Source organism: Macaca nemestrina, chromosome 8 (assembly GCF_043159975.1).
Source record: "Macaca nemestrina isolate mMacNem1 chromosome 8, mMacNem.hap1, whole genome shotgun sequence".
NCBI classification, from domain to species: domain Eukaryota; kingdom Metazoa; phylum Chordata; class Mammalia; order Primates; family Cercopithecidae; genus Macaca; species Macaca nemestrina.
The window spans coordinates 88,638,361-88,710,449 of record NC_092132.1 but is presented as its reverse complement, the minus strand read 5'-3'; the positions used below and the strand labels follow the sequence as shown (position 1 = coordinate 88,710,449).

At 37.7% G+C, this 72,089-nt stretch overlaps 3 long non-coding RNA genes across 5 annotated transcripts; 2 read left to right on the top strand and 1 right to left on the bottom strand.

Annotated features, from left to right (window-relative positions):
- Nucleotides 1-4,225: 4,225 nt before the first annotated feature.
- LOC139355676 (uncharacterized) lies at nt 4,226-11,458 on the top strand. The gene is made up of 3 exons (XR_011606515.1): nt 4,226-4,685; nt 11,083-11,201; nt 11,295-11,458. It is a non-coding gene; the product is annotated as an uncharacterized lncRNA (long non-coding RNA).
- A 16,527-nt stretch (nt 11,459-27,985) lies between these two features.
- On the bottom strand, nt 27,986-30,873 carry LOC105482266 (uncharacterized). Its single transcript, XR_987510.2, has 3 exons — nt 30,674-30,873; nt 29,285-29,356; nt 27,986-28,038 (listed from the first exon to the last, which is right to left on the bottom strand). It is a non-coding gene; the product is annotated as an uncharacterized lncRNA (long non-coding RNA).
- A 5,269-nt stretch (nt 30,874-36,142) lies between these two features.
- Nucleotides 36,143-71,423, top strand: LOC105482264 (uncharacterized). 3 transcript variants are annotated; one of them, XR_011607018.1, is made up of 4 exons: nt 36,143-36,250; nt 43,544-43,649; nt 68,935-69,003; nt 70,991-71,423. It is a non-coding gene; the product is annotated as an uncharacterized lncRNA (long non-coding RNA). The 3 variants fall into 3 exon arrangements; XR_011607017.1 differs by lacking the exon at nt 36,143-36,250 and adding an exon at nt 42,420-42,678 and having other exon boundaries at nt 42,808-43,649; XR_987509.3 differs by lacking the exon at nt 43,544-43,649 and having other exon boundaries at nt 36,146-36,250.
- Nucleotides 71,424-72,089: the final 666 nt, after the last annotated feature.

The following is a 72,089-nucleotide window of genomic DNA, read 5'->3' as shown; positions in this document are numbered from 1 at the left end:
TATAGGAATCCAGAAGGCACATCTCTGATGGGAAACCCATGATTTTTAACGTAGAATCATAGTGTTCAGCGTTCGAGTAAGTGGTGAGAACAGAGCAGTGTTATTGAGCATGGATATAGTAAAGATCACTGTGAAGTAGAAATTGCAATTTATAAATTCACTGTTTATTAATGAGCAGGGTGGATGTGTTTTCTCCACAGTAGTGACACAGTGGGCAGAGAGAAAATCGAGCAGCACTAGGAAACTCCACTCAGATATGATTGTGATCACCAGGCAAGTGACCACGTCATGGAGATCACATTAACTGGGTGGAGATAAACTACACCTGGACAGATAACTATTTTAGATTAAAAGACATTCAAAGAAAGAATACAACCTTATTCTAGGGGCTCTACTAAATTCTGGGGTGAGAGTCATCCAGCAACTCAATTTATGTATTAGACTGAATGACTGACTGACAATTCTCCTGATTGACAAAATCCTTTTCATCTACAAACTACTGGTCAAGAAAATGGGAAGATATATATCCTAATCAAGTTAAGCTTTTGTGTCACATAAAGTACTCTTGAATAGGTTTCTGTACCTATCTCTAGTTGAGACAAATTCAAATTGGGGAAGTGTATTTTCTACACTTCCTATTGTTCTGTAGCTTGATTAATTTTGAAAGATTTATTTGTTTACATGTAAAGTAAAAATACCTTATCTCAACTTTAAGAAATGGGAGTTGGGGGAGACAGCTATTGCATTAGTCAGGGTTCTCCAGAGAATCAGAACAACAATAACAATGATATATTTTATATATAAGTATTTTATGTATATATATTATGTGTGTGTATATATATATATAAAGAGAGAGAGAGAGATTTTTAACAAATTGGCTCATGCAGTTGTGAGGGCTAGTAAGTACAAAACCCATAGACTGGCTGGAGATTCAGGTAAGAGTTGAGCTTGCAGTCTATAGTCTTGAATATGAAGACTGGACACTGAGGCAGAATTTCTATGTTGCATTCTGGAGGCAGAATTCCTTCCTTTTCAGGGGACCTATTCTTTGTTTTTAAGGCCTTCAACTGATTGGATGAGGCCCACTTACATTATGGAGGGTAATCTGTTTTATTCAACATCTACTGATTTAACTGTTAATCACATCTAAAAATACTTTCACTGCAACATCTAGACTTGTGTTGAACCAAGCAACTGGCACCATGGTTAGCAAAGTGGACACATAAAATTAACCATCACAGCTTTAAAAAGAGAGAGTGTATGTTATATTTTACTATCTTTTTTCCATTTTGTTCTCCATTCATAAATACTATCTGTCACCTTTATATGTCACACAGACATAATGGCAAGAGTTTGGCATGATAGTCATTGTTTATGTTGATTTGAGTACATCGAAAAATTTTTAAAACAAGGCATCAATTTGAGGACTGAAAAGGGATGGAAAAGCCTTTTTGGAGAAGCCTGATTTTCTTTACTGTTTGTTTCTTTTACACATTAGGAGGCATTTCCTTGTTTCCTTACTTCTATGTTAATAATGTACAGCTGTCCAAGAGCAAAGGAGAATCCATTCTGCTAGCAATGGTCCTTAGTTGCAACTTTGCTTCACATTTTACAATAACAATGTAAGATTGTACTTAATACTAGTTCTGCATGTTGATATATGCATAGCAGAGGCTTCCAAACATTCCTGATCATGCTCTGTATTAGTCCATTCTCACATTGCTATAAGGAACTACCTGAGACTGGGTAATTGATGAAGAAAAGAGGTTTAATTGACTACAGTTCCACAGGCTGTACAGGAAACTGGCCTGGGAGGCCTCAGGAAACTTACAATCACGTTGGAAGGCAAAGGAGAAGCAGGCACCATCCTCATATGGCAGAGCAGGAGAGAAAGAGTGAGGGGGAAGGTGCTACCCACTTTACAAAAACAGATCTCATGAGAACTCACTCACTAGGAAAAGGACAACAAGGGGGATGTCAGCTCCATGATCCAGTCACCTCCCACCAGGCCTGTCCTCCAATATATGTGGATTACAATTCAACATGAGATCTGGGTGAGGACACAGAGCCAAACATACGATCCTCAATACTTGTAAAAACTTTTGAACATGCACCTCTGTGTTGCTAATCGCTGTATTTGTAATTGATACACATAATGCTACCGGTGTTTACAATACAAAATATATAAAAACAGAATAGGAAAGGGTGAGAGGAAAGTAAACACAAGTGGAGGCTCTAATATTTTTTCTTACTCCCCAGTGGATTGTCCTGAGCACATCCAAGGGGAGGCTACTCTTCTTTGGGTATTCACTTGTCTAGAGAATGCTTGCTAAATTGCACTGACTGTTCTCATTAGAGATAATTGAAACGCCTCACCTTGGAGTGCCAAACCATCTTTACTTGGAGAATTTTTGTAAGAATCTTTCTAAAATGCAAAGCTCATTGCAATACCCTTCAAAAAGAATACGCCAATATAATCTAACTTTTTTGGGTAATTTGTGGTTGTCAGATTTTTATGCAGGAATTTTCACAAGGCCTTTTGAGTCAAGACTATTTGGTTCTTCATTAAATGGATCCCACTGCTGAGTTTTCTCCCTGTAGTTTTCTCTTCTTAGCCATAATCTGTCCTCAGGGTGTCATTTCCTAGCAACACAAACTTTTTATCTTCTCCATAGTGCTTCTTCTCTTCCATTAATAAAGCTATAACAAATAGTTTTAAATAGTTATAAATAACATTACCATTGAGAAACAAAATAAATCACATTGGAAGAGCAGAACTGACTTTTATTTTCAACAATTAACTCTAGCCTACCAGAAATAAAAAATACAAACAAAGAAACAAAAGAAAAATGCATTGATTAGCAAAACCAAGGCCCTAGAGATCAAACTCTCACAGGAAGTGGGGGAAGGTGATGGAAATCAATGCAAATATCACAGATTTCATATTGTTTAAAAACAACGAAAACAGTACTAAACATGCATCTTTTGAAAAACAAGTCACATTTTGGATATTAAAATCCTGCTTCAGTAAGTACCATTTTTCCAGAATCAAAATCAAGTCTTTTGATTATGAAGGAAAGCGCTGGTCAGAGGGTAGATTTCCCCACAGATTATCTACCTTTTAAAGTTGTTCAAACTTGTTTTTACTTGTTGAAAAATAAAGTCTTTTGCATTTATATATTTTCCAATTGCAACTTTCTTCAAAATATTTGTATAAATGCTGAGTCTTTCTTTGAATTATTAGAATATTCAAAGTGAGATTTTGGGGGCTGGCTTTCATCTCTATGTTGGACTAGCAGAGCTTGAATGAAGGTTCCCCCTCCTGCTTTGTATTATGTCCTCAGACTCACCTAACCCTCTCATCTAGAGGCCAGAGGAGAAAAATGACACGTGTTGTTTTTTTTTCTTTAAGAGGAATGAAGTGAACTATGTATACCTACAAGGCCACAGATTTTAAACATTTTACAATGTGGGTAAGATATATTTTTCAAGCCTTGATTGTCACAGATTTACTGTATTAAGATATTAAACTTTCAAGCAGGCCTTGACAAACTTTTCTGTAAAAGGCCAGATAGTAAACATTTCAGCCTTTACAAGAAAGAGGCAAAATCAAGGATATTCTGTGTGTACTTACATAACAATACAAAAATAAATTTATTTCTTTTTTTTTTTTTTTTTCTGATACAGAGTCTCGCTCTGTCGCCCAGGCTAGAGTGCAGTGGCCGGATCTCAGCTCACTGCAAGCTCCGCCTCCCAGGTTCACGCCATTCTCCTGCCTCAGCCTCCCGAGTAGCTGGGACTACAGGCGCCCGCCACCTCGCCCGGCTAGTTTTTTGTATTTTTTAGTAGAGATGGGGTTTCACCGTGTTAGCCAGGATGGTCTCGATCTCCTGACCTCGTGATCCACCTGTCTCGACTTCCCAAAGTGCTGGGATTACAGGCTTGAGCCACCGCGCCCGGCCCTCAAAAATAAATTTCTACAGTAATTTTATTGAACAACTTCAAGATATCATAATTGAGTACAGTGTCTTTTACAATACAGGTCTATTAGTGAGAAGAATGGAATAATTTTTTCAGGCTATAACATTTCACTTCATTAGGTTGTAAAGTGAGCGCTCCCTCTCATTAAATTGATTGAAAATGTTCATCTGTAAACATGTGCCTTGAAGGCCACAGATTACAGGCAGCCATCTGACCTCTGCTCTGAAGCAGGAATGCTCAACGTTTCGCTTTTTTCATCGTAATTCTTGGGGGAGATGGTCATGAATGCAGATTTCTGAATTCCAGAGAGAAGGTTTTGATTTTGTTTGCTTGAAATAGGGCCCAGTAAATTGCATTGTCAGAGAGCTGCCCAGCTGATTCTTGTATCTGTGGATTCACACCACACTTTAAGGAAGACACAGTCAGAGTGAAGGCCTGAGACTGGCCTTGGAGTTCCTGTGAAGAGACAAAAAGAAAGAGCAGGTGTTCAGTTGTGGATGTCCCGAGGTTAAAGTTTCAGGGTCATGGACTGAATGGTATTTTTAACATGCTGCAGGGCAAAAGCACCTGTTGGGATGCCCTCACCAATGCTCCCTGTCCAGAAGTTTCATGCCCACTGTTTTTCTTTCCATGCAGGACATCCTCCTTCACTTTCTGACCTTGGCTGGCTGCAGTTCTTGGCTGGCTGCAGTTCTGGCTTATCGGTGAGTCAGGTACAAGTATATCTCTGTGGTAATGCTGGGACACAGCCCAGTTAGATTCCAAATTTTACATTCTGCTTTTTCACTCTCTCCAAAACCTCACACAATCTCACAATAAACTAATCCAATAGGATTTTATAAATATGAAATAACAAGATAACTAAAGTATAGGAAACAGATAAATTATCTGAATAAAAAGATGAATTCCAATCCACTTAGGGAGATACAATCGCTTTATGAGTACGCACAAAACAAGGAGAAAGTGACCGTGCCTCAGAGGAATAACTAAAAAGCTGTGGAGTGGGAGGAATGCCTCAGAGGAATAACTAAAAAGTGGGAGGTGGCATTACCTACAATTAGGAGAAATTTGGAAAGACTTCCTGGAGGAAGAGGCACTTGAATTGATCCTTTAAAGAAGGCTAGATTTTAGATAAGTGAAGAGGGGAATGTGAGGGAACTAGTGCAAGAGGAGGCATTTCAGGAAGAAAAGTAGAATGCAAAGACACAGAAATAGGAAGTATTGGGCTAGGGTCAGCAATTTCTTCAATTTGTAAGAATACAAGTCATATGAAAAGAAGCAGCAGCAATAAGGTTGGGGATTTAGGCTGAAAACCACGCAGATCTTTGAGGACCAGATTATAGAACTGGATGTTTTCCAGTGGAGACCTCCTGAGGAGTTTGGGGTAGGGGAGCATGAGAAAGCCTGTTCTTTAGGAAGATTCATCTGAAAGCAGATTATGGTAGGACCGCAGCAGGGATAGAGTGGCGTTTAAGAAGGTGGCATTTAGGAAGGTCTGGCCCATCAGGGTGGGGGCATCTAAGAGGGAAGAGAGGAGTGGATGTCAACACCAGAGAAATGAAGTCTGTAGTACAGGCAGCCACTTTGAAGAATGGGGCAAGAGTAAGAGAGAAAACATGCCAGTTGTGTGTCTTGGTTCTTGGGAGGAGACTAGCACCATCAGCAGGTGATGACTGCAGAGGAAAAGGGACCTGTTTGGAAAGAGCAGTGCTCGGGTATGCTATGCCTCCACTGCAGGTTGCATTAAGCTCATAGCTGAACTACCCAGGAGGTTAACATTTGCTTGGAAGAAGGTGGCCACATTGGGCCAGAGCAGGGACATCACAGAGTGCCCCAGGGTGCCTGACAAGGACCACACTGTGACCATGAGGTGGGCCTTGCTAAATGAGGTAGCTCAGTCCTTCCTGAACATTACCTTCTTTATCATCAGCACAGGCCCTGGAGTCAGATAGCCTGTGTGGGAGTCCTAGAGCCACTGTTCATTTGCTGTGAAACACCATGCAAGGTTTTCAACCTTGCTGGGCCTATTTTCTTCTTGTAAAATGGAGATAATAACAATGCTGACATCATAGGGATGGTGTGATAATGAGATGAGGATGTAAGCAAAGTGCTTTGAACAGTGGCTGGCAGCTGGTGAGTTAGCGATTGTCATCATTTTACACTGGCGATGCTTAATTTTATGCATCAACTTGACTGGCTGAAGTGATACCCAAATAGCTGGTAAAATATTATTTCTGGGAGTGTCTGTGAGTGTGTCTCCAGAAGGGATTGGCATGTGAATAAGCAGAATGAGTAAAGAAGATCTCCCCTCACCAATGTGGCGGGCATCATCCAATTGGCTGGATCTGGATAGAACAAAAAGGCGGAGGAAGGGTAAATTCTCTCTCTTCTTGAGTTGTGACATCCATCATCTCTTGTCTTCAGACATCAGAGCTCTAGGTTTTCAGACCTTCAAACTCAAACTGAAATACATCACTGGACTTCCTGGTTCTTTAGTTTACACATAGACGATTGTGGGACTTCTTAGCTCTGTAGCTGCGTGAGCCAATTCCCATAATAAATTTCCTTTTAAACATCTGTATTTCTCTTATTGGTTCTGTTTCTCTGGAGAACCCTAATACAGTGCTTAAGGCTTAGTTCCTCACCCTTGAAGAACTGACATTAATTATCAATGTACTTACATAAGATATGGTTGCAAATATTGAAAGCTTCTATATCTTGACTCAGTTTAGCATCTCCAAACCTCTTCCTAATCTTTGGCAAGAAAGTGAGGTCAACACTCAAGGATCCCTGAATAAGCTCTCTCCTGTAGCTGGGCAGCACTGTGGAGCCTCTTTTTGTGTATTCCTTCCCCCTCATACTGATTTAGTTCTCATTTATCTGGGATGTTCTGATGCTGAGTTTGGTCTAAAAACCACATTCAGGCTGGGTGCGGTGGCTCATGCCTGTAATCCCAGCACTTTGGGAGGCCAAGGCGGGTGGATCACGAGGTCAGGAGATCGAGACCATCCTGGCAAACACGGTGAAACCCTGTCTCTACTAAAAACACACAAAAAATTAGCCAGGCGTGGTGGCAGGCGCCTGTAGTCCCAGCTACTTGGTAGGCTGAGGCAGAATGGTGTGAACCCGGGGGGCAGGAGGTGGAGCTTGCAGTGAGTGGAGATCATGCCACTGCACTCCAGCCTGGGCGACAGAGCAAGACTCCATCTCAGAAAAACAAAACAAAACAGAAACAAAAACAAAAACACACATTCGGGACCCATCTGTTTACCCACTGCAGGAATATTAAGTGTGGAGTTTGGGATGTATTTAAATTATGGTGTCTATGTCAAGGATTAATCAGTCATTTCAGCTTCCTTCAGTGTAAAACCAAGTTCTTGAGGAATGGAATGGAACATTCTAGTAAGTGCTTCTGTCAACGTTATCCACTACCCACTCATTGCCCCTAGTCTCTTCTCTCTTCCAGTACTGAAGTTCAGAAGCCTTTGGACCATCATTTAATAGTCCTCTGACACTATCTTCTGATACTACTTATTGTTCACAGTTTGAACCTTATGGCTCCAAAGTGTATACTTGAAACTGACCTGGTTTTCATGTTTCCTTTAGAAACTTTAGCCATTCTTCACACTTCTTCATGGATGATTTTCAGAATATGTATTAAAAGCTTAGGTCCAATTCCTGAATTTCAGAATCACATTCTTGACACTCTACATTTCAAAGTTCCACCATCAAGTTTAATATGTCTAACTCTAAACCCACCATCTTCTTATGACCAGATTTGCATCTGAGTTTCCACATTTCAGTCAGTTTCTCTCCCTGCTTCACTATCTTGCCTTGCACAGATGGTCTGTCTTCATGTCCTGCAGGCTTGGTCAGCTCAGGTTGCAATAACAAAAATCCCAGAGACTAGGTGGCTTCAACAATAAATATTTATTTCTCATAGTTCTGGAGGCTGAGACATGTAAGAACAAGGGGCTCGAAGGTTTAGTGTCTGGTGTGTCCTGCTTCCTGGATTGCAGAACACCTCCTTCTCACTGTGTCCTCACAATGAGAAGAGAGAAATCAAGCTCTCTGGTGTCTCTTCTTATAAAAGCATTTATCTTGGAAGGCACAGGCAGGTGGATTACCTGAGGTCAGGAGTTCAAGACCAGCCTGGCTAACATGGTGAAACCTAGTCTCTACTAAAAATACAAAAATCAGCTGGGCATGGTGGTGGGTGTCTGGAGTCCCAGCTACTTGGGAGGCCGAGGCAGGAGAATAGCTTGAACTCGGGAGGTGGAGGCTGCAGTGAGCTGAGATGGCGCCACTGCACTCCAGCCTGGGTGACAGAGTGAGACTCCATCTCGAAAAGAAAAAAAAAAGGCATTTATCCTATCATCTTCTTAGGTCATGAGACCTTCATGGTCTAATTACCTTCCCAAGGCCCCATCTCCAAATACCATCACATTAGGGGTTAGAGTTTCAACATACATATTTTTGAGGGACACAGACATTCAGTCCGTAACACATGCCAATCATTTCTCAACAGTATCTTTCCAGGCTTGCACTTTGCTCAGTTCAGTCGACTGCTTTTTTTCCTTTTCCTGATCCCATCACCTCATACCTACAGTATTTCAGGAATACTCTAGTTGCCACGCTTCCATTCTGTACATTCTTCATTCTACACACGATCCTGCTGAATGGATGTGCCCAAGTGAACAAACTGACCTACCTTAGTCCACTTCTGTTGCTATAAAGGAATACCCGAGCCTGGGTAATTCATAAAGAAAAAATGTTTGCTTAGCTCATGATTCTGAGGTCTGGAAAAGTTCAAAATTGGGCATCTGGTGAAAGCCTCAGGCTGCTTCCATTCATGGCAGAAAATAAAGGGGAGCTGGTATGTGTTGAGATCACATGGTGAGAGAGGAAGAAAGATGGGGGAAGGTGCCAGGCTGTTCTCAACAATCAGCTCTCATAGGAACTGATAGAGTGAGAGCTCACGCATTACCACGAGGAGGGCACCAAGCCATTTATGAGGGATCTGCCTCCATGACCCAAACACCTCCCATCAAGTCTCACTTCCAATGTTGGGGTCAAATTTCAACATAAGATTTGGAAAGGTCAAACAAACCAAACTATAACATTGCTGTGTGGTTGCTCTGCACTAACATGCCTGCTATCCACTGAGAGGCAAGGCCCGAATGCCCTCAGTCCCACCGACACTGAAGGAGTCTCCATTTAGGGGAACTGATACCTTTAAGACCACTGGGACATAGCTCAGCTGGGGCTCTGGCAGGTGTCCAGTGCCACAGGATGTGAGGGCTAGATGTATGGGAAAGTAATTTGGACCATATTCCCCCAGGGAGAAATCCATGATACTGGGCAATCTTGTGAGCAGGTGGAAGGATAGCTGGCTCCTGTGTGGCTCCCATTTTAGAAAGGATGGGGCCTTGGCTGAACATATGAATCACTGATGGAGCTTTTAAAAAATACACATGCCTGAGAGATTCTGAAAAAGAAGGTCTGGGATAGGTCTAGAATCTTTGAATTTTTAAAAACTCAGTGGGTAATTCTAGATTGAAAACTGAATTTTAGTGGTTAGCTGCACCCCCTTTAGTCAGAAAACTGATCCCATGGAACTGTTCATTTCCCAAGCCAGAGCTAGTGCTCTTTGGGGAGCAGCAGGCAGAGTTCTCCATGGCAGTGGTTGAGGAGCAGGGGCAGTGCAGATTTTCCCAAAGGCCATTTCCAGCACAAAGCAGTCTCCAGGGCCACAGTGCATGCATGGTGGGGTGGAGCCTTTTGCCAAGCAAGGAATTGGCCCTATTTGTGCTATGTTGTTCTCATTAGAGTCCAAGAGAAGGGCTCTTTGAGGGATGAGATTTCACAGCCCAGAGAAAAAAAATTTCTCTATTCCATCTTTGTCCCTGTCTTTGGGAGAGGCTAGAGGCAAAAGGAATACCGAGGGAAGCAGAAACTAGCAATGTGGGCAATGGCGCATGCTATGGGTTAAAGGGTGTCTCCCCAAAAGATATGTTGGAGTCCTAACCCCTAGCATCTGTGAATGTGACATGACTCAGAAATAGAGATTTTGCAAAGGTCATAAAGTTAAGATGAGGTCAGTAGGGTGGGTCCTAATCCAATATAAAAGTTGTCCTTATAATAAAGGAAGAAGACAGGGACACGCAGGGAGTGGAGGGTCATGTGACCACAGAGGCAGAGCTAGCGTGCTGCGTCCACAAGCCAGGGAGTGCCAGGACTGCTGACAAACACGCTGGGGGAGGCAAGGAAGGATTCTTCCCTGTGGGTTTCAGAGGCAAGGAGGGATTCTCCCCTGTGGGTTTCAGATGGAGCTTGGCTCTGTCATCCCTTTTATTTGTGACATCTAGCCTCAAAACTGGGGGAGAAAACATTTCTATTATTGTAAGCCACCTAATTAGTGTTCCTTTGTTATGTTGGACTTGAAAATGAATAGCGGGCATTTTTTTTAGTCCATTCCTGTTATTTGGGTGAGGCAACATGGGGACCAGCTGGGCATGCTCTGTAAGGAGTCCCAATTCTGCTCAGGAACTATTGCCAACCTCATTAGCAGAGGAACTAGGGGCCTGGGACATGGGATCACATCACAAAATTGGCCTCTAAATCCTCAATTAAAGAATCAGAAAGAACATATTTTTCAATGTATTCTTTTTCAAACAAGAATTACTATTTGAAAATATTTTTTCAATATATTTCACTTTTAATCTTTCTTCTTTACATATGAGACAGAGTAGGGATGGGACCCAGCCTTAAGCACCCCATAATGTATTTTTCCATACACACCCGCTAACCATCAGACCTTGCACCACCTCCACTGGCACCATTCCCTCTGACCACAAAACCTTGCAACCCATGTGGGAATGCTAAGGTAAGCGGCAGCCCATCATAAATCTCATACAAGGGAGTTAACTCAACCACTCGCATGCGCAGAAGACCAGAAAAATGACGATCCTGACCTCCATCCTCACCCTGCAATATATATACTAACATTATTTCTCACTGCGCCTGCGCACTCTGCAGCTGTGTCGCGCACAGTACGTTGCCATTATTCATGTCGCCCCTCACTTTTTTTTTTGGAAACAGAGTATCGATCTTGTTGCCCAGGTTGAAGTGCAATGGTGCGATCTTGGCTCACCGCAACCTCCGCCTCCCGTGTTCAAGCGATTCTCCTGCCTCAGCCTCTGGAGTAGCTGGGATTACAGGTGCGTGCCACCACGCCCGGATAATTTTTATATGTTTAGTAGAGACGAGGTTTTACCATGTTGGCGAGGCTGGTCCTGAATTCCTGACCTCAGGTGATCCGCCAGCCTCGACCTCCCAAAGTGCTGGGATTACAGGTGTGAGCCACCGCGCCCGGCCTCAAGTCGCCCTTCTTAAAACACTACAAAGACCTGCCTGCAGGGAGCCAGCTGAGAATTCTTGTTCCTCAGCTGGCTCCCCTGTGCTGGGGCATGTGCAATAAAGCCTTATCTGGAAAACCTTCACAGACTTGTGTCAGTTTCGGTTACATGAAAGCTGGAGAACCCATAGTCAGTAACACATAGAATAGTAAATTCAGAATTGGACTACTAATTTTTGAGTCAAAAATTCTTTTTCTCTTTCCCTTTAAACTTGTGATCATATAATTTCTTTTTTACTTTATGCACTCTGTGACTGATTTATCAATGACTATAAAATCATTAATCTTGGGAAATAAAAATAAAATCCTAAGCCCGCCAGTTGACTGAATGGACTCCCTCTTGGCCAAGGGGACCCCAGAGTAAACCTTAAAAATTGAGTTCTGGCCATGACGAGATAGGAGGTCAAATATGCCTTGTTAAACCCCCTTGCTAAACGCCATTAGGCTTGCTTCCTTAAGGGTTAAGCAGAAACCAGATCGTTTGTTATTTGTTATTTTATTTATTTATTTATTTATTTGTTTTTGAGATGGGGTCTTGCTCTCTCGCCCGGGCTGGAGTGCAGTGCCGTGATCTCGGCTCACTGAAACCTCCGCCTCCCGGGTTCAAGTGATTCTCCCGCCTCAGCCTCCCGAGTAGCTGGGATTACAGGCTTGTGCCGCCACGCCCGGATAATTTTTATATTTTTAGTAGAGAGGGGGTTTTACCATGTTGGCAAGGCTGGTCTCGAATTCCTGACCTCAGGTGATCCATCTGCCTCAGCCTCCCAAAGCTCTAGGATTACAGGCGTGAGCCACCGCACCTGGTCAGAAACCAGCCCTTTTGAAAGACTCCCTTCCAACTGGTATCAACCAACTCCCTGATGCGCGCCCCCCATCCTGCCTCTGTTACTGGTAGAGGGTGTTCGAGTGACATAGTAGTTAGATAGTTCCTCTTCAAACTGTAGCCTAGTCCACCTCATTCAGCCCTGTTGCTGTTACAACAAATTACCTGGGAGGCTCAAGGGGCAAATGTATTTCTTATTTCTTCCAGTGTGTGTGGCTGTCGGTATTCCTTGGCTCCTAACCGTCTCTCTTTCTGTTCTGTCTTCACATTGCCTTCTCTGTGTCTGTCTTCTCCATGTGTCTGTTTTGTAAGGATCCTTGTGATTGCATTTAGAACCAACCTAGATAATCCAGGATAATCTCCTCTCCATCCTTAATTTAATCATATCTTTTGCTATGTAAGGTGATATTCATTCTTTTGCTATGTAAGGGATCCAGGGATTAGGAGATAGACACCATTTAATCTACACATCTATCAAATGCAGAAATGCTTTCTCTTTAAATTCACAATTCTGTATAATAAGTTACCTACCTGTTACACATTTGAGGCAATAAAATATACAAGTTTTATGCATAATAAGTTACCAATTCTGAGGACTGCCTACTTTTTCACCCATAATCTGAGCCACAGTTTTAGTCTACTCTTTGCCAACATAAAATCCTTTACGTTTTCATATACACTGTATTCTACAGTTCCCTGCTGTATACATAGTTGCTTCTCTCAAGAAAAACATGAAGCCACTGGGGGCTGGGTGTGGTGGCTCATGCCTGTAATCCCAGCACGTTGGGAGGCCGAGGCGATGGGGCGGGGTGCGGGGGATCACAAGGTCAGGAGATCCAGACCATCCTGGCTAACACGGTGAAACCCCGTCTCTACTAAAAATACAAAAAAATTATCCGGGCGTGATAGTGGGCGCTTGTGGTCCCAGCTACTCGGGAGGCTGAGGCAGGAGAACGGTGTGAACCTGGGAGGTGGAACTTGCAGTGAGCCGAGATCATGGCACTGCACTCCAGCCTGGGCGATACAGCAAGACTCCGTCTCAAAAACAAACAAACAAACAAAAAACCGTGAAGCATTTAAGTAGAAAGGTTCCTAAGAGTAAACCAGTGGCCGAATTTTACAAATGAGACAACCCAAATCACACTACTATGATAACAGAGCTACAGTAGAATTCAAGAGGCGTGACCCATTCCCTAGCTTTTCCTGATATATATTTCCTTTCCTTTTATCTAACGCACCAAAGGTGTTATTCATTTGTTTCTTCAATCAAGACATATTTGTTAAGAGCTCATGAAGTACTGGGCACTACATTATGATTATCTAGAATATATAAAAATTATAAAATGTTTCACTATTGAAAAATTGTTGCTTATTTGTCAGCTTATATTCTAGTGCTCACTGCTTTAAGAAATCCTATGCTTCTGTTGGTCAATTCCTTAAGGAGAAAGAAAAGTGGAAGGTTTTCTTGTGCCTCCAGGTTTTCCCTTTTCTGCATTAGGAGCAGGACCTTTTCCTTATTCTGAAAATCCCACAGCTAAATGCCATTTCCTTTACTGGCTGATCACCTGACTGCATCTTTACTCTAGAAAGCTCCAGAGACAGGCGTGTGCTCTGCCTTCACATAGGAAGGAATCAATCCACTGCCACTGGAACGAGGGGCTTGAGGTGTCCTTTATCCAGAAGTCACGAAGGATTTGTTCAGAGGCAGCTATATTTTGTTCTTGGCTCCACTTGCAATTTATCCTCCATGTTGCAAGATGGCGGCTGGCCAGTTAGAACAGGAGAATGTCATCAGGGGCTGTTATTAGCAAACCAGGTAGACTGGAAATAAGGTAATGACTGGGCCTAGTTACCAAAAGATTGGCCAGTACATCTGTGAAGCCCAGACAAGTTTTCTATGGGTATCAGCCTAAGAATTCTCTCTCTGTACATATTTCAATAAATAAACATAGGCAAGAACCAGCTCTTAGGTTTGCTTGCTAAGATGACAATACGTGATTCAACTTGCTATGTTCGGGTGCTTAATAAGGCTCACTAATCTAGAAACAGGGTAAAAGTACATATCAACAAATACCTGCCAAATACCATGTTGTAACTAAGTATTTACAAATCTGCCTTCTCCTTTAGACTATACAGTCCTTAGGGACATAAGCTGTGTATTTCGCCTGTTGGTTTCCTTTGTGCGTAACACAGGACCGAGTCCACAAGAAGCACTCTCTAAATGCTTATCCTTGTTAAATTCAGTCCATCTGTATTGTGGGGCAGATATATGACAGGTTTCTTTCCCATGGATCATTTATTCTATTTCCACTGAAATGTTACTCTTGGCCTGAATATTTTCTCTTCATCAGAATACTATTAAAGTAATAGAAGAAAATGGCATACGAAATGTGATTATTTAGGACTGAATAGCTTACTCATTCTAATTATTTTATCTATTGTTATCTATTTGTCACACAGTTTGTCCTAGCTGCTTGTAATATTATGGCTTTTCCAAAAACAAAATAGAGGGAGTGTGTGCACATTCATGTATGCTGTATGTGTGTGTGCATGCATGGCTGTGTGTGGACATGATGTATGTGTGCATGCATGTATGGTGTATGTGTGTGCCCACAGAAGTATAGCAAATACATATGGATTTGTGAAAGATTTCCTAACAGAATTGCATCTTTAGTTACTTTTCCAATTTTTTTCTGATGTGAAGCAGCACCAGGATGAACCATCTACAGTGGCTGAGGACTATTGATTATGTTTGATAGGAAGGATATGACACCACCCATGTAACTTCTTTTGAATGGTATTAATTGTGGGAGTCATTACTGTGTTCCAGTGCTCTGGTGTCTGTCATCTGCAACACAAATTCAAATGCAGCCTCATCGGATGGTTTCTTAGACCATCTAATCAGACCATGTGACACGGCAGCATGTTGGGAAGATGATCAATGGAAAGAGCTTTAGGATAAATTGCTTCTGCTTGAAAAATATTCACATTGCCTACCTGGGTAAAAATGTAATTGTGACTGTAGAGATGGAAGAAATCAATGATAAAAATAATGATTGCATCAGATTGTTTATAATGAATTCAGTATTTTTTTATTTGCTAAATTCGTGAACAAACTGGAAAGATAGACTGAGAAATGGAGTACATGAAGGTTTAAGGATGATCAGATGAACTAATTTTCTTCTTTAAGTTAATGTTTTGAACGCACATACAAGTACATGAATTATGTTCAAATATACTGATACATTTTCACAAACAGATAATACCCATCCACCCATGTCAAGTCACTGAACATTACTAGCATCTCAGACCCTTGCCATTGGGCCCCTTTTTAAGCTGCCATCCCCCACTTTCCTTCCCGTATGGCTGTCTTGACTTTTAACCTCATACATTTATTTTGAAGCTGGCATTATTTTGGTGGGGGGAGGGGATAAATGCAGGCAGAGTAAAAGGATGAAATAAGTATTCAGATCATTCAGAATCAAAAATCCTCTAGAGAACAAAAAAAATGAAGAATAGTGAATGGTGTTGGCTTTGCTGAAGCAGCAGAAATGGAAATAGTAAGCAAAGAAAAAGAGTAATCTATATACAAATAATATAAAGTGATTTTTTCAGGGGTCATATTTTAAAACATAGTTTGGTTATTTTGAAAGTCATTTTATGAGTGCATATGTAGCCTTCTTGATAGATTAGAAGTACTTCAGATATGAAGACTGCTAGAATCTGTTCATAGTAATTTTTCCAAAAAGCATTTGGATGGTGCTAATATTTGAATATTGCTAATATTTAAAATCACAGACTGGGAGAGTGCTAATATTTAAAATCACAGCTGGGCGTGATGGCTCACACCTGTAATCCCAACACTTTAGGAGGCTGAGGAGGGCAGACCTCCTGAGGTCAGGAGTTTGAGACCAGCCTGGTCAACATGGTGAAACTCCATCTCTACTAAAAATATAAAAATTATCTGGGTGTGGTGGTGGGTGCCTGTAATCCCAGCTACTTGGGAGGCTGAGGCAGGAGAGTTGCTTGAACCCGGGATGCAGAGTTTGCAGTGAGCCGAGATTGTGTGCCATTGCACTCCAGCCTAGGCAACAAGAGCGAAACTCCTTCTCAAAAATAAATAAATAAATAAATAAATAAATAAATAAATAAATAAAATAAAATCACATGGTAAGTATAATACATAAGGCCATGAAGAAAACCTTTAGGGATAGATAGACAAAGTGTGTTATTTGACTGCCAACAGTGGTTGTATAATGGACATGAGTGACATCTATTCTCAAACAGAGCACCTGAACATAGATGTGCCCTGGCCATGGGTGCTGATGAGGAAGTTGACTGCTGGGGACCTTCTACAGGAGAGAGTAAAGGAGTTTTAGAGAGAGGGATGCAGTTCTGCTTCCTGGAATTGAGATTTCACCTCCATGAGAAGTAAGCAGTGATAAATAGTAAAAAGTTCAGAATGGGGAGATTCAAAAAAGACTTGAAAATCAGCATTCTTGCCAAATGAAGCTTCTATGGAATGGAGGTGGTAGAAGAGGAGAGGGTTGGCCTGAAAAAGCTACCCATAGCAGGTGTATAAGAACCACCTGAGCTTCACAGGGGTGATTGCTACCTCTCTCTTTTCTTGGGCCTAGGCAAGTTTTAGAGGAGTTCCCAAGCATTGTCACGAGGCCAGTGTGCTCGAGGCCAGTGTGCTCGCTGGGCGGGATGGCCTGGGCTTCTGTGTGGCCCGAGGATTCTCCTGGGGCCTTCCCTTTTCCCAGTCACCTTCTGAGCCACAGAAGCAGTGCGCTCATTGGATGTCTGTTCTTAACATAGCTTCTCTTTCTACATTAAAAAAAAAAAAAAATCATTATTGCATTTTGGAAAGCAGTGCTCATCAAAAGCAACTTTTAGAATGTATTTTATTGTTCCTTTAAATGTTCTCTCCCGCTGAAACTGCCCTGGAGAGGCTAGCTGCTGCTCTTCTATTTCCCCACATCAGGGTATTCTCCACATCACTGAGCGGAGATGACTCCAGATGTGTTTAAAGACTGGACAATTCACCTATACTGTGTAGGAAATTACCTCCTTAATTACCTGGTAGAATTGTCAGCAGACATGTTCATCCGATGATAGTACTGCAGTTTTCTATTAATAATTTGCAGACTTTTATCTAACGTGCACTCATGTACAGATTATTAAAAGTTTTAAAATGTAACTGATCAGTATTGATCAATCATTGTCTTGATTTTTTTTAGTGTATATTTCCAATCATATTTTTTAAAGCCAAGAGAACTGGTTGAATGAATATTTTCCTGAAGATATTTTTAAGATAAACCTTCCTAATGGCCTGTAAACTTTGCATATGTATGTAGTTTGATGCATATTGTCACATTTGAAAATCTTATGAGTTGTAACTGGTTTTTTACAAAATATCGAAGAGTGGAAATTGTATAATTACAATCATGTAATTAAAAGTATTAACCCAACAAAAACACCACCACCAAAAAAAAAAAAAAAAAAAAAAAAAAGAGAGAGAGAGAACCACCTGAGTTTGCCTAATAAGCATAAAGGGATGTAATGCAACTTATGCAGTGAAACATCACATATGGTCACCATTCCTTTTCCTTCAAATAATGTGGTCAGGACTTTTAAAAACTAGCAGCTTTGTATCATTCAATTGTACAATGATCTTGAAGCAAAGATCATTGTACAATTAAATAGCAATATTGAAACATTTTTGGTAAATGAATGCTCATTTGAAGCATTCTTGGCATTTATCTTGATGTAGTCTATTTAAGCCTTTCCAAAAGCAGTGCCAGTAAATGCAAATCTTAAAAGTACCAAAAACAGCCCATTAAAACTGCCCCTGTGGTACTAAAGGAACATACCTTCAGATGATTTAGTAAAAGAGCCAGTGTTTTCTGATGACTGTCTGCATTCTGGGTCTTGGTATCTGGGTAAGAAACTTGTCAGACATGTTGTCTCCTTGATTCCAGCTGGTGTTTTATCTCCTGTCTTCAAGGAAGGAAATTAGTGGGGAGAAACGTAAGCAGCACGATGGATGCTGCGAACCACAAAAGGCCCTGCCAAGTCCACAATCAATAATATGCCAATTTGTTTTCAAATGCTCTTTGTACTGATTGAGTTAAAAGGTCTATAAATGTATATGGCTTATCTGCACTGTGGTCTGAATTATATGAGATGGTGGAAGACGGTTCGCAGTGGAATATCAGTGTGTCTAAGTTTCAAAGAGAAGATTATGAGGCCAGACGCAATTCCACTGCAGGTTTGCATCTGCACATGGTATGCCCCTTAGAGTCAGAGGGAACACAGAGCTCATTGGAACACTAACGGAAAAGGATATGGCACAATGGGGGAGGCTGTGTCTCAGTATCTGCAATTCTACATCTGAAAATGTCACCTCACCTGTTAAAATGGATCGACAAATGACAAGTGCAAACAATCAAATATCAAAGTTGATGGGCTGGATTGATGGTAGCATTGAGTCAGCATCTCCCTACACACAAAATGCTTAAAGATAGACTTCACACATAGAAATACAAACTGCGCTTTTGAAAATTGGAGATGAAAATTATGCCTTAAAACCAATTCTTGCTATAACAAATGGAAAACTAGTTATCTTATCTTGTTTGTACATAGACATAAGCAAAAACACTTTTAAGCCCAAACTCTTACTCGATATCATATTTTATAGAAACGTAATCTTTTGTATCAAGTAGTATATCAGAGTTCAGTCAGAGAAGAACCACTAAGGTATAATATAACATGTGTTAATATATACACTATTGATTATATAATACTTGATAATATAAGATACAAAGCCAGATGATGTGTAACATGTATATAAAGAGATTTATTCCAGAGACTTGACCTCACACAGCTGTGAGAGCTGGTTAAGCAGTGTTGGTGAGGCTGCTGTCTTCACGTCTGATCTGGACCTTGACTTTTGCAGGGAAGGAAGGACAGATATATATATATGTGTGTGTATATATATGTATGTGTGTATATAGATGTATGTGTGTGTGTATATATATATATATATATATAGAGAGAGAGAGAGAGAGAGAGAGAGGAGGGAGCTGGAACCCAGGTACATGCGTTGGAACCCACGAGGATGGACTGGACCCTGGGTCAGTCTCTTGATAACTCTAACTTCAACTTTGTAGATGTCCTTCATGAGAAAATGGGGCTCTCTCAGAGAACTAAAACATACAAAACCTTGAAGAGGCTGAGGGAGAAACCAGGGTGGGCAGGGGGACAACTGCAGGCCCAGCTGCTGCCCATTCCAAAGAGATGCGCCAGCAGAGCAGCAAAAACATGTGGGCAACAGGGGTACCTGGTGCACATATGGGTCCTGCTTCTCTCCCATATTCCAAATATTGCATGAAATATCTTTTATTCTACCATAATGAGAAAGATACTGGCATGGGAATTCTGGAAACCATAGCTTAGTCTAATCAAGGTGACACATGACAAAGCCACCCCAAACTTATTACAACTGTCTCATGTACATTAGAAAAAATACTAGTCTTTCCTTCCAAAACAGGATGATGCTTGTTTTTCTACATCATGCTTTTTCTCTGATATCCAGTAACACTGAGGTATAAAGCTTAACTGCTGTTAACATACATTATGATAGCTGGTAGAGGAATGGGAGAGAGGATGGAAAAAAATTGTTAGTAACTGCAAACATATTAATATTAAAATAAGGAAAATGTTCTAACTATTTAGTTCGCATTTCTATAAATGGTCGTGTGGTCATAGTTAAGACTAAAAACTTCTTGCTTCCACTTCCCAATCTGTATCTCCTTTGCCTCCAGCAAGCTCTGGGTTCTTACACGTAGGATGACTTAAAACTTCTTCCTGAAGAAATCTTTCCTGTATTCAATTGTTGTAGTCTTTTCATGGACTTAAATCACAGGAAGGACATGGGCATATTAAAAGGCACCCTATATTTATCAGATCAATAGCTTCATACTAGGACCCAGAGGTTGTGTTGATTTGCTTCAATAGTAAAACCACATCTGAAAAAGCAGGTGAAATTGGAGTCACAAGTTGATTAAGTTTTTGGTGATAACTGTAATTCACTGGGATTTATTTGTCTTCTGCACAGGCCAAGTAAGTGAGTTAAATGGGGTTGTGCTAGGAATCACCAGCCCTACATATTTCAAGTCCTCAGTGGTGGCACTCATCTCTGCAATATGTTGAAATACGGTATCACTTTTTGTTTATTATTTAGGTAGATAGAGGCAGTTCCAGTGGCTTCTAAGTAGCCTTTTCTACCATAATCACCCTCACTCCACAGGCAAAAAATATTGAGAGTGGTTTAGTGAGGCAATAGTGGCTTAGGATCTCTCATGAGATTACAATCAAGGTGTTGGTAGGGACTTCAGTCATATGAAGGCTGGACTGGGGCTGGAGGATCTGCTGTAATCAAGACAATGAAGAATGATCAAAGGATCAACATAGATCAAATTGAATGATAGAGTCCAGAAATAAACCTACATATATATGATCAAATGATTTTTGACAAATTTGCCAAAGAATTCAATGGGAAAAAGAAGTGGTATTGAAACAATTGGATATCTGTATGGAAGAAAAGTTAGCATCAAGCCTTACATTACATCAGACTCCAAAATTAACTCAAAATGTCACATAAACCCCAATGTAAATGCTAAAACTATAAACTTCTAGGAGAAAGTAAAATATTTATAATTTTTCTATAGGCAAATACTGCTTAGGACACAAAAACATTAACCATTAAGGAAAAATTGAAAACTAGACTTTATCAAAATCAAAGACACTTTTTAAGACAAGGAAAATGAAAGCCACAGAATGGGAGAAAATACTTACATACATGTGTCTAAAAAAGGCCTTGTATGCAGAACATATAATGATTTGGTAAAGCTCAATAAGAAGTAGTAAAAAATCCTTGAAAAATTGTAAAATATTTGAACAGACTTTTACACAAGAAGAGAAATGAATGTCAACTAAACTTATGAAAATATATTGAGCATCTTATCAAGAAAATGTACATGAGATACCACTACACATCCATTAGAATGAATAAAATTTAAAAGACTGACAGTACCCAATGTTAGTGATGATATGGTACAACTGCAACTCTTAGCCATTGGTGGGAATGAAAGATGCTAAACCACTTTGAAAACAATTTAGCAGTTTCTTAAGAAGCTAAGCATACACCTCAGATATGACCCAGTCTTTTCATTTCTGTGTATTTAGTCAAGAGAAATAAAATTTAACAACATGTAATGACCTGTATACAAATATTTACAGTAGCCGGGCGCGGTGGCTCACGCCTGTAATCCCAGCACTTTGGGAGGCCGAGGCGGGCGGATCACGAGGTCAGGAGATCGAGATCACAGTGAAACCCCGTCTCTACTAAAAATACAAAAAATTAGCCGGGTGCAGTGGTGGGCGCCTGTAGTCCCAGCTACATGGGAGCCTGAGCCAGGAGAATGGCGTGAACCCGGGAGGTGGAGCTTGCCGTGAGCCGAGATCGCGCCACTGCACTCCAGCCTGGGCGACAGAACTAGACTCTGTCTCAAAAACAACAACAACAACAACAACAAAAACCCAAATATTTACAGTAGCATTATTTACAATAGCCCCAAACTAGAAACAACTCAAATATCCATCACACATCTTCTCCCATTCGCCAGGTTCACTCTATTGATTGTTTTGGTGTGCAGGAACTTTTTAGCTCAATGCAATCCCACTCGTCTATTTTTGCTTTTGTTGCCAGTGATTTTGAGGTTTTTATCTAAAAATAGTGCCCAGACTAATGTCCTGTATTTTCCCCAATATTTTATTCCAGTAGTTTCATAGTTTTAGGTCTTACATTTAAGTCTTTAATCCATTTTGAGTTGATCTTTGTATATGGTGAATGATAAGGACCTAGTTTTATTTTTCTGCATATGGATATCCAGTTTTCCCTGCACCATTTATTAAAGTCTGTCCTTTCTCTAATGTATGTTCTTGATGCCTTTGTCAACCAGTAAATGGATAAGCGAAGTTGGTATATCCATACAATAGATATGACTCAGAAATAAAAAGGAATAAATTACTGATACAGCAATGATCAGTAGAATGATCAGGAGAAATATCAGAATCATTATGCTGAGTGAAAGAAGCAAATACAAAATAGTATGCACTATTATTCCATATATATTAAATTCTAGAAAATGAAAACTAATTTACAGTGACATAAACAGATAAGTTGTTGTCTAGTGCCAGGAACTGAGAGAGGGATGGATTGTGAAGGGGCGTGAAAAAAACTTTAGAGGTAATGGAGACATTCTGTATTTTGATTTTGGCAGTGATGTGATGCATCTTTCAAAACTCATTGAGTTGAATATTTTATGGATGTAGCTTATTTTACATAAATTATACTTCAACCAAGTTGTTTTTTTTGTAAAGGAACTAGTAAAAGAAACTTGTTTCCAAATATTTAAAAAATTCTAGTAATTCCTAAAAATGCCCTGCTCATTATCTCTATCTTTGAATTCACTTTGTACCTGAATTTTGATGGACTTAAAACCACAGACCTTGGCCATTCTATGCAGAAGAGGGGGAAAATATCAAGTTCACAAGCATATTGTATTGTCTCTGTTTACATCATTCCAAAGCGGGCTCTAAACCTTTACATCAGTTGAAGTTTTCCATTATGTAGAATTAGTTTTTCTTCCATATCTGTTGTGTATATATTTAGTGAGTGAAGATCAGGATGGGGGGTGTGTGTGTGTGTGTGTGAGACATATTTTAATTAAAGTTTGTTTCCATGTACACATGGAAGTGTAGCTTTTATGTAATAAAGATGATCTTTAACAAAAGAAGTGAGGTTAGCCTGTAAAGTCAACCAGTTCTCTGCAATTTGTTAAAATATAGTCAAATTTAGGAAGATACAAGAGTAGACACACTGCATGCCATAACTTCTAATTTTCAATGAAGCTGGACTTAAATCTTGGAACTGTTGAACACAGACTACTAAATTCAATCCTCTATATAATGAAAGAGAAAAGAACAGAAATGAAGCACAAAAAGATTGTAGAAATCAGTATCTGCACCAAACGCTGAAAAGCCACTGTAGATGAATGATGAAGAGGGGCCCAGAGGGTTTGTGTGGGCCGCTAATGGGGCAGGACGTGCTGATTTGCAGCACCTGCAGTGTGATTTCTGCACTGGGATGAGACACTCTAGGTTTCCATCCTAGAATCGTTTTCAGATCAGTCTTCAAAGTGAAGCCAGCAGCCTTTGCCACTCTCTGGTCCTATCCTACATCTTTATTTCCCGTTTCCCACATTGTATGATTATTAGTTTATGTCTGCTTTTATCCACTAGATTTTCATAACTTTAAGGGCAGAGATTGTGGTGTGCCTGCCTGCCTTCCTGCCTGCCTTCCTGCCTTCCTGCCTTCCTCTCTTCCTCCCTTCCTCCCTTCTCTCCTTCTTGTCTTCCTTCCTTTGTTTTAAAACCACTGTACACATTGTCTACTTGCATTCCTGGCACAGAAGAAACTCTTAATAGGTTTCTTGAATAAATGAATGAATGATTGGTGACATATGTTATATATAAATATACACATGCGTGTATATATATTGTATATAATTATATGTATATATTGATTGGTATTCTATTATTACTTTTGTGCGACTGCTTTATCTCTATGTAATACATGCTTTTCTTTTACTAAATATGTACATTGGACTAAATATTTGCAAAGTTAGTTACTTTCATAGCACTACTTTTCGAGAGAAAATTAATCAGTTTCCCCTTTTCTGTAGTGTTACCTTCCACCTTATTTGAATGAGCTTGATAATTTTTATGGATTTCTTGGAAGTACAGCAGAGTCCAATTTTTCATCATTGTACTTTCTAATAATTTGTAGTATAAAATTAAACTGTCGAGAAATCAAAGTACACTGACAATCTTAAAGTCAACACTGAACAAAATGATTGCAACTAATTCATCTTTCTTTAGTTCCTGACTTTCAATTGATATTTCAGAATGAATTATTCATTTATTTGCTCAAATTTAAGGTCCAGTCATGAGAAAATTTTAATATGCCAATTGCCACATTTAATTCTCCCTAAAACAAGAGTGAATACTTTGTAGCTTTTTGAAGTCAAAGGATCTTCCAGAAAAAATGAGCTGCTGTCAAAAATGAACATTCTTGCAAAACAGCTATTATTTATAACTGTGCCAAAAAAAGTTATCTCATTTCTTCCCTGAGTTATTTCAAGACACCAGGAATTATAGCTAACAGATAAAACGACAGGCAAAGAGTACAATTAACATCTTCACCCGTTCCAGCTGGTTAACCCCAGTGAAATCCAGTATTTTCTTCTTCATCTGCATATAAAAGGCTCCTGTTATCTCAAATTACTTTTGTGATTCCTTCATTTAATTAAGATTAAATAAAGGATATTGCCTCATGAAATTATTTTGAAATCTTAGATTAGATTTTATGACTTTCTACTTTCTCTATAAATACTTGTGAGAAGTTATCAGGGAACTCAAATATCTTCAAATGAATGCGAAAATATCACTTAATCACAATATAAATAATTAAATCATATATGTATGTATACAATCAGGACTAAAATGGATTTTCTAAACTGTATTAATACTCTTGTCGATATACTTGTTTTAGACATGCATAGCCAGTTGACTATTTGGTATTGACATTAATGCTTAAATGGCTTACAGATCTGTTAGACTGAATATAACTTTCAAGTTTTCAATCACCTTATCTATTTTTCTCATGTTGACTGCCTTCATAAACCTGTCAAGTTTTTCCAGCCAGAAATCATGCGGTGTCTTTGATTCTTCTCTTTCCCTCCTTCTTGCTATACCTCAGTCACATCTAAGTGACAAGTGTCTCACTCGTTCTACTTCTCTGAGCTGCACAGCCACCCCTAACCCAGCTCCAGCTGCTACTTCTGGCCCCTGCTGCTCCCCTTCTTCTTTCCCCAAAGCCATCTCTGCATAGTGACCACATTCTAAAAAGTAAATCAGATAATGTCACTCCTCTGTTTAAAACTTTTTGGGGGATTTCTGTTACTCTTGGAGAAAAATGTCCAGATGTATGATGCCCTGCATGATCTGGTTCTTACCTATCTGTCCATTTTCTCTCAAACCCTTCGCCTCTTGCTCAAACTGCCTCCAATCAGCTTCTCAAACAAAAGCGCTTTCCACCTTTGAGGCCTTTGTTTTTCTTTCCTTTACCTAGAATATCCTCCCTGGACTTTGTATGGCTGGTTCCTTTTCTTACTTGAATGTCAGATTAGAAGAGGCAGCGGTGAAATGTAGGAGGGAATGGTGGAGCAAAGACCATATGCTAGCTACTGTGCTAGGCAGGCAGGATATGTATGTGTGTGTGTATAGTATATTATATATATTATAGCATAATCTATTATTCATTCTCTGTTAGTGAATGCAGGAATGAAACTCAGTATACACTGCCAAAAGAGTTTTTTGGCTTACACATTGAAACAAAAATATTTTCTCATTGTTTTTGATTAAAACAAAATATTCACTTAACTAGGAAAATGTGAGTCTACTATCCAATTAAAATTTTGTTGCATAAAGTACAAGACATTACCTCTTGATGATATGATAGCCCAAGGTACAGTAAGAATCATAGATGGATATTCTGTTCACTCATTCTTGCAACAAATACAGCTTATACGTCTATAATAATATATAAATCTTATATATATGTTTAATATATTTATTTACTTAAGAAAAATTCCCAGTAATCTAGGCATGTTAAATTGGTTTTCATACCAGGTAGTTTTAAAGATTCTAAAAAAGAACACACCTGTGCATAAATAGTGAACCTGATTTAATGCAAATACATTATAGACATTTTAAAATAAAATATTGAAATGATGCAGTCATTAATTGGAGTAAAAATAGTACTTGATTTTAAATGTAAAGTTTGTGTTTTAAAACAATCTGTGTAAATTATATATTTATATGTAGTAAATTTTCAACATTTAATCATTACTTTTAGATAAATTTTATATACAATTTCCAACGTAATAATAAATTAACTTTATAAATATTGGTCGGGTGTTTATAAATTGATTCAGGAAAACTTAATTTGATGTATTGCTATAAATGGTCTCTAAATAAAATTGTGAAATGCTGTATTTACCAAATTACATTCTTTAATCTTAGAGGAAAAAGATTTTTTCCTGATATGAGTTTCCAAATAATAATTAGAGAAGGCTTTATTATGAATTTAATAAATGTTAAATTATGCATAATTATAGAGCCAAGGCTAGAGACACTTCAGAAATATTTTCTTCCCCAAAACAGAGGCAGCCATCCTATTGGAGACAGTAGAATAAATATATCGCCCCTCCTCTTCTCCATGAAAGTAAACACAAGATATGGAGAACGACTACTGAGTGCAGTGGCAATTAAACCATGAAAAAGAAGTCTGAGAGGCAGAGCCTGTAGACAGCTGAGCCTTCTGAAGCAAGTGGCTACACTGCACACTGAAGCAAGTCACCGCTTGTTTGTAACATGAGGATCAGGGAGCACTATGGCTGTTGGAGCATTCCTTATCTGGCAAAAGATCTGGGTCTAAAAAGGGAAAAGACTAGACATGTTGTTTTTTTCAAAAAGTACACTCTTTATGTGATAAGGGAATGCAAAAAATAATTAATGGCAAATAATCTAGTAGCTTCAGATTTTGTCAACTAAGAAGAGGCTTTGTTTCCACTCCTAGACATACACGTGTGCACATGTTGGCACATGCTGAAAGTTCAGAAAAACTAGTTTCACATAAAAGTGAAAAACAGATAACTTTCTTTTTTTTATTATTATACTTTAAGTTCTAGGGTACATGTGCATAACGTGCAGGTTTGTTACATATGTACACTTGTGCCATGTTGGTGTGCTGCACCCATCAAACAGATAACTTTCAAAGTGAAATCCTATATAAAATTATTATAAGAAAAGAAGAGAATAAGGATCAGAATAGTTTCTTACAGTCAAAAACATGTCCGAAAGCTGGCTCCACAAAACTAATCAAAACTGGAATCTACTCTTCCAAACTTAAAAATATGTTCAGAAATGCTACAAGATATGTTCAGTGCTTACTTTTCATCTGAGAATGAGGGGACCATCACTAACTGATCCTATCTTGACTCACCCAATTCTAAGTATTTGAATCTGTCCCTTGAAATATGCTAGCCCTAGTACTAACTCTGGTATTTCTGAAAATGTCCTGTAGCAAGTAACAGAAATACAACCCAAATGAAATTTCATTAAAAAAAGAATTTCGTGATTCATAGCTGAAAAGAAAGTGTGAATCTAATGGCTCATGCATGGTTTGAACTGGAAGCTCAAATGATGTCTTGGTAAGATGAACTTGTCTATCTTTGGGGCCTACTTTCCACCCTGTCAGGTGCATAATGGAGCCAGGACTTTCTGTATAATAAGAGCCAGGGTCACCAATAGCTACAGCATTACTTTTCGCCGTGTCTTAAACCTTAGATAAGTGTGTGCCTCTCTTTCTCAATGGCTCCAGTGAAGATCATGGTTACTCGTGTGCCCAGCATGGTTCACATAACCAACTTGATTCAATTACTAGAGAGACAATCACTCTATGTTACCTGATTCAATTACTATAGACCTAACCCAGATCTACACTCACTTGTGGCCCTGGGTGGTGGTGGTGTAGTTCCAGCAGGATTACATGGATGAAGAGCGGAGACAGACTGGCTTTTAAAAGAATAAGAAATTTCGTTCCCAGAAGATGGGAGAAAGAATGCTGGAGAAAGAAATAAACATAAAATTCCTCTACAGGATACCAAGACAAAAGAAGCATCAACATATTTTTACACATTTTTACAACTTTACACACTTTTACAGGATTATCTTTTCATAGTCTGAAGAACCCAAATGGGATTTCTGTTTGATATGGTTTGGCTGTGTCCCTACCCAGACCTCGAATTGTAGCTCCCATAATTCCCACATGTCATGGGAGGGACCCTGTGGGAGGTAATTGAATCATGGGGGCAGGTCTCTCCTGTGCTGTCCTCTTGATAGTAAAGAAGTCTCACAAGATCTGACGGTTGTATAAAGGGGAGTTCCCCTGCACATGCTCCTAGAGACAAGGTCTTTCCTGTGCTGTTGTCTTGATAGTGAACAAGTCTCACAAGATCTGATGGTTTTATAAAAGGGAGTTCCCCTGCACATGCTCTCTCTTGACTGCCACCATGTAAGACAGTGCCTTTCTCCTCCTTTGCCTTCCACCGTGATTGTGAGGCCTCCCCAGTCATGTGGAACTGAGTTTATTAAACCTCTTGTACTTTATAAATCACCTAGTCTCAGATAGTCTTCTTTTTTTTTTTTTTTTTTTTTTTTTTTTTGAGACAGAGTCTTGCTCTCCTGGCCAGGCTGGAGTACAGTGGCATGATGTCGGCTCACTGCAACCTCCGTCTCCCAGGCTCAAGCAATTCTCCTGCCTCAGCCTCCAGAGTAGCTGGGATTACAGGTGCGTGCCACCATGCCTAGCTAATTTTTGTATTTTTAGTAGAGACAGGGTTTCACCATGTTGGCCAGGCTGGTCTTGAACTCCCGACCTCAGGTAATCCTCCCCCCTTGGCCTCCCAAAGTGCTGGGATTACAGGCATGAGCCACCGTGCCTGGCTGGGTATGTCTTTATTAGTAGTGTGAGAACAGACTAATGCACAGCTTCTATACAGATTTTCAGCCAAACACACACACTTACACACACACCTGAAGACATATGTAAAACAAAGTGTTGGTCTCCATCCCAGTTAGTCCCGTTTCATTAGCACCTTTTGACTACTAGTTTAGAGCTCCTACATGCAAACTAATATATTCATTTATGTATTTCCAATACAAAATAAACATACATCTGGCAGTCATTTGTTCCGTTTAGACACTACATTGGATTCACCTTTCAACAAAAGTGTATCGGGGAGTTTTGACTAAAATTTACTTAAGAGTATTTATTCATATTTCAAATTAATTGCCACATTCCCACTTACCTTCCTGATCCATACACAGGCATTTCACAGCTGCATTAGGGATGACTCCTAGGTACTTCAGGAAACTTGTGGCTGGGTAGAAAGAGGAACAACAGCAGCTCATTGGAAGGGCTCCCATTTGTCTTCTATGGTCTTTGCAAGAATATGCAGCTATATCTTCAAGGCATTTTAATTACAATGACCAAGTTTCCCAGTTGCCATAATTTAATTCCCAGTCACTCTTCTGTAATAGATCTATTTTTTTTAGAAAAAAGCTATAAATAAGGAAAATGTTTTAAGTGTTAGGAGACAATTATGATAGTAATTTATCTTTCTTAAAATTCATAACTCAAACTTAATGTCTGAGTTATGGCTAGTGCTTAAGACTCCAAGTAATGCAATGGAGTTGGAAAATTACGATCATTTATGGACATTTCTTAAATAGCTCAATCATGTTGGCAGTTTGAGATAAGAATTAGAAATGTTTTCAGATGAAACTGCTTGTTGTCTTCAAGATAACTACTGAAAATTATGGAATCATTTAAATATAGTCTGTGAAATCACCGAAGCCTGAAGAGAGTGTTAAAGTGGGCCGAATGGATGAGTTAATAGATGGGATCTGGGTCAGAGTTAGGGAGCTGGGGTTTCTGGACCCAGGTTTACCATTTTACTTGGTTAGAATTTAATGCACCCATGCTCTAAAGTGCACATCTAACACAGATGATTCATAAATATTAACTGTCTTTAACTCCCTCTCAGTGAACCAATGAGGTTAAAAAAGAAAACATATCTAAAAGCTCCAAAAGGAGAAAATTGTGTAAACCAAAGTTAACCAACTAACCTATGAATTCTGAGATTTATCTTCACTCAAAGTATTAATGATAGACAAAAAGACTAGGAAAGACTTTTGTTTGTTTTACAAAATACCTATAAAAGTTATGTCACCCCAAAGGCCATAATGTCCCTTTATACTCCTCCAGAGATAGTTACATGCCTATAGAAGTCATTTTTTACCTCTATTTGAGGATGAAAAAGTAAATTTTCCTAATTAGAGGAGAGTGACACAACTGATATGTATGTGTGTGTGTACATGTATGTATGTGTGTATAGCAGCTATTCATACCGGTATTTGTGCACCCCAGAGAAGAAAGGAAATGTTCCTTCCAGCTCGTCAATCACTAATGAACAACACTAGTTAGAAAAAAGACAACCTGGGCTGCAAAGGCCAGCTCTGTTTTTGCCCCCACGTTCCTCTGATCAACATCATTTCCCCTCCACCTAAGTCATTGGATTTGGGGTAAGCATAATTTGTTCATAATGATTATGGTCATCATCATTTCCCCAAGATCTGGCATCTTCAATGCTATGGAAACTAAATTGAAGTTTGGGGATTCTGAGTTTCCCACCCACCTCACTGCATTGTTTTCTCTGAAGAGAAATAGGTTTCAGTTCTGAGACAGCTATTCCACGGGATCACAGATCGCAATGCCCAGTCATGGCTGCTGAGATGTCAAATATTGAAAACATTGCTAGGATTATGGACTATTTGAACAATACAACACACAAACTTAATTTATTGCACATACATAAAGCCATGAACTTAACAATGCACAATCTTCTCAAGAACACATTAAATATTTATAAAAGTAACAATATAAAGAGCCCCTGAAGCAAGTCACAACAAATTTCAAAAAAATCAATGCCATATGCCATGAGGATGAATTAAATTATTCTATGCGAACCAAAAGAGAAAATCTGTATACACTTCGAGTTAAAAATTACAAATCTACACAACTGTGATCGAAAGAAGTTGCAATTGAGGTTAAAAATACCTAGGTCTGAACCCTAAAGGGTTCATAAAGGCATGGAATGCAACAAATACATTCTTACAGAAAAATATATGGGCTTAAATTTCATGTTAGAAGAAAGGAAGGGAAAGAAGAAAGAAAAATCAGATGACCTAGTAATTACACGGAAAGTAAAAGGAGCAAACAAACATTTAGGAATGAGAACCATCAAGGCTACAACTTGGTACTATGAGAACATAAATAAAACAGAAAAACACTAGTGATGTTAATTGGAAAATAAGAAGTAAGAAGGTGTAAATTAACATTAGGAATGAAAAGGGGAACACAAAAATGTCTAGCTGAAATTTAAAAGAAGGCTATTACTATATAACTCAGCCAACAAATTTAAAACCTTAAACCAATTTTCTCAATCTCAGTCATGTTTCTGTTTAGGTTGAATAATTCTTGGAAAGAGAGAGAGAGAGACAGAGAGAGAGAGAGAGAGAGAGAGAGAGAGTGTGTGTGTGTGTGTGTGTGTGTGTGTGTGAAGGTGGGGTGGGGCAGAGGACTGTCCTGTACTTTGTAGCGTGTTTAGCAGCATCCTTGGCCTCTATTCACTCGTTGCCAATAGCACCCAGACCTCACCCACAATTGTCTACAAATGTGGCTAAATGTCCCTGGGAAACAAAAATCACCCCTGGGTGAGAACCACTGACATAAATAAAATAGGCAACTTCCTAGAAAAATATAACTCACCAAACTCTACCTAGAAAAAAATAGAAAATTTTAACATTACAGTCCTATAACCGTTAAAGAATTTGAATCAGTGGTTTAATATTCCCAGGAGCGAAGCACCAGGCCTGAGATTTTACAAGCAGATTCTACCAAACTTTCAAAGGATATAGAAATCTTTCCAGACTACAGATAAAGAAGGAATATTTCTCTACTCTTTGAAGCTAGTTTAACCTTGAGAAGAATAGTACGAGAAAGAAAAAATATAGGCCAATCTCGTGAATATTGATAAAAATCTTAAATTATTAGCAACTGAATTCAGTTTGCTAATATAATACATAGTGATCAAATTCAGGTTTTTTTTCCTAGAATTTTAAAGTCATCTAGCATTAGATAATTAATATATCATTCTTTCCACAAACAAATTGAAGAGAAAGTGATCATCTCATTATTTCATTCATATAATATTCTTCAGTCAGGCCTGGTGGTTCATGCCTAGAATACCAGCACTTTGGGAGGCTGAGGTGGGCAGATCACTTGAGGTCAGGAGTTCAAGACCAGCGTGGCTGAGATGGTGAAATTTCATCTCTACTGAAAATACAAAAATTAGCCAGGCATGGTGGCGGGCTCCTGTAATCTTAGCCACTCAGGAGGCCGAGGCAGGAGAATTGCTTGAACCCAGGAGGCCGAGGTTGCAGTGAGCTGAGATGAGACCACTGCACTCCCGCCTGAGTGCAGTGTGGGGCAACAGAGCAAGACTCTATCTCAAAAAACAAAACAAAACATATGATATTCTCAATGGCTGCTAAAAAATTTTTTTGATAAAATTAACAAAATTATAAACAAAGTATGAATAGAAGGGATTTGTTTTTTAACCAGTAAAGGGTAGCTGCTAAAAACTTAGAGTACACCACCTTTTGAGAATAGAAAGCAGAAAATCATGCTCACTACTTTCACACGGTTAAATGTCTCCAGTACATTCAGTAATGTACTGGAGACTTCTCAACAATGTACGGGAGACCTTAGCCAGTGCAGTAAGGAAAAATAAAAAGAAATAAAAGATAAAATGTATGTGTATTGAAAAGAATGAATAAATATAGTTTACAGATGTTCTATCTACCTACCTAAAACTCCAGAATAATCTACAAATAAATTAATAGAAATAATAAGATTGTCTACCTCTCTGCCTAGTTATGAAATGAAATTACACAAATTAATTGTATTCGTGCACACCAGTAAAAATCAATTAGAAATGTGTATGATAAAGTAAAAAATAGCATTTATAGAAGCCACAGAAAATATAACATTTAACTGAACAAATTTAACTAAAGTGTGAAACCTGTATGGTGAAAATTATGCAAATTTATCAGACGATGTTAACAATTATATAAATAGAGAAACACACCATGCTTATCACTATGGAGACCCAATATCATTAAGATATCACATCTCCTCTACATTTTTCTACAGATTCAAGCAATCCCTCTCCCAATCTCAGCAGAGTTGACTCTAGAATTTACAGAGAAGAACAATGGTCCAAGAAGAGCTAAGATACATTAGCTGAGAAGTTAGGGGAGTTTCCCCATCAATTATCAAGAATTATTTTATAGTTAGCACAATGAGCACAACATGTCTCAGCACTAGGATCTGCAGGGTGAAAATGCAGCAGCTCAAAGGGCTTAGTAATGTGCCCAGGTATATGAGGAAACTTGACATACGACCAAGGCAGGTTGTCTGTCCTGCTGGAGTGCAGTGGCATGATCTCGACTCACTGCAAGCTCCGCCTCTCGGGTTCACGCCATTCTCCTGCCTCAGTCTCCCAAGTAGCTGGGACTACACGCCCCCGCCACCATGTCCGGCTAATATTTTTGTATTTTTTTAGTAGAGACGGGGTTTCACCGTGTTAGCCAGGATGGTCTCGATCTCTTGACCTCGTGATCCACCTGCCTGGGTCTTCCAAAGTGCCGGGATTACAGGCATAAGCCACTGCGCCCGGCCCCTTCTGTATATATTTTTCATGTCTGTAATTTTGACCCTTTATATGAGTTGGCATAGATCTTGAAGCTAATACAGCTCGCTGTTTCAGAGGCTAGAGAGAAATCTCATAGAGTCTTAGCATTAAATGACATGTAATTAGAAAACAGTTTTTTTCAAGGGATGCTAAAGAGACTTGTGCACAGAAATTTAAAGCATACTAACTTGAGACAATATAGGTGAAATTATATTGTCAAATGTGAGGAACTATTTTTGATGATATTTATGATTAATTATTATCATCTTCTAGTTCTGTTGATCAGGACATTAGCTTTTATTAATAGATAATATCTCTATTTGAGTACAGCTTAAAAGCAGCTTGCCAAAGGTCGATTTCTTCCGTTTCTGTCTAGAGCACAGAAGACCTGTTACAATTATTTTTTCGCAGAGCAAAAATAACGTAAATTTCTTTAAAATGTGAGTGGGATTTGACTGGCATTGCTGATGCATTACCTGGAGGATACAGTCCAGCATGCCTCAGTTTCCAACCCTGAGGGTTTCATCTGCCCAGGTGGCAATAGTGGTATGCCAACCTGGACGTGGTTTATGAACCATTATATTTTCCCACCTAACTACTCTATATTTAGTGTTCTTATTTTATTTAAAAGCCAGGAAAACATACAGTCTGTTTGTAAATATCAATAATCACTTTTTTAACCAAAAAGAAGTTAAATTTGTGAATCAGACAACTGTGGGAAGTCCCCATGACTTGTGAAAGAGATGTACAGAAATTTCACTCATTGGAGATGGTGTTTACGAAGATAATGGGCAAGATTTCTGTTTTTAGCTTAGGTTTATCACTGAGGAGTATGTTGCAATCTTAAAAATGTGTGTAAAATTTGGGAGAGGTGCTGCGCACCTGTGGTCCCAGCTACCGGAACAGCTAAGATGGGAGGATCACTTGAGGCCAGGAGTTTGAGAGCAGTATAGACAATGTAGTGAGACATCTATCTCTAAAAAATGATTTAACAAGAAATTTATAAAACGAAACAATGTGCTTAGTTAAAATTTGATTTATCCTGCCTGACTTGAGAGATGTTGATAATTTCACCTATAATTCGCACTTAATAAATCATCAGATTATTGCTATTTAGAAAATTGCCAATATTAAAGTCTCACACATAGGAGTATTTTTAATGTAACTGTATTAAATATATTTTTGTTAATTATCTCTATATAGTAACTATTTCCCTTTGAATAGCACTAGTTAAAAGTTTTCTACCTCCCATGTGCATTGTAGTTGGTTTTTATTTTACAGGTTTTATATAAATCTCACAAAAATGTTTATTAATTTGGAAACAAAAAAGATTTATCTCTTAATCTTGGCATATCCCATGTAGAAGTTATCTGATGCCTGAGAAACAAGCTACTTTTATATCTGGAAAACATGTTACTTTTTGTGTATAAAATAGCATATAAAATGATTATGCATTTTAAAAATACAATGTTCTCACCCAAGTGCTCTTATTTCCATTCCTTTCTATTAATAGTCACTTCTGGGGCATAAACATTTCTAGTGAGTCCCTGTCCTACTCCCACTGTGCCTACAGAGCAGACCAATATATTCAGAAAGCACGGAGAGGGCACCAGGACCACAGACTCACGCCGCTGCTCTGCCCCAGACAGCCTGCACCATCTGCACGGTCCTAGAAGCCCCTGTGTGCACATACCCCACCTGATCCATTTAAACGCAGGTCAAGTTGGCCCTCATGACATCATCTCTGGGCACAAACCCCCTCCAGTCCTTACACCAAAGTGAGTTGGCTAGACCGTGTGATTCTCCACCTCCTATTTACTATTTACCTCATTTACATGTACTTTTTCTCTTTTTAGTATTTTTAACGTATGGAAAATTATGTGATTAAGGCAACTAAAAGTGTCTGGGCATATGCAGCTTCCTCTCATCTGGACTCTGCTTTATGTGCAGAAACTCCAAATATGTGCTACGATCATCTCACTTTTGTGACACAAAAAATATATATATATTCTGTTTCCACCTTCTTGTCTTGCCTTTCTTTCAACGTCTTGCTGACCTATATACATTTCCTTAATTTATAAATAGTTCATTTTATATCTACTGTCAATATTGGTGTCTTTTCCTCCTCCTATTCAACACATCCCCCTCTCAATCTCCTCTTGATAAGTGCTGCCCTTTGGAAGCTGAGGGCTTTCTCTTAGTGAGAGAACCATTTTTCAAGTGACTCATGGTACCACACATTCTATTTTAAGGCAGGGTGGGCTGGGCCATGTAGGGATAGGGTTGGGGCAGGCTGTTGGGAGGAATAAAAGAACTTCTGGTTGCTAAGCAACTCATGAACACCTCAGAGTTCGCAGATGCCATCCCACGTGACATGTGACCAGAGACTAGGAGTGTAGTCAAGCGTAATGACAATGATTTATTAGCTTAAGAAAAAAAACAACTGGAATGCTTCTGGTAAGAAATAGCATGCTCTTTCTTCTGTTCTCTTCTCTGAAACACACAGTTATCAACAAAGAGAACAAGAACTACAGGCCGGGCACGGTGGCTCATGCCTGTAATCCCAGCACTTTAGGAGGCCGAGGTGGGTGGATCATAAGATCAGGAGTTCTAGACCAGCCTGGCCAATACGGTGAAACCCCATCTCTACTAAAAATACAAAAATTAGCCGGGCATGGTGACGGGCTCCTGTAATCCCAGCTACTCAGGAGGCTGGGGCAGGAGAATCACTTGAACCCGGGAGGCAGAAGTTGCAGTGAGCCAAGATTGCGCCACTGCACTCCAGCCTGGGCGACAGAGCAAGAATCCGCCTCAAAAAAAAAAAAAAAAAAAAAAGAGAACAAGAACTACAAACCCACATTTTTGAGAAACAAGGAACTGGCTAAACCTCCAAAGTACAGCCTTTGAACAATACATCCAAATATGGTGAACCTTGACCCAATGGAGGAAAAACATTGAGAGCCAGGCCATATAGTTCCAGAATTTAAGTAGACTGCAGCAACTACCATTTGGAGAAGGTGGACAGTCCAGGGGAAAAACTGGGCATATCCTTGGTGGGTGAGGCGGGGAGGAGATGAGTATAGTTTCCTACTGCAGAAAAGCAGAGGGGAAGGTTCTGAAGAGGAATTCCATGTTTTCCTAATGTCCTGCAAACTATACTCTTTACAATGAGAAATAGTCTGGAGATAAGGGAATGGAAACAGGAGAAAACAACACTCAAGTGTTTAATATACATAGATCTATATGTTTATTACTGCAACACCAGGAACCACTTAGATGTCTCAGAGTGAAATGCTCACCCCAAAGTGAGCAGTATAACATGCTTGCAGAGAGACATACCCAGTCACAGGAAGTAGCAGATATGGTGCATCAAGCCACAAAAGAAAGAAAGAAAAGAAGGAAGGAAGGAAAAAAGAAGAACATTTCACATTCTCTGCTCACTGACATCTGTTTTTCAACCAAGTCCCCCATCCCAGGCTTGAGTGAACAGCAGCCCTAGAAGGAATGGTCTTAGTTTAAAAATGAGAAGCAAGTAGAAAGAATCCACATGAACGCTCTTCATAGATATTATTTGAAAACAATACTTAGGGATAGGCATAACAAGCAAGGAGCAGACAAAAAATGCACATTAGAAGAATTATTCCAGGAAACAGAAAAATAAAATTTAGAAGAAAGACTATTTCTATACTTGCAAAATATTTTAAAGGAATGATAACTATTAAAACAAATTTTCAAAGGAAAATATTGATTAAATAAAGTAAGAAAAGCCCATGTAAAAAATTGAAAAGTAAGCTGGCAGACCTTGGCAGTAAACTAAAATTTAGCAATAAAACTACCACGGAATTTAGCAATAAATCTACAATTAAAGAGGGAAAGAAAAAAATAGTAACTGAAAACGGAATCAGGGATACAGAGAATAAACACGAAAATATTATATAAAATACAATGGAAAAAAATAAGATAAAAATGTTTCAAGAAAAGATGAAACATAGAGAAACAAAGAAATCCTCATAAACAGAATTGCATTCCTGAAAATGGGAAGAGATGATATAAAACTCCCAAATATTCAGTGATATTAAGGAGGAAAAGATGTCTAAAATAAAGAATTAAATTTGTACATGGAAAGATATTCCAAGAAAAACTATAGAGAATGAAATAGATCCTTGTAAAGTTAGTGAATGTCAGCAACAACTCAACAAAAGTTTCTGTGGACACAATGGTAGGAGGAAGTCACCTCTGAGGGGCGCAACCTCACAGACCACTGAGATTTCCAGGACAGCAGTCACTGCCAGAAGACAGTAGAGCAGTACCTATGGGCCCAGAAGGGGAAAAGGCAGTGTGACCCAGGGATTACATGGCCGAGTTGTTACTTTGTTGTTGATAGATGACCGCAACAGATCTATTCCACTTGCAAAGGCTTGAAGAATATAATGACCATGGAATCTCTTGAAAAGAAAATCCTTGAAGATAAGATAAAATACAGCCAAACACAAAATGGAACTAAATAGAGAATGAAAAGCTGAAAAGGAGTTGGGGAATGGCAATGAACCCTGAGACCACTGAGAAATAGAAACAGGGTCAAACCACTGTGGAGCTTATCATTACATAATATGAGGTAATAGTACAGGTCTGCATTATAAGAAAAATAATTATTAGGATGATTAAGTGTATTTTTTGGTTATAGTGGGAACTATAAGTGTCTTCACATTCTCCTTTTTATAGTTGGGAGTAAATAAATGCTGCCTAAAAGTTTAATGAATCATCACAGAGACATTTAAATAAAGTACCTAGTGTCATTTTTTAATTTCTAAAAAGAGAAAAAATTCATAAAGTGTCACTATTAAAAAAGAAAGGAAAAAACTTGCCAACAGTACCAAAAGTAATTATAAATCTTCCCTATTAGCATAATGGAAAAACCCAGAAATACACCAAACGAAAGCAAAAAGAATTGCATTGCAACTATAGCTGGGAAAAGGAAGTAATAAAATCAAGAATTTATATTATAAAATAAATTTACAGCATTAAGGCTAAACTATTATACTATAAATATAAATAAACCACCAATGACAATATACTCACAGAATGACTTTAAAAGTTGTGAACTACAGGCTATTTACAAGAGATACGCCTGGAACAAAATGGCATAGAAAGATTAAAAGGGCAAAAATATGTTAGACAAAGGCAAACAAAATAAAGTAGGGGTCATGATGTTTAGATAAGTCGGAATAAAAAATTAACTAATTCCTAACGAGAATGCTTAAAATAATGTATACAAACCCATATGAAGACTTAATGTTCATTTATTTTATTTCTACTAAATAACACAGCATTTGAAAGTGCAAAACTGTGGAAAATATACAAAGATCTGGCATGGAAAAAATAGTTAAAATGTTTAACTCAATTCTTTTATTCCATAAAAGATCATGTAGTCAAAAAATTAATAAGGCTCTTAATCTAAGCAATGTAATTATTAGGGTTGACCACACACATACACTTATCCAACTTTACACACTTAAATTGGTGAATTAAGTTGTTTTAAATGCCATTAAATTTTGACCTAACATACATAGCCCCCAAAGGAATTTAAGTAAATTACAAAGAGAGGAAAAATTCAGGCAAAAATTTAAATCACTAATATTGAACTACAAATTGAAATGTAAGGGTTAACTTGGCTGAGATTGACTTCTTACAGCCTAACATTCCAGAAAAAGGATTGGCCTTCTAAAAAGATCCATGGAATCCAGCTTTAGCCCAGTACCCAGGCAAGCAATCCCGGACATTCTCACATTTGAAACCTTGTCCTCAATCATGCCAGGAGAGAGGCTGATGTTTTCCTAACCATGAATGCTGATGCGCTGATTCTTGCACACCATACAGCTACAACCCAAGGTTTGGAACCCAGGCTCCAGTCATGCCAGGGACAGGCTGGTGAGTCTCCCAAACTGAAGCTGAGCTGGCAGGACAGGCCTGGAGCCAAAGCTCTGCCACTTTGTATTACTATTGTGTCCTGGTTCTTGGCCACAGCAGGGGAGGTGCTAGTACTTCCCTTATCAGGAAGCTGAAAAGCTCCAGATCTAAAGGTTGGGGTCACTTGCCCAGCGTCAACATCCAAACCTTCTAAATCCATATATTATGCCCTAGAATGCAGTGGCAAGAGAACCTCTGCACCCCTGTTTCTGCTGCTGTCTCCATGAGATTTCCTCAGTGGGTATTCCCTCCACTGGGTGGTGTATGTGTTCTCTGGTCATTTGACCTTATTTGTATGATATTAATGACGGAAAAATGAAACTTTTTATAAGCTAGAAATTTTTATCATGCTCTCTTAACTCTTGGTTAAAAGGAAAATGAAAACTAATGTTGGAGAAAAATAGTTAAACACTGAGCATATAAATACATATATATACATATGTGTGTGTGTGTGTGTGTGTATATATATATATATAAACCTAAGAGTCTACAGCTAAAGCTAAGCTCCGAGAAATGGGTATATTATACTGTATATGTATAATATGTATATTACAAAATTACTTATTTAACCTAAAAAAGGATGTCAATATATTAATTTTTTATCTTAAGAATTAAGAAACAGGTCTGAAAAAAAGAATAAAATTTGAAATGGAATATAATGCACTAGAAAACAAACAAAAAATTTTGAATAAACCAAGAGGTGTTTCTCTGAGAAAATAAGGAATTGCACTATTAAATTAGTAGCTGTTAGGCCATTTTCCCATTGCTATAAAGAAATACTTGAGACTGGGTAGTTCATAAGAAAAGAGGTTTAATTGACTTATAGTGACGCAGGCTGTACAGGAAGCATAACATTGGCATCTGCTTCTGAGGAGGCCTCTGGAAGCTTCCAACTATAGCAAAAGGTGAGGCAGGAGCTTTCATGGTAGGCAAGCGGCGAAGCAGGAGCAAGAGAGAAGGGGGGAGGTGCCACACACTTTTATATGACCAGATCTCGCAAGAACTTGCTCACTATCATGAGGATAGCAATAAGGGGATGGTGCTAAACCATTTAGGCGAAATCCACCCCCATGATGTAATCACCTCCCAACAGGCCCCACCTCCAACATTGGAGATTATATTTCAATGTGAGATTTGGGTGGGGACACACATCCAAACTATACACTCACCTTATTAAAATTTGTTAAAAACTCACAATTTAAAGGAAATTAAAAATGAGAGTGGGACAATGTATTCATTTATTCAGCAAATGTTTATTGAGTTCTTGTTACATGCCAGTATGCCAGGCATATTTCTAGATAGGATCTGAGTATATAGTGGAGAATAAGACAGAAAAAAAAATACCTCATGAAGCCTGCATTCCCACGAGATTGATAAGTTCTAATAACAAAACTACACAGGAAAGTAAGATATGCTGTGTGATTGTTTTGGGGAGAATTGTAATTTTCCATAGGGTGGCCAAGGAAATGATATTTGAAGAGTGACCTAAGGTTGGTAAGGAGTAGGCTCAGTGTGCATCTGGAGGAGGTGATGCAACTCAGAAGGAAAAGCAATCCTCAGGCCCTGTGACAGAAGCGGGTCTGGCCATTTGAAGGCTTTTGCAAAGAGGTAACATGATCTGACTGACTTTTTACAGAGATCAGTTTGGTTGCTGCTTCAGAGTAGATTGAGTAAGGGGCCAAGAAAAGAACAGGAAAATCAATTTATTGAGAAAGATTATTACTGCTGGGAAATAAATAGATCTTATTTATATAAAACAAGAAATCTATAATTCACTCACTTCCTTTATGTGAAGTAGGAATTAGGGACCACACTCCTGGAAAAGAAAGAAGGCATTGACTCAATCAGTTCTCCTTGCAAACAGAGTAATGGCAGACTTCCTGGCCGCAAAGCAAAGTAGTTTGTACTAGCAGAACTGTCGTCATCTCTGGAGTGCTTTCACCAGGATATATCTGGTTTCTAGCATTGCTTGTGGTAAACAAACCTGCATTTGTAGATTTATGAGGCATAGCCTCCCTTGAATGTGTTATGCATGCTACTTTTCATGATCAAAATCCTCCCATCTGTAAAAATCTGGTTACTGCAGACCTCACTTAAAACCTCATCTGCTACACTGGGCTAGAGTGCTTCTGAGAAGAGAAGGAAGGATCAGGGAATCTCAAGTAATCATGAGATGAAACAGAGAGAGAGACATTGATATTGAATGCCTCTCTGTTTCATCTCATGAGTACTTGTACCCTTTATATTATTATTATTAGTGTAGCTTGACACTGAATAACACCTTTGATTTGATGGCCTGATTTGATAAACCAGTCCTTTGTGTTACTTAAGCAATAATCCAGGTGAGAGATGAAGGTCGCTTGAACCAGGGTAGTGGCAGAAAACACGGTGAAAAGTGGTAGGGTTTTGGATCTATCCAAAGGTAGAACTAATGGAATTTCAATAGGAATTGAATGGGCAATATAACAGAAGGCAAATAATCAAGGGTGATTCCATGGTGCTTGGCTTGGGCACTAGGAATAATTTACTTATTATCACACATGGAGGAAACAATAGGAGAGCATATTTGGGATAAAGGAATTAAGAGGTTAATATTGGACATGTCAAGTTTGAGCTGGTCAAAATGTGCCCAAGTGGAGCTGTGTAAAAGTTGGCTATGGGAGCCAGAAATTCAAGGAAGAGCTTCTGGATAGCCATACAAATTATAGAGCCTCGGCATATAATGATATTTAAAATCACAGGATTAGAATGAGGTTGCATGAGTGCAGAAAGAAAACAGAAGAGGTTCAAGGAGTGAGCCCTAGGACACTCAGTGTTGAGGGGTCAGAGAGATAACGTGAGGCCAAGAAAACACTGAGAAGTGGCGGTCAGTGCTGTAGGAGTCAAATGTAGTCTCAAATGGTCTTCGGTCAAATAAGGTGAGTGCTGAGAATTGACCATTAGTCATTTCAACCAGAGCTGCCAGCTTAAAGTAGTGGGGGTGACAGCCTGGTGGGAGCGGGGTCAAAAGAATATGGGAGGTCATAAATCAGAGACAGCAAATATAGGTAACTCTCTTGAAGACTTTTGCTGTTTAAGGAAGGAGAGAAATGGAATATCGGCAGGGGAGTGAAATAGGACCAAAAGGATTCTCTTTTGAATTTGGAAGAAATAATAGCATATTTATAGTGTGATCAAAAAAAAAAAAAAAAAAAAAGGACTGGAGAGGAGAACTGCTGATGCAGCAGAAAGAAGGAGAATTGCCAGAGTCACGTCAGTGAACAGGGGCAGGCACACTGTGCAGCAGGAGAGAATTCCGGCCTGTGAGCACAAAAGTAGGAGGTTGGGATGCTTGGGAAGACTTTCTCAGTGGGGCAAGCAGCAAAGTCATTAGCAGAAAGTGACACTCGTCTTGCAAGAGAAAAAGAGTGAAAGGAATGGATGAAAAAAGAGTCAGGCAGCCATGAGGCAGCCACAGTGGTGAGTGGCCCTGAGTTGAAAGTGATCTGGAGCAAGGTTGTGGTTTTTTCTCCAGCCACATCCAGCGGCAGGGTGGGAGCATAGAGGAGGTGGATGGTGGCTTAGCTCAGGGAATGTGACTTGGGGAGAGGCATGGGGGATGAGTGTGTGCTAGGAAGTGATTTCATTGCTTGATAGTAGATGGAATTTAAGGCGAGTAAGGAGGGAAATACGGACTCGACTTTACAATTTCTGATTTTGGAATCTTGTGTCTTCTGTGCACTTCCAGGATCTTATCAGTTATAAAATACTCAGAGCTGTTTGCCTTTCATATGTGTTTCACAGGACAAATAGTTGATAGGGTCCTCGGATTTCCTCAGGCCTTCCCCACAAGGCTGGACACGATGGCTGCTAAGACATCAAAGAAACGTAGGAATCCGTCCTATGTGAGGTTAGTTCAAGGGCAGGAGACCTCATGGCCTCTTATTGTAGGTGGTTCTTTCTATACAGCGAAACAGAGTCATCTTTTTCTATCCATACAACTTCTGCTACCTCTTGCTTAAACAGGAATCTTTTTTCCCCTTGTGGCTTTTAACTTTTTTTCTTTAACCATGAATAATGCTTTATTCACACCTTGTAAGGGATTATACAGAGAATGACAAGTTTAACTGCTCCTTAAAATGAATTACAATTTTATTTTTAAGAATTTTGCCCCTTTTTAAAGAGCAGAGACCTCAGAATTGTCACTGGAATTAGCATTTATTATGACAAAGCAATGTGGACTGTGATTGTCACTTAGCATTTGAAGATTAGATGATAAAATAACATAATAAAATTTCCAAGTTGGAAAAAGCTAGTGTGTCTACATTACTACGTGTCTTTTAAACTTGTTTTATGTAGCCAATGAAGCAAATTTCAAGTGTTAGCTGGCAGGTCTGTTTGTAAAAGTAGAACAATATGTCATTCATGGAGGTTCTAAAACAAAATGAACCCTATTCTTAATTTATTCATAATCAAACATATTTAATGAAAAGTCAACAAGCCTAATCTTTCTAGAATGCTTACATGAATGCTATTTTGAGTTCACTGATGTTTGTTTTATTAAGGGGAGAAGGTTTAGTGCTAATGTTGAACAATGCTTTGGAGGAGTCGCTAATGTAGGACTCATGATGCCAGTTGCTGAGTGATTATTTGAAGTAAATGATTTCCATTGTATTCAAACACACCAGCTTTTTTGAATTTATTAATGAATGTTGATGAGTTAATTGACGATACAGGCTTATAGACACAATTTATTAATTTGCACAACCACATTTAATGTGTCCCTATTGTGAATCAGGTGCTGCAGTGAATATGGAGTACACAAGCATGAACAAGCTTTGGCCTTCACCCTTGAATTTGGGAGACAGACACATATACCTTTAATTACAAAACAGTGTAATAAATGCCATTAGATACATTTGAAAAATGATATTGGAAGAATTACGATGGTAATAAATGCTTCCTGGAAAGGTGGTCTAATATTAACAGAATATGAAACATAAATTATTTTTGTATAATACTTTTTTTTTTTCAATTCAGCAAAGCATTTAGAGGACATGTGGTGACAACCCTTTGGAGGAAATGGGGCCTTGCAAATACAATTACAATGACAGTAATATCTTCTGGGAGATGATATACATATGTGATAAACAATGTAGTACAATCTACTAACATAATGCTAAAATAAAAAAGAGTTCAAGTAGAAGAGTAATAAGTATGGGTGGTATAGTCAGGAACTAGTAGGAAAACCAGGCTCTGGATTTAGGAAAGATGCTGTTTAAAGGAGGTGAAGAAAATGGCCTCTCAGGATCTAATGCCTCTCCTGATCCTGGACATTAAACAATTTGGACACTGCTGTCATGGTTTATTAAGATCTTTTTCTTGGAACAATATCAATACACGCAACAGAATTTGAAAAGATTTTAAAACGTGGTCTTACAGTACATTTTATCTACTTCTCAAGGTAGAGCTATATCCCACACACAAATCTAATAAAGATACAATATCAAAAATAAAAATTATAGGTCCATTTTACTTGTAAATATGGAAAAAATCTAGATAAAATATTTGCAAACAAAATTTAGCAGCATATTAAAAAACACATACATTTTATTTCAGATATACTAGAAGGCTTTACCATTAGGATTCTATCAATAAAAATCCTTATATTAACACATTATTGGAAAATGTAAAATTATTAAAACATTTCATTAATGCAGCCTTTGATAAAATTTCAGTCATGATTAAGCTGGAAAACTCTAAGAAAAATAGAAAAGAAAAATCATTTTCTTAAGCACATTTAAGCTCAGCACAACTTAAACCTAACCTCAACTAATACATTAAATTGAACAACATAATAGGTTTTTCCATCATATTGAGAAACAGACATGATACCTGCTAATTGTGTTATTATTCAACATTGTTTTTGGCAGTTTTCACTAACACAAGATAAGAAAGAGAAATAAGCAGTATAAATATTGAAAAAGAAGAGACAAATTCTAATTATTTGAAGATAATTTGATTGTAAACTGAGACAACATAAGAAATTCCATTAAAACAATGTATTGACCTAAATAAAAGTATGATAGGTGGGTCCAAGGTTTTATATGCACTAGGGAAACTAATTAGAAAGAAAGTATTGCAATAGGAAGAATGCTCCAGTCTCAGAAATTCACAAGCACTTCAGAATCAAGCAGAAAAAGATTTTTCTGTTCTAGGGTAAAGGAGGAGCAAGCGGAGATTAGTAGAATGTTTAGAGGCAAGGCTGGACAAGCAAAGGGAAGAGACCAGTGGGGTCTCACAGGAAAAGGGCTCTCTGTGTGGCTACCCGGTTCCCAGGAGAAGCTCAGAAAGAGGATGCTTTCCACTGTTTTTGTGCTTTCTCAGGCTTTGGGAGCAAGAGGAATTCAGGGCCCTATAGGAAAGAAAGAAACCTGACCAAGAATTGGTCAAGACAAAGCAGAGGGTAAGAAATAAGCAACTCCATACATTGGATGTACAGTTTTAAAACCTTATATTCTCAATTAAAAAATATATAGATACATCTATGAGGAACTTTAATAGTGGTATAAGACCTATATGATAAGTATAAAACTGGTAATTAAGACCATGAAAGAAAGTCAGAATACATACCATGTTCCTGCATGATCAGCCCTAACGCTATAAAAATGTACATTCTTATCACATTGAGTATCTGCTTAATGCAACCAGAATCCCCCACATTTTTGCAGGTGATATGCTCATTTAAACTTTATGTGGAAAAATAAATGTTGCTGGAAAGTTTTAAAAATCTCAAAAAATTCTTGGTGGGGATTTGCCCTAACGAATATTAAAATGTCTACAGTCAAAACAATATATTACACACAGCTAACATAGTATTTAATGGTAAAAGACTAAAAGCTTTCTCCCCAAATTAGAAACAGGACAAAGATTCCCACTTCTCCCACTTCAATAAAGCTGGAGGGCAATTAAGCAAGAAAAAGAAATAAAAGATACACAGATTGGAAAAAAAAGAAATGAAACTATTTTTATTTGTAGATATCCTGATCATCTATATAGAAAATCCTAAGGAATACACACATACACATAAATTGTTAGAATTAATAAATACATTCAGCAAGGTTTCAGAATACAAGGTTTTCAGAATACAAATATCAATTTTATTTCTACACCAGCAAAAAGCAATCCAAAAATAAAATTGAAAAATAATTCTATTTATAATGGCATCAAAAGGAATAAAATACTTGAGAATAAATTTAAGAAAAGAAGTGTAAGCCTTGTACAGTGAAAACTACAAAACAGCATTGTTAGAAACTGAAGAATTCATAGATTGGGAGATGTAATATTGTTAAGATGGCAATACTGTTCAAACTGATCTACATATTTCATGCAATTCTATCAGAAACCCAGATGGATTTTTTTTTTTTTGCATAAAAATGGCAGGCTAACTTTAAACTTTTGCATAAAAAATGGCAGGATTTCATATGGAAATGCAAGGGACCCAGAATGGCCCAAATAATTTTGAAAACAACAAAGCTGGAAGACTCACTTCTTAATTTCAAAACAATAAAAATGACGGTAATCATGACTGTAGTATTGGCATAAGGATAGATACGTAGATCAATGGAATAGAATTGAGAGTCCAGAAATGGACCTAAACATTTACGGGCAATTAATTTTCAACAAGGGTTCCAAGACAACTTACTGATGAAGGAATAATCTTTAACAAATGGTGCACAGGCAACTGGATATAAGCATGCGAAAAGAAGCTGGGGTCTTTCCTTACACCATAGTCAAAGTTAACTGAAAATGGATCAAAGACCTAACTGTAAGAAGCTAACACTATGAACGCTTAGAAGAAGACATAGGTGTAAATCTTAGTGATCTTAGATCAAACGAGGGTTTCTTAGATGTGATATTTAAAGCACAAGCAACCAAAGAAAATAGATAAAATGGTATTCATCAAAATTTTAAAAGACTTGTATATTTCAAAGGACACTATCAAGAAAGGACACTATCAAGAGAGTGAACATACAGTCTTCATAATGGGAGAAAATATTTACAAGTCATATATCTGATAAAGGCTTAATATCTAAAACATATAAAGAATTCTTACAATTCAACAACCAAATGACAAGTCAATTTAAAAACTGGACAAAAAGCTTTAATTGGCATTTCTTCAAAGAAGATATGCAAATAGCCAGTAATCACCTAAAGAGTTGTTCAACATCATTAGTCATTAGGAAAATGCAAGTCACAACCACATTAAGATGTCACTTTACACAAAATATTATTTTTAAAAAGATAGAAAATAAGAAGTGTGGGTGAGGATATGAAGAAACTGGAAGCCTCATATATAGATGGTGGGAATGTAAAATGTTGTAGTTGCTTTGGAAAACAATTTTGTAGTTCCTCCAAAAGTTAAAACGTAGACTTACTATATGACTCAGCAATTCCACTTGTAAGCAAATAACCAAGAGAATTAAAAACATGTTTATGCAAAAACTAGTATATGACTGTTCATTGCAACATTTTTTTTACCCAAAAAGTAGAAACAATCTGAGTGTCCATCAGCTGTTGAATAGATAAACAAAATGTTGTATATCTATGCCATAGAATATTATTCAGTCATAAAAAGCAATGAGATATTGATATGTGCCACAGTATGAATAGACCTTGAAAACACTTTGGTAGGTGATAGAAGCCAGACACAAAAGTCCACAAATTGTGTAATTCCATCCATTAATATACGGAATGTCCACAACAAGTAAATTCATAGAACCAAAAAGTAGACTATTGGTTACCAGGAGATGGGGGAAAGAGAAATGGGAAGTGACTGCTGGTGGGTATAGGGTTTCTTTTTGGGGTGATGAATACATTCTGGAATTAGATAGCTGGAGATAGTTTGCATAACTTTGTGAATCCACTAAAAACCACTGAACTGCACACTTTAAAATGGTGAATTTTATAGTATATGAAAAATATACTTCAATTTTAAAAGAAGAAAAACATAATGCCAAAGAAATTTAAAAAATCCTCACCAGCACTTGTTATTTTCCATCTTTTTAATAATATTTTGTGTAAAGTAGTATCTTAGTGTGGTTTTGATTTGCATTTTCCTCATAACTAATGACATTGAACACCTCTTTAGGTGCTTACTGGCTATTTGCATATCTCTGTGAAGAAGTGCCAATTAAAGCTTTTTGTTTCATTTTTAAATTGACTTGTCATTATTATTCTGTGGTGCCAACAGAACAATAAATAAATACTTTACTCCAGAAAGAGAAACAAATATATGTGGAAATTTATTTGTTAAAGATTGCATTACAAATCAATGAAAGAAGTAAATTATTGATAACTCATGTTCACAAAATTCCCTTTTCATGTGGAAGAAAGTAAAATTAGAATCTCACTTTTCACCATATAAATGAACCCCAGTGGGATCTCTATATAACAAATAAAACTATAAAACATCAGAATATTAGGAAAATATTTGTGTAGCCTGAGTGCAGGATGACCTTTTTAATTAAAAAAGTTAAAATCCATAGGGGAAATAATTTTTGATTTCTTAAAATAACATTTAAAAAGTGCGTAGCAATAAACATCATACACAATATCAAGAGAAAATGGAGAGTAAATATCTGCAGCTGAGATATCAAAGTATTGCTCTCCCTAATACAAAGCTGAGAAACAGAAACTTTTAATGACCAATAGAGAGATAGGCGGTGGGAACGTGACATTTTGTAAGCTAGGAAAAATGAAAGTATTCGGGTAAGAGAACTTCTCCACTGTCGTACATTATTATGAGTCTGCCTGTGGTGTAGTCTGCCTTCCCAGCCACTTTCTGGGGTTCTTACCTTCCAGCCAGCTCTATCTAGGAAATTTTCCCCTCATCTTGATGGAAACCTTACTTTCTTTTTCTGGACAAGAGATTTTATTTACAATAATGTCTTATTTTCCTTCCGGGGATTAGAGAATTAGAGTCCACACTAGTCTGCTAAGGTGGGTAGCAAAACACTATAGGCTGGATAGTTTAAACATGAAGCTATTATTCCCTCCAAGTTCTGAAGATTGGAAGTCCAAGATCAAGGTTCTGGCTGATTTGGTTTCTGGTAAGGGCTGTCTTCCTGGATTGCAGATGGCCAGCTTCTCATAGGCGCTTGGAGAGAGAAAGCTCTCTGATATCTCTTTGTATAAAGACATTAGTCTTATGGGATTAGGGCCCCACTCTTATGGCCTCATTTAACCTTAATTACCTTCTTAGAGGCACACATAGTCATACTAAAGATTAGGGCTTCAATGTATAAATTTTAGGGGGACACAAACATTCAGTCTATAACAGTTCTTCTGGGCCATTTCTGCTTCACATCTCTATACTCTTGCTGAGGCAGTCAATCTAGGGGCCCTAACTATATGTGAGAGGGAAGAGAAAGGGAAATCAGGCATAAGTATCTCAAAAGTATTATCTCACTACATTTGGAGTAGCAAAAACATAAAATAAATTTGAATATTCAATCAGGGAGAGAGTTACTACATTTTAATAAACTCCTACTAGAGACTATTGTGAAGGTCTTTAAAAGCATGAAGTAGATATATGTGCATTGATCTGTAACTCATAGCAACAGTGTAACAAAAGCAAATCACAAAATAATATGTACAGAGGAATCTCATCTGTATTAAAAATTAAATCAAAACCTTTATGTTGGTGCACAGATGTACCAGCAAAGAAAAGGTATGAATGAGAGGCACAGGTTGCCACTGGTGAAGTGGTATTGGAGATGTGCAATAGGCACTATTAACTTCCTTCTGAATACATTGCTGCCTTTTCAAGTATTGTAATGAGCAGGCTGTAATTCAAATGACTGAAATTTTTAAAAATAAAAAGATGAGCAAAGGACACTGCAGTCAAGGAGAGAGAATGAGAACAGTCTGAGATTGATGCTGCATGGTCACATGGTCTGTCCCCACAAGTGATAATAACCAGGGTGATACATCACCCTGCAGGCCGTGGGCCTTAGCTTTTCCATTCAGAAACTGGATTTGGTTTTTCTGTCCACACAGAACTGACTGACCTCTTGGGGTCAGACTACTAACCAAGTCTATGAAACAAGAATACATATTACTAGAATAGTAATTCTAGGATACTGATTTATTGATATCCAATGGGGGAAAATGTCTTCGATTTCTGAGACACTTATTTGCATCTGGCTTCCAAAGTACCCTCCTGCTGATATCAGGATACTCAGAAATGATCATGAATACTAAAAACATATTATGGGGATTATTTCAGCCAAATCAGGAAATCATCTGATGACTCTTTGTAGCTTTCTAGATGGTTGGAAGATAGCCTGGAGTTTTTGATGTTGTGTTTTGATGATGTGCTCTCTCTCTCTCTTTCCACTCTCCCCCTCTTTCCTTCTCTGTCTCTCCATTCCTCCTTCTCCTCCTCCGTTTCCTTTACTCTTCCTTCCTGTTTCTCTGTTCCTTCATTTCTTCCCTCCCTCCCTTCCCTGGGACCTCGTCTCCTTATCTTATTCTAGAGATGTTTTGTGGCTTAAGTATAGAGCTCACCTTTGAGGTATTCTCAAGACCCAGAGATTCTTTACCCCTTATTTAAGATCTAGGAGAAAGTCATTATAGCCTACTACCTGCTGATTTTAGTAGAAATTCTAAATACCACTTTTAAAGTTTGATAGTCTGAGAAAACCCATCTTACTGTATGAAAAATCAATTCCCCAAGTTATAGAGTAAAAATTCACAGATAATGCTTTTAAAAATAGAAGAAAAATTAAGTCAATACAGTTTTGATAGAACTATTTGAAGACAAAAGATAAAATATTGGAGAAATATTAGTTAGACAAATCAGTGGATACATGATATAAATGCATTAATATTCCAAAGAGCAGTTTCCTTTGAAAAGCCTCCTTTCCCTCTTTCCATATTGCTAGGCTTACAGGGGAAAGGCAATAATTCATTTTTTAAAAAAACTAGGGAACACAGTGGTCTCCTGTGCTATGCTATTAAATCTGAGTCAGTCAACTCTCCACCTCAAATATTTTTCCTTTTATGTTGATGGATTTTTTTTAAAGCATCATCAATCTGAATGACAACTTTTTCTTAAACACCTTTGTTGCTCAGCAAATACAAATATGAATTTTATCCTGCTAGGAATGAAAATAGAGGTAAGCAGAGGGGCCTGCTCACCTCTGGCAATATTTTGACTTATGAGATCATCCATGCTTCAAAATAACAGCACAGCATTACCTTCCATGGGTGACATGGCTCCATTAACGCTAAAGTCACACCCTGACTACAAGGAGCATGTATGCCACCACCCTTTGCCGGGAAGTATCCCATCTCCCAAGTTCCATCCTTTCATGGCAGCCCCGTTTTCATCTGAGCTCATTCTTAAGATGCCACTTGTTCCTATCTTTGAGTTCCTCTGGAGATCCAGATCAGAAATTTTTCACTTTTGCACTAGATAAAGAAGCAGCCACTAGCCATGTGTATATTAAAATGAAATTATAAATTTATATCTTCCATTACGTTAGGCACAGGTGAAATGCTCAATAGCCATTAGGGCTACAGTACTAGGCAATACAGAGAACCTTTCTTTTGCTGCAGACAGTTCTAGGGGAAAACAGAAATGGGAGATGTCTCCTGTCTCTCCTACTGCATGAGGACAGCTGCCAGGTCTGGCATTTTCACAGCTGCGTCCTTAGGGTCTAGCTCAGTAGTTTTCACATGGCACATGCATAAGTCACTAAATGAATAAATGCATGAAATGAATAAAATGATCAAACGAATGAATGGGTATCGCCATTGATAATGGTTTTTCTTGGTCTTCCTGAAGTTTTTCATGAATTAATTCTTGTTTGACCTCAATGTCTTAGCTTTGGTTATACTTCTTTAGGGAACCCTGCCCTGTCTGAACCTCCACACTGACTTAGGTCCTTTTCCCAGCGTCAGTCTTATACTCTTATGGTGATACTGCCAATACTTTTGTAACTGCTTGCCTGACTTTTGGTTTCTCCTCCTAAATTAACAAAATTTATTGAGAGTAGGACCCTTAACTTACTTTTTTTTTTTTAATCCATAACACAAACACAGTGCTGGGAGGTTAACTGGATAACTGAAGGAATCTTTTTGCCCTTTAACATTCATTTATAGGCTACTTAGATTGAAATCTAAAAGTGCTTAACTGCCTTTAGAGCTTTTCTTATAAATACTCCCCAAACTAGACTCATATGGTTAAAGAAAAACAAAAAAATATGTGCATAAAACCCATTACAACCTCAGGCTGTCCCTTGGCTCTCTTCAACACGCTAAGGCAACAGAACTCAATCTGCACAAAACGATGAATAGGAAGCAGTTACGGGCCATTTCCTCCCAACCTCAGTGGAAACTTCAGTTGCCTTTACTTCCTGTCATGTGCTCTCTATCCCCCAGTATCCCATACCTACTCTATGGCTATTTAAAAACAAAGCCAGTAAGTGAAAATACAAAAACATAGTCCGATGAGGTACTGAGTGTCATCCAGGCTTTTAAAAGTTATTTCCTGAATTAGTTTTCTGAGAAAAAATAAACTGACAGAAGCAATTTGCATAAAACTTTAATAGAAAGGCACATAAAATCAGTGTTCCTCAAATGACAGCATAAACAGAAATCACCTGCAGCATTTGTGGACCTTCATGTGCTTGGGTTCCTCAGTAGATGGGGCAGGGATAGGGCTGGGCATTTGGGCATCTATCAATCAAGCTCCTGGGTGACATTAATGTAGCCTGCACGTGCACTGCAAAACTTCACTGAAACTAGGGTTGATTTTCCTCCATCTTCTGTATTAGAAAAGAAAATAATTTCCACTTTATTTTTCTTATTTCATGGTTCAGTAATTATGTACCAGAGCAATTCAGATATTTAAATCAAATCATATTGCCTAAAATTTTGTAGATTTCAAATTTTGACCAGGCCAGTGACTCTTTGCTGCCTGAAATTCCTCATTTTTCAATTTTTTCAGTAATATAGCTGCCCATCAAGCTTATAGTGTTAAAATAGTTTAAATTTATAATCAGTAGGCTCTTAAATAAAATTTGTCAATGTCTACTTCGTACACCATTTCATATATCAGCTGCAAAAGCATGTTCAGTATTATTATTCTGTGCCAAGTCTGTAAATAAATAAACAGCACTGCAAACACTTGAAACCTGTTTATTCACTTTGGGGAGCTTTTCTTTGGTTCAAGTCTCAGGGGATTTTGGCTTTGGCTTTTATGCGAAAGGCTTATATACTCCTATGTCTCTTCCACTACCCCGAAAATTTTCAGTTTACATTGTTCAATTTGTCTTTTAGATTACCTCAAAAAGTCAAAAAATTGACAGAATATACAAAAAGAGAATCTGTGGGTGGCTGTTATCCGCAATGATTGAGTGAGAAGATTGCCTGGGTCCTGGATCAATGAGGGGCATCTGAGAGAATGGATCAAGGGGAAGACTTTGAGTACAGAGTCCCCAGGAGGCAGCTAATGTGTCATGTCCTAAAATCTAATTCATGAGAAATAATTTTTATTTCAAATGAGAAGATCAATGCCTAGGGAAGAAAATGTCACATTCAGTTTATTACTGTCTCTAAAATAATAGTATAACCTGAATCTCCATTGCTACACCATGTGAAAAAAAAAAAAAAAGAATAAATGAAATCCAACTGTGTTAGCTTCACCCATTCTAAACAAAATAAAACTGCAGTTTTAGGAACCATTTCAAGTTATTTGAAAACTTTCATTTCCTAAGTCTATGCAGTTTAAATTCAGAGAACTGCATTTGAGCTCAACATACCTTTGAGGGAAAGAAAAACATGAATATCAAATAACACTATACAGAAAGCATTTCAAGGCAGTCTCTTTGATGTAGATGAAATATCCCAGCCTCAGTGGCCCCACTATTTTTCTAATGCAACAAGACATCAGGAATTTTATAAAATCCATTCCTCTCTTGGGTAATATACACACAGACACTATATAGGGTTTTTCTTCCTCTCTCCACTTGATTTCTACTGTGAGTTGCTTTAGTTGGGAAGTCCTTCCCTAACAAAGAAAACATTACTAGGTTGCCAGCTATCAGTTCTATATCATTAACCTCTGAAGGTCACATTTTGTAATGCATGTTATAAGAGAATGATTAGGACTTCTATTGTTAACTTTGACAGAGTAGCTCGTTAGGTTATCAACCTATTAAACAACCTATCAATGCTGTCACCAAGAGAAAGGAAAAATGCTGAATAAAATATAAATAAACAAGCAAAAAACCCAGTTGTTTGAAGGCACCGGAGGACAACGAAGGACACCAGGCCTTGTAGGACCAAGTCCAGAAAGTGCATTGAGTGATACTTACTCTACTTTTCTATTTAATAGATTTACTGATTCCTAAGCACACAGATCATGGTGGCTGAGCAGAAAGTAGCTCAGCATTTGATAGTCTCGGTGACCTTGGAGGCAAATAATGGGAGTTCAAAGTTGTAAAGGCAGCCAGGATTTGAGGGACCAAAATTCTGTACAAAATTGGATCCTGGAGAATTAAGTCCATCATTTTACAACTGCTTTCTCCCTTGAAGCATTCACCAGTTCCTACACTTCATGGGATGGGAGGACAAAATTAGGTAGAGGGTAGCCGTGAAGGGGCAAAGCCCAGAGCAGAGCTTCAGGTCATCTCATGGGAACAAGGACACAAAAGTTTGAGTTTATAGCTTGCCAAAAAGAGAATTTCTAGTAATCGCTCCAGACTTTCAGTAGATACCCTTGAAAGGATAAACTCTGGGAAAACCAAAATGGACAAAACCTGACAATGGACGGACTCCGTCTTGAGTCATCTCAATCAATAGATCAATCCATGCCCTACAACTCCTGACTGCCTAACAGAAGACAATTCAGTCCTTTCTGTAGAAAGATCATGTCATAGAGTCCCTGAAATGTTGCATAATGTCCAACACTCAAGCAAAAATTTTACGTGTCAGGAAATGTCCGAAAGACCAAAACCAAGATCAGGAAAATCTATTAGGAATAGACCTACATGTGATCTAAATATTAAAGTTTAGGATTCAGACCTGGCAATAGCAGTGACAAATATGTTCCAAAGATAAACTATACAATGAAGACTAGCCAGAGAATTGGGATCCATAAAAAAAGTCAAATGGTCATTATTCTATGTTGGAAAAGCACATTAACTGAAATTAATAAGAGATGAATTTAAGAGGAAATTTGACTCAGCAGAAAAGGTATTTGGTAAAGCAGAAGCTAGGTCAAGAGGAAATACTCAAACTAAAGGACACATAACAAAGGAATGAAAAATACAGAATGTAATAGACATGTAGGACATAAGTACAAATCAAAAGTAGGTGTAACTGGAGAGGAGAGAAGGACACAGCAAAATGAGAGGAAATACTAGATAATTCTTCCAAAATGTGAAAGATTCAAACCACTGATTTAGTAAGTTCTATAAAACGGCAGTGGGATAAATCAAATAAATCCACATATAGGCATATCATGGTAAACTGCTAAAGATCAAAGAGAAAAGATTAATCTTTTCTTTTGCATGCAGAGGAAAATGATAAAACCTTCCAAGGAAGAACAATAAGATCAAGGGCTGATTTTCCCGCAGAATTAAAAGAAGACAAATGACAATGGAATTATATCACTAAAATGCTAAAATAATACAACTGTCAATCATGCATTCTTTGCTTTGTCAAAGGATTCTTAAAAATAGAGGTAAAGTGAAGATTTTTTGACAATTAAAAAAAGGAGAAAATTCATTGTCATTAAGCCTTTAAAAGAAATAATAAAGCACATTATTTAGGCAAATGAAAGATAAAAAAATAAAGATAAGTCAATTAAAAGACTAATATTTTCAGATTGGATAATAATACAAAACCCAACTATATGATGCTTGTCACATAAATATAAAAACATAGAACAGTTGAAAATAAAAGGATGGATAAATCATAAAAAATAACCAAGAGAAGGCTGTTAAAACCATACTAACAGGCAAAACTGGCTTTAATGAAAGCGATAATACTAGAGATAAATACATTCTATAATAATAAAAGGGTCAATATATTGGAAAGACATAACATTTCATAATTGGTAGGCTTCTTATAGCATAGTCTAAAAAATATATATATGTATTATATATTGTATACATATACACTGATAAATATACATACTTTTATATACACACATACATATTTGCTATATACGTATGTATATAAAAGTATGTGTGTACATATATATGTGTGTGTATATATATGTATATCTCCAGCAGAACTAAAAGGAAAAAAATCTGCAACCATAATGGAATGCTTTAACACATTCTTCTCAGTTACAAACAAAAGGAGCAAGATCCATGGAGAATTTGAACAGGTAATTAACAAACCTGACCTAAATGTATATACAGAACATTCTGCCTCAGGTTTCTGAGCACTCTGTATTTTGAAGTACATGTGGACCGCTTATTAATAAAGGACCATAAAACAAATTTCAACAAATTACACAGAATTTGGATTTGAGTTCTGGCCATATTAGGTGTGAATTGGAATAATTAAATGATTCCTAGGAAATTCCTACATACTTATTCATTAATTAATACTTATTAATATTAAGGAATTTCTTTGTAAATAACCTGTGGGTTCAAAAAGATATTACAATAAAAACAAGGACATGTTTTAGACTGAAGGGTAATACTAACATGATACATAAAATCTTGTGAGATTCAGACACAACTGTGGTTAAAGAAGCAATTATAGTCTTTAATTCATATATTAAGAATGAAGACTGAAAGACAATGATATAAGCATCCATCTCAAGAAGCTAGAAAAACAACACATTATTTTTGAAACAGATAAAAGAAACAATTCATAAAAGGTATAAAACAATGAAATAAAAAATTCTGTATAATAGAAAAATTCAACAAAGCTAAAGCTGATTTTTAAAAATATGAACAAAATTGATAAATTTCTGGTACGATTGATTAAAAGAAAAGGCCAAGGCACAAATAATCAATGCTAGAAATGAAAAAGAAAAAAAAAAAAAAACAGACATTACTACAGAACCTAAAGAAATTAAAAATATAAAACAAGAAATTATTAACGGCTTTGTGCCAATAAAGTTGAACATCTAAAAAAAAATAAATTGGATAAAACAAAACTTGCCAAAAAACACCAAGAATAAATTGAAAATCTAAATAATACTATATATACTAAATAATTTTAAGTTAAATTCTTCCCCTCAAGACAAAAATGAAAAAAACAAAACAACAAAAATCTAATATAACACTCCAGACCTAAACTGATTCATTAGTAAAATATTTCAGATATTTAAGAATGAAATAATTTTATACACTTTTTTGAAAGAATAGAACAAAGAGAATTAATCCCAGCTATGAAGCAAGTCTTATCTTGACACCAACACTTGACAAGGATATGATAAGAAATTCAAATTGTGGATCAATCTTTCTCATAAACATAGATACAATAATCTTAAACAAAATGCTAGTAAATTTAACTATATTTAATGAGTATAATTCATCAGGAGTAAGTTGGAATTATTCCAATTACGAAACTTTGGTTTACCATTAGAAAATCAATTAATATAATACACTATCTTGTTGAGACAAATGAGAAAAAAATAATCATTTCAATTTATTTATACAAAGCATTTGATAAAATGTAACATCTATTCATGATAAACACTTTCAGCAACCTAGGACTGGGAACTTAGGACTTACAAAAAATTACATATAGAAATATCATATTTAATGATATTAGATTAAAAACATTTTCTTCAAGACCAGTACTAAGATTTAAGCCAATGCAATAAGGCAAAAAAGTTAAAAGTTATGATTAGAAAGGAAGAAATAAAATTTATTTTTCTCAGAAGGTATGATTATATATTTAGGGAAAAAAACATTAAAATCTGTAGGTAACTGATTAAATTAATATGTAAATTTAGCATGAACTACAGGGTCCATACAGAAAAATCAGTAGTATTTCTATATATGAGGTTGGTGCAAAAGTAATTGCAGTTTATACTAGCCATACTTATAAAATAAAAACTAAAAAATGTATACCATTTACAATAATGTCTACTTTAGTTTGGGCTGCTATCACAAATTACCATAGACTAGTTGGCTTAAACAATGAACATGTATTTCTCACAGTTCTGGAGGCTGGAAGATTGAGATCAGGATGCCAGCCTGGTTCCATTCTAGTGTGGGCCCTCTGCCGGGATGCAGACAGCCAGCTTTTCTTCATATCCTCACATGGTGGAAAGAAAGCTAGAGATCTCTCTGGAGTCTCTTTTATAAGGGCATTAATCCTATATAAATGAGGGCTCCACCCTCATGACCTATTCACCTCCTAACGCTCCCATCTCCCAGTACCATCGCCCTGGGGATTTCAACATTCAAATTTTCGGGAGACACAACCATTCAGTCGACAACAACATCAAGATAAAAATAATTGAAATAGACTTGAAGCAAGTCCATTTACATAACCAACCTGGAGGACATCCAGGCACTATTTGCTAAAGCTCAGATAGCAGGCACACCCTTAAACCCATAATTCTATTAATATTTTTTTGTAAATACCCCACCAAAACTTGTGCAGAAGAATGTCCACAGCATTATTATTTATAATAGCTTTGTGACCTCCGAAGATGTTTTCCTGGACTATTCCAGGAATCAGAAAAGAAGACACCATCTTTCAAATGCAATTGACCAAAATCTTAGTATACTGGCTAATCAGGCTTTGAGGGGTGGAAATGGTGAAAAAGTAGAGGTACTTCTTGTTTTTCTGTCCTTAAAGATGGAATATTGTTTGCCTAGAAACAAAAGGGGAAATCAGCCTGACTGAAATACAGTTTGTATTCCACGTCATAGTAACCACTATTAAGGAGGAAAAACAGTTTTTTAGTTTTCAGTCATTTGGTATCTTTGTATTTCATACTCTTTTGAACTTTACAGCATTAGAACCTCCATTTAAGTAATACTATGTTTCCAGCTAAGGATGCATGGTCCTTTGGAAAACCCTTTCAGTACGATTATAATCTTGATTACCTTAATATGAAAGTAACAAAACCCAGATGGCAACACATACCCTGTTAAAAATAAAAACGATGGACCGGGCGCGGTGGCTCACACCTGTAATCCCAGCACTTTTGGGAGGCCGAGGTGGGCGGATCACGAGGTCAGGAGATGAGATCATCCTGGCGAACACAGTGAAACCCCGTCTCTACTAAAAATAAAAAATAAAATTAAAAAAAATATATCAGGGCATGGTGGCAGGCGCCTGTAGTCCCAGCTACTCAGGAGGCTGAGGCGGGAGAATGGCGTGAACCCGGGAGGTAGAGCTTGCAGTGAGCCGAAATTGCACCACTGCACTCCAGCCTGGGCTACAGAGCTAGCTCCGTCTCAAAAATAAATAAATAAAAATAAATAAATAAATGAAAACGATGTATTGCTCTGTAAAGATAATCAGGCAAATTTAAAGCAGACTAAGACATAAAGAAAAGATTTTGCATTTATTGGTAATGTTATAGCTCTTTTGTGCTACAAATGAAGTATTTGCAAAGTCATAGCTTTTCAAGTTTTCAGTTTGACAAGTTGCTTTCTCACTTGTGGAAGGTAAGCACAATTTCCTATTAGTGTGCTTATGATTTTCTATGAATATTTTACTAATGGGACATGAACTCGGAAACTGATTTAGGAGTGTGTTATTGTTGCTTCTGTTACTGGTTTTGTCGTTATTAGTACAATTTGCTTTTTAAAAATAAGTCATAGTTTTCCTGGTCTCAGAGATTAAGTTATGGCTGCTTGAGTTTTTTCCCAGACAAAGACACAGAACAATGATTAAATAAACACATCGAGTTCCCATTATCAGAGTTATTCTGTAATTTCCTCCTGCTGACTTGAAAAAGTCATTTAGGCTGCATTCAGATGAAATGAGGAGAAATGAGATACAATGAAAATTCATTCTATCCCGCCTGCCATAGACTCTTGATAGAAACTCAACTCTTAACTTACTTAATGAATTTCAGCTAATGAAATACTTGTTGTCTGTTTGACTAAATATCAGAATAAACATTAGGTGTCAGCTTGGTTAACTATACACTAAATTATAATGGTTTATTCATTTTCAGATTTTTATGTACATGATCACTTTTATGTACATAAGCTCATTATACTGTGAGATTAAGGAAAGAGACCCTATCTTATACATTTTTATTTCCTTAATACCTAACAATTTCTTCCCTTCCTAAAAATAAACAGTCTCCTAAATTTCTAACATTATGATTTTGCCTGTTCGTGAACTTTACCTAATTGAAATCATATGGTATATACTGGTTTGTCTCTAGTTTTTGTCAATATCATGTTTATGAGATTCATCCATGTTGTTTTACATACCAGGAATTTGTTCATTTTTATCACTGTTGTGTTGCTTTCTGTTATATGAAGATATAAATGTTTATAGATACACGAAACTAATGATGGACATTTTGGTAATTAGCTATTATAAGTTACAATGGCATGAACATTTCTATACATGTTTCTTGGCATAAGTATGGACAAATTTTTATTCAGTATGTATCTAAGAGACAAGAATTGTTAGATAATAGGTTATACTCATGTTCAAATCTTCAAGTGGCACTACATATTTCCAAGATATACCAATTCATGCTCCTATCAGCAGGGAATTAGAGTTCCTTTTGTTCCATATCTTTGCTATTCCTTGGTCTTGTCAGAGTTTTTAACTTCAGCTGCTCTGATGAGTTTATGAAGGTATCGCATAGAGGTTTTCATCCGCGTTTCTCTGATGACTAATGAGGTTGAGCATCTCTTCATATGTTTATTGGCCATTTTGATATTCTCTTTTGTGAAATGCTTACTCAAGTCTCTGGCTCATTTTTTCTTTTAGGCTCTGCTCCTTTCCTTATTTAGTTGTCATTATAATATATTTTGGATATTAACTCTTTATTGGTTGTATTACAAATAACTCCTCTAAGTCTTTAAGCTTTTCTCCTCAGTCTGAGAGAGACATTTTTGATAGCCAATGTTTTTAATTTTAACGCAGCCCAATATGTATAAAGAAATAGTTTCCCACTGCAAGTCATGAAGATGTTTTTCTAAATTGTATTATAGAAGCTCTGTTGCTGTTGCACATTTGTATCAATGATCCATCTAAGATTGATATTTTTATTATGGTTTAAAGGAGAGGTAAATTTTCATTTTTTTCCATGTGGCTACCTAACTGACTCATCATTGAATGAATATGCCATTCTTTCTTCATTACTCTTTGTGTGTCAAAGTCAAGTGTCCATGTGCAAGTGAAGTGAATCTATTTCTGGGTGTTCTTTTTTTTTTTTTTTTATGAGACAGAGTCTTGCTCTGTCACCCCGGCTGGAGTGCAGTGGCACGATCTGGGCTCACTGCAAGCTCTGCCTCCCAGGTTCACGCCATTCTTCTGCCTCAGCCTCCCAAGTAGCTAGGACTACAGGCGCCCGCCACCACACCTGGCTAATTTTTTGTATTTTTAGTAGAGACGAGGTTTCACCATGTTAGCCAGGATGGTCTCGATCTCCTGACCTCGTGGTCCGCCTGCCTCGGCCTCCCAAAGTGCTGGGATTACAGGCGTGAGCCACCACGCCTGGCCTGTTTCTGGGTTTTCTACTCCATTCCCCTGATCTCTTTTTCTGCACCAATATGGCCAGTCACAGTTACTGTAGCCTCATAATATATTTTGGAATGTGATAGAGCACATTCTCCTACTTTGTTCCTCTTATTGGAGTTTATCTTGTCTATACTTGTCGCTTATCTTCTCCACATATATTTCACAGCTAACATCTCAGTTTTCAAAAAATATCTGCTGGAATTTGATTGTAATTGCTTTAAATCTATGAATCAATTTGGGGAGAATTAAAATTCCTTAAAATACTCACTCTTCCAAATTATAGACATAGTATAACCACTTTTTCAAAAATTTTATTAGTTTTCTTTGCAGAAATTGGGTATATCTTTTACTAGATTTATTCCTATATATTTTTTTTAGTACTATTGTATATAGTGTGTTTGAAAGTATTTTATTTTCTAATTATTTGTGGCAGAGAGATGGAAATACATTGATTTTACATACTAATCAGTGTCCAGCAAACCTTGCTAAACTTATTCATTAATTTTGGAGTTTATCTAAAGACTCTTTGGGACTTTATACATACAAATTATGTGATCTGTAAATAATGACAACTTTTCTTCCTTTCCAATCCTTATATTTTAGATATTTATGTTTGTTGACATACTGCAGTGGTATCTAGAGTAAGATGTTAATTAGAAGTAGTGATAGCAAGCTTTCTTACTTTAACATTTCACCATTCAGTGTCAAGTAACATTTTTGTATATTGTTTTTATTATCAGTTACCTACTAAAAACTCTGATTAATAATTTTCATTATGAATAGATGTTGAACTTTGTCAGATGTTTTCTGCAATGATTGAGTTGCTCATATGATTTTTCTTTATTCTCTTAAGATGATAAATTTATATTTATTGAGTTTTCAAATGTCAATCTTCCATGCTTGTCATGCTAAGTTTTGATCATGATGTATTATTTTTAATTAATTTTTTGATTCAGTTTAATAACATTTTATTTAATTATTTTTCATCTTTGTTCATGAATAAGATTGTATTACAGCAGGTAGCTAGTCAGGTATGAGCAGGGCAGGAGAGGGCTCTCCATAACTCACACACCAAGAGTGTTGGGCAACCAACAGGTGATGGTCAGGTGGTGGTTAACTGTTTCTCTAAAGTAATAATTGGTCACAGCTGGCACCAGGGAACGGCAGGCGCCTAATAGATAGAAAACACCTGAAACTGATCAGCAGCTTCCCAATAAGATCCCGGAAGTATGCAAACATATAAAAACCTGAAGTCAAGAGGTCAGACTGTGCACTTGGTTTCTCCAGTTGCCTGCTTGCTTTGCCCTCTTGCAAGTTGTACTTTCCTTCTTTTCCTTCCTTTCCTTACTGTTCTAAAGCTTTTTAATAAACTTTCACTCCTGCACTGAAACTTGCCTTGGTATCTTCTCCTTTATACCTTTCAGTCAAATCCTTTCTTCTGAAGATACAAAGACTGAAGTTGCTACAAACCCATATGGATACACCTCCAGTAACTTGGGATAACTTAGATCTCTGCCACTACTAACAATTGGTCTATACTTTTTCTTTGTTGTAGTGTTCTTGTAAGGATTTGAACACATAAAATGTGTTCAGGATTATTGTCCCTTTTAAAATATTAAGTAGATGATTGTGTAAGATTGGCTACAAATTCTTTCATAACTGTGAGAATAATTCACCTGTGTAGTGACTTCATCTGGGACTTTGTGCAAAATTTTAAATTATAGATTCTTTTTCTTTAGGAAAATTTAGATATACTGTTCCTTCTTGTCTAGTTTTAGTAAATTGTCCTTTTATATGAAGAGTCTATTTTATATAAAATTTCAAATACATGTGAATAAATTTGTTCATAAGATCCACTTCTTATCTTTTGTAAGACCTGTATTTATGTCTCCTTTCTCATCATTGAGATTTAATTGTTCGTGGCTTCTCCTTTTTTTTCAATGATCATGCTTGCTAGGGATTTATTAATTGTATTCTTTTAAAATAATCTTTTTTGAACTTTTTAAATCAATTCTATTTTGTTTGCTTTTTATTATATTAATTTCTAGCTTTTTCTTTATTATTCATTTTATTCTCATTCCTTTGGCTTTGTTATTTTCTAACTTCTTAATTTAGTTCATTGATCTTCAATCTTTTCTAGTATACGTATTTAAGGGAATAAATTTCTCTCAAAGTATTTCCCATTTTTCAGATGTTTTATTTTTATTTTTGTTTTTTTGGAGATGAAGTCTCACTCTTGTCCCCCAGGCTGGAGTGCAGTGTACGATCTCAGCTAACTACAACCTCCGCCTCCCGGGTTCAAGTGATTCTCTTGCCTCAGCCTCCCAAGTAGCTGGGATTACAGGTGCCTGCCACCTTGCCCAGCTAATTTTTGTATTTTTAGTAGAGACAGGGTTTCACCATGTTAGACAGGCTGGTCTTGAACTCCTGACCTCAGGTGATCCGCCCGCCTCAGCCACCCAAAGTGCTGGGATTACAGGTGTGAGCCACCGCGCTCAGCCTTAGATGTTGTATTTTCATCATCATTCAGCGTTAAGATACTTCATTATAAACTATTGTTTTGTTTTCTTCTTTGATCCATGGGATACTTTGAAGTGTATTGCTTAATTTCAAACATACTGATTTTCTAGGTCTCATTTTGTTATTGACTTTTTGCTAAATTGTACTGCAGTCAGAAAACATATATTTTGCATGACCTTATTCAATTGAAATTTGTTGATGTTTCCTTTATGGCCCATCATATAGTAACTTTTTAAATGAGAGAGCCTGTAAATAATGTGTTTTCTGCAATTCCTGGGTGTATATGCCAATCTATATATGCCAATTTCTTATTTGTGCATTTTAAATCTTCTATATCCTTACAGTTTGTTTTGTCTGCTTATATTGGTAGTGAGAAACATATTGAAAGATCCCACTATAATTTTCTTAGAATTCTTTAGTTTATTCATGTACTCATTCATTCAACAAACAATTATTCTGGGCCTATCAAATTTTAGAAAATATAGCCTATGAATTGCATTGAGGAAGTTTTTAGTAATTAAGGAAAGTAGTTAGGCTTTTATAAATTTTAAGGCAATGTTATTAGTTGTATAAAAATTTAGGATTACTGTATCTTTCTATTGAGATAATAATGCTTTTCCTTTTATTTTAATAAAGTGTTTAACATTATCTTTTTTGAATATTTCATGGTTTATAGTCTACTTTGTCTGATGTTGATATAGTTACACAATCTTCCTTTGGCTAGTGTTTGCATTCTATGTATTATTTTTTCATTCTTTTAATTTTACCTTTTCCTGTAAGGATTCCAAACATGCTCATTTTTGGAATCATCTTGGATCTGCAATGTGGATTATTATGAAAAATAATAACATTTTTACAGTACTTAATATGTTAGGCTCTAGCACATACATATTAATTCACTTAATCTGTACAATCATCCTATGAAAGCAATGATTATGTATTCATTTATTTAATTCATATATTAATTCACTTAATCTGCTTGATGAGTCTACAAAATCAAATTATTATTATCATTATTATCATTGTTTTACAAATGGAGAAACTGATGCTCAAAGAGGAAAAAAAAACTTGCTCAAAATTATAGAGCTGATGAGAAGCAGAGACAGTTTGGAAATAGCAATCTAGCTTTGGAATCTGTTCTTTTACTTACTATCCTGTGCTACCACTTAAAAAAATTGAGAGCCCAAAAATGTAGTAGAGGGATTTATGATTCATGGACTTGCCACCAGTACAATCACTTAGGCCCCATGCCCAGAAGGGTGCCCTGTGTTTGGGGTTTAATGCCTTGCAGTGACCGTCTTGAAATCCTGCACAATTTTGTCTTTGTGATAAAATCTGTGTTTTGTGAGTGAAGATGGATGGGATAATGCAGCACACCCTGCGGACTTGGAACCTCCTTACCTCCCTTGGATGGTCTCTCAGCCATCCTTTCCCCTAACTCCATGTAGCAATCACTGTGGCCTCTCCACCAGGTCGGGGACTCGGCACAGGGAAAGTGGGATCAGGCCTTGTGCTCTGAGTCATGGGATGGGCCCAGCAGCTGTGGGGGTCTATACACACCCTTTGAGTACCCCTTGCTCAAGCAGCATATTAAATCGCAAACAGAAAACACTATGAATAGGAAATATAAAACAGGTGAAGAGGGACCATGAAAGAAAAGTTTCTGTCTCCTTCTTCCCTGCTTTCTGGGAAAGGGCCTCACATTTTCACTGGGCTTGTAAATTATGTCACTGGACCTAGTAGATGCTAGTTGGTACGTTGTTTGCTGAGACCACACTTTCATTGTCTTTATCTTTTATATCTTAAACATCTTTTAGGTACATTTGTCTATCTAGTATTTGAAACACACAACCTTTCCATAGCCCTTACATACAATTACACTTTGCTGTGGATGTTTACAGTTTACTGAGCATGATTACATTCATTGATCCACTTCTCCTCCTGAGTCCCCAGGTGACATGGGGGAAATATTATCATCCCTGCTTTGCCAAGGAATAAGTGGGTTATTCAAGGTTTCACACTGAATACATGGCTGAACTGGGGCTTGAATATTGGTGTTCTAAATACAAAATAGTTTCCTTCCCACTAAATCACAAGTTAGTTTTAAGAAGGCATCTTTTTTGGATCTCAAAGAGGACAATTTCACATCCAATATTGGCTATGGAATTCCCATATTGCAACTTTAGTATAGCTACTTATTAAGCACAAGCTTCTACTAACATATTTTATTCACATGGCCCTTTGGAGCCAGTTTTACAATGTTTTCAGTCACAAGCAAAGAAACAAGTAGCTGAAAGCGGGCAATTAGGATTGTACTGAGAGTTTTGGAAGTGGGTGGAATGTCCTTAAAATCCGAACATCTGGTTGTTATACTTGGTGAGCAATAAATGATTAAAGTGTTGCTGACACCAGTTAGCAGAAATGTATTCCAAAGCTTTGGTTAATGTGGGTTTTGTTTTTAAAAGGGCCAATGATAAAAATATAATCATTCCAAATGTGGCTAACACACACGATTTGCCTCCCCCTTTTCAATTCATCCTATTTAGTATTCTATAAAGTATATTAAAATGATTGGTGAAATGGTGTTCACAATGATTGCTATGTCTACAACCCCTCTAAAGCACAAATGCTCCTGAATTTACAATGGTGTTATGTCCAGAAAAAACCATAGTAAGTTGAAAGTTGAAAATATTGTAAGACAAAAATGCAATTAATATAGCTAACCTACCTTACACGTGCTCAAATCACTTCCTTAGCCTGTGGTTGGGCAAGGTCATCTAGCAACACCACATGCTAGAGGCTCGATGGTTCACCCTCATGATTGCAGGGCTGACTGCTTGCTGTGGCTCTGTCCCTGCCTACCATTGTGAGAGAGTATGGTACCGTGTATCACTAGCCTGGGAAAAGATCAAAATTCAAAGTATAATTTCTACTAAATGTGTATCACTTTTGCCCCATCATAAAGTCAAACCATCATAAGTGGATCCTAAGTTGGGGACTGTCTGTAAATTCGAGGATTCTTCTACATGAAATCACTTTGAGGTTTTCCAGATGCAACACAGAGAACACAGTGTTGAGATAACTTTTATTTTTGTGGTGCCATCTCTTTAATAGTTACGTACACTTGGAAATTCAATTCACTTATTACTTGTAGGCACCAGTGGCATCGGGAGGCAAATTATTAAAAAATAAAAATTTCACATTAAAAAAATGCTAGCCAGTTGCAGTGACTCACACCTGTAATCCCAGCACTTTGGGAGGCCAAAGCGGGCTGATCACCAGAGGTCAGGAGTTTGAGACCAGCCTGGTGAAACCCTTTGTCTACTAAAAATAGAAAAATTAGCCAGGCGTGGTGGCAGGTGCCTGTGGTCTCACCCACTCGGGAGGCTGAGGCAGGAGAATCACTTGAACCCAGGAGGTGGAGGTTGCAGAGTCGAGACCGTGCCACTGCACTCGAGCCTGCGTGACAAAGTGAGACTCTGTCTTAAAAAAATAAAATAAAATAAAAATAATGGTGAAAGCAAATAATGGGGTAGTCTGAATCCAAAATTATTCTTTCCTGAATTTCCTGTTTATTTCAGAGCATAAACAAAAGCTGTTGGGTGCTGTTTATGCTGTTTCCTCATCTCATTGGGAATGTTGATAGAACTGTCCTGCCTGATGGAATAACCGCATAAAGTGAAACTCTCACAAAGGCTCTTGAATATTACCTTCTTGTTAAGTGGAAAATTTGGGACACTGGATCTAAACAAAATAATACAAAACATGTTCAGTTTTGCCCAAAAAGTAGAGTGGAAAATGGAAGTAAAGGAAGGACAAAGACAGTTCCTTGAAGTATATAACAAAATGCTCAGAAGTTGAACCAATTGATCTGTGGAGCACAGAGGAAAGTTTTGAAGCTAGAATCCTAAAATGTTACTGGAAATCTAGAGGTGGTAAAGTAGGACGGTTTGGTTGTCTTGCAGGATTCTAGACATTGGAATAGAAAAGACTCGTGTGTGGGAAGGAAGTTGAGAGACAGTCCAGTGGTCTCAGTAAGTCTGATTTTGTTTGATTGCTTATTTCTCTCTTATTTTATTTTATTTATTTATGAATAAAGTCTCTTAAATAAATAAATAAATAATAAATAAATAAAGTCTCTTAGGAAACAGAATTGGTGTGGAATCAAGGTCAGTCTGTTGTTAGGTTAAAGTAAACTCAGTTCATAGCAGAAGAGTCCTTCGGATAATTCATTTAATGCCTTTATCAGGATCAAGTGTTTCTGTGGCCAATAGCTGTGTACTGAAATAAAGAACCACACTCCACCCTTCCTGCTCCCACCACAGACACACACTGTGTGTACTTTTATTAAAGCTTATGAAAATGAATTTACAGAAAATCTTACAGGCAAAGTGAATGTGAGTGAAAAGCTCTCAAGTTGCTCAATTTCCAGCCTTGTTCATGATGCCTGCAGAGGCCTTGTTATATGTCAGGTCTGCTCGAGGCCCCAGCTCTACCAGATGTCAGCTGGTCCTCCACGCAGACTGCCCTCCTCAACCAGGCCTCCGATAGGTGCTCTCCTGCCAGCCTATCCGTGGATCGAAGCTCAGAGCTGCTCCCACCGGCACATCCCTAGGCCTGGCTTGCCTCCTCTGATGCTATGAGAGGTTCTGTTCATGCCTAGAACGCATATCCTCAGTAGAGAGAAGGGGGTTTTCTTTCACTTGCTTCCTTTTGTAAGTAAACTGCCTTTTGATTGTAATACACAGGTGAATTTACTCAGGTGGACAACAATGTCACTTTATTCCTCCAGCAGATTTCATCTTGCTCTCAAGGCCTTGCAGTGGCAACAGCGGGGGGATTTAAGCTTGCAGTTCCACATAAGCCAGTTTCTCCCAGTTGAAAGCACTCTCTTCATATCGAAGTTTGACTCCCAGTCAGGATGATTTCTTTTCCCCCAGACAGCTTCCCTGCCCCTCCTCTTTCCCAGGAAGGGACCTGGGTACAGGGAGCTTCCATTTCCTGTGGCTGTAGGGGAGGGACCCATGGTGCCATGCTTTCTGGAAACTTGCTGTCCTCTGCAGCGTCCTGCAGGTCACTGGGTGCCCTGCACTGGTGCAGTTGAGGGTGCTGGCATCACTTCGAGTTTAGGCTACTCTACTGTTGTTGGCGGTGGCTGCCCATGCCTCCATCCACAGGGTCTCAGACTCATGCTGATTTTGGCCACTGGTTTGCTCAGGGGACATTTTCTCTGGCCAGTATACCCAGATATGTCCTCCTGCCAAGGGAGAGGCTACTCTGAATGACAGCCCACCTCCCCAGGCTGCACTGGGGAAGGAGGAAGTGGACCTCCATGTTCTCATAGGCTGGGTAACCCATCTGGGTTTTGGTCTTTGTCCCCCTCCTCACAGAAGGTTTCGTCCTGAGAGGTAATCAGGGCTGGCCGTCTGCATCCCCATCTCCCCCTATATCACTCCAGGCTTCACTTCTGATGGGACCTGCCCAGTTCTTCCCTCACTGTCCTTCCCCGCTTGGGGCAATAAAGACAGAAGGGATGATTGAGGAACAGAAAAAGATGACTAAGATGGGGAAAATACTAACATACAGATGTTTCAAAAATATATTTCTTACTTGTTCTATTTACTTTTATTCTCTACTTTCTTATTGAATCAAGGGTGTTCTGCAGCCTCGATTTGAGAAATAGCTGGTGGAGTCTCTCTCCCTTTCTCACTTCCACCGTCTTCTTGCCCAGTTTGCCCTGTATTCTTCCCCTGTATACAAGCCCCGATCACGGTTAACTGCCTTCCAAAAGGACAAACTCAAAGAATCCAGCCAAATCCTCAAGGATCGCAGTGTTATCAACAGTCATCTGAGTTGAGAATATACACAATTATATACAGAATGTATTCTTTAATCTTCTTCTAACAAAGTTACATATAAAGGTGGGGTTATTTTTAAGGTCCTTCATAAAATGAAGAGAATGCTTCCAATTATGTCTAATTAAGCCCATACACGATTTGTTTTTTCTTCCTGATTCACTAGGCCTTGGGAGCAAGAACTCCAGTACCTAAGGGAAAGATGCTGCAGCTGCGTGTCTGGGATACTGAAGGAGCAATGACTGGATGGAGAGTCAGCTGAAGATTTTCTTCAACAAGAAAAATATTCTGTAGAGAAAGTATGAATGGATCATGTGAATAAGTAGGGAAAACACTGTTTAAAAGTTCAAGAGAACAGAATATTTTAAAATTGTATCTTAGAATCTGCCACTCATGTACACAGCTCAGATGTGCCCATTTCTCTCCAGCTTGCTCTAGTCTAAAACAGTCAGTGAAGAGCAGCACGTTTTTGGCCACATTGAGGACATATGCTGTGGAAGGTTGTGCCTTGGCCTTAGGGCCACAGAATTCTCAGTGCTAATCCCCGCTTGCCACTTAATAGCTGTGTGAGCTTTGATAAATCAAGGGATTTCAAATCACTTGATTTCTCTGTGCCCCAATTCCTTCTTCACCCTCTGCGGATCTTGTAAAAACTGAGTTAGCACACAGAATATCTAGCTAGTTCATTATATGGCAGCATATGGTACATATAGATACTCAATAAATATTAATTCCTTCCTTTTTTCCCCTCCTTTCAGTTGCTTCATTTACATAAAAATAATACATCTTCTTATATTTAAAAAGAAATAGTTCAAGACCAGCCTGGGCAACATAGTGAGACCCTGTCTCTACAAACTAAAAAAATTGACTGGGCATGGTGGTGTCCATCTGTCCCAGCCACTCAGGAGGCTGAGGTGAGAGGATCTTATGAGCCCAGGAGTTCGAGACCACAGTGAGTTATAATTGGGCCACTGCACTCCAGCCTGGGCAACAAAGCAAGAACTCACCAATAAAATAAAATAAAAATAAAATAAAATAAAATAATTTTAGGCTTTCCATTGATTTAGGTTGTTCTTCCTCAAATCAGGACTGATTGCTGTTGGTCTAGTTAATAAGACTAATTCTATTCTGAGACAGGGATGAGAAATTTGCTTTTAGCTTTGAACTCTGCCTCCAGAACTGCAACTCCAATATCAGGTCACTTACAGAATGAGCCCCTTGCTGATGTGTGAAGTGCTTTTCTATGTCTGTATTCTGGAAACAAT